The sequence below is a fragment of the Saccopteryx bilineata genome, chromosome 3 (genome assembly GCF_036850765.1).
Source record: "Saccopteryx bilineata isolate mSacBil1 chromosome 3, mSacBil1_pri_phased_curated, whole genome shotgun sequence".
Taxonomy (NCBI): Eukaryota; Metazoa; Chordata; class Mammalia; order Chiroptera; family Emballonuridae; genus Saccopteryx; species Saccopteryx bilineata.
Window position 1 is genome coordinate 311060887 of NC_089492.1, and position 60948 is coordinate 311121834.

At 52.3% G+C, this 60948-nt stretch overlaps 2 protein-coding genes, 1 long non-coding RNA gene and 1 other non-coding gene across 8 annotated transcripts in view; all 4 read right to left on the reverse strand.

The window, feature by feature from the left end:
* LOC136332229 (uncharacterized) overlaps positions 1–4498 on the reverse strand; it is a 5253-nt gene extending 755 nt beyond the window's left edge. Inside the window, exons 1-5 of one of the 3 annotated variants that reach the window (XR_010730609.1) lie at positions 4484–4498; positions 2157–2181; positions 2002–2055; positions 1736–1810; positions 1534–1632 (exon numbers count right to left, since the gene is read on the reverse strand). This is a non-coding gene — a long non-coding RNA (uncharacterized lncRNA). The other 2 variants (XR_010730608.1, XR_010730607.1) reach the window with 2 other exon arrangements.
* A 19857-nt stretch (positions 4499–24355) lies between these two features.
* On the reverse strand, positions 24356–33798 carry NOP53 (NOP53 ribosome biogenesis factor). Of its 2 annotated transcripts, XM_066271676.1 has the most exons (13): positions 33562–33798; positions 33019–33083; positions 30643–30751; positions 29850–30049; positions 29385–29455; positions 28007–28102; positions 26758–26862; positions 26446–26676; positions 25852–26027; positions 25569–25635; positions 24784–24860; positions 24642–24698; positions 24356–24413 (listed from the first exon to the last, which is right to left on the reverse strand). In XM_066271676.1, exons 1-13 carry the CDS (start codon positions 33783–33785, stop codon positions 24407–24409), a joined length of 1485 nt encoding a protein of 494 aa, XP_066127773.1. In that variant the 5' UTR covers positions 33786–33798; the 3' UTR covers positions 24356–24406. The 2 variants fall into 2 exon arrangements, with proteins under 2 accessions (XP_066127773.1, XP_066127774.1); XM_066271677.1 differs by lacking the exon at positions 24356–24413 and having other exon boundaries at positions 24638–24698.
* On the reverse strand, positions 25414–25524 carry LOC136332441 (small nucleolar RNA SNORD23). Its single transcript, XR_010730704.1, has one exon. It is a non-coding gene; the product is annotated as a small nucleolar RNA SNORD23 (small nucleolar RNA).
* A 2336-nt stretch (positions 33799–36134) lies between the features above and the next one.
* Positions 36135–57095, reverse strand: EHD2 (EH domain containing 2). Of its 2 annotated transcripts, none has more exons than XM_066271678.1 (6): positions 56985–57095; positions 54307–54771; positions 53405–53502; positions 48289–48701; positions 41476–41640; positions 36135–37902 (listed from the first exon to the last, which is right to left on the reverse strand). In XM_066271678.1, the coding sequence occupies exons 2-6, from the start codon at positions 54708–54710 to the stop codon at positions 37351–37353; spliced, it is 1632 nt and encodes a 543-aa protein (XP_066127775.1). In that variant the 5' UTR covers positions 54711–54771; positions 56985–57095; the 3' UTR covers positions 36135–37350. The 2 variants fall into 2 exon arrangements, with proteins under 2 accessions (XP_066127775.1, XP_066127776.1); XM_066271679.1 differs by having other exon boundaries at positions 54307–54767; positions 56985–57093.
* Between the last annotated feature and the right edge of the window lie 3853 nt (positions 57096–60948).

The following is a 60948-nucleotide window of genomic DNA, read 5'->3' on the forward strand; positions in this document are numbered from 1 at the left end:
GCCATCTTTGCTCCAATGGAGCCTTGCTGCAGGAGGGGAAGAGAGAGACAGAGAGGAAGGAGGGGGGGTGGAGAAGCAAATGGGCGCTTCTCCTATGTGCCCTGGCCGGGAATCGAACCCGGGTCCCCCGCACGCCAGGCCGACGCTCTACCGCTGAGCCAACCGGCCAGGGCCCTTTGCTGACTTTATTTATTTATTTATTTTTTATTTTATTTATTCATTTTAGAAAGGAGAGAGAGAGGGAGAGAAGAGAGAGACAGAGAGAGAGAAGGGGGAGGAGCAGGAAGCATCAACTCCCATATGTGCCTTGACCAGGCAAGCCCAGGGTTTTGAACCGGCGACCTCAGCATTTCCAGGTTGACGCTTTATCCACTGCGCCACCACAGGTCAGACCCTTTGCTGACTTTAATCTCTAGCACTTCCCTGTATAATGAACGTAACCAGGGGTATAACAGCTTTGCTGAGTTCTGTAAGTTCTAGGAAATTGCTGGACCTGACGCTGGTCTTGGGAACCCGAGACTACACTCACAAAACATGCAAACCAGAGTGACTCCCTCCCTCCTCCTTCCTTCCTTTCTTTTTTTTTTAAGTGAGAGAAGGGGAGATAGACTCTGGAAAGCACCGGACTTGGGACCTGAGACCTGGGATCCACCCAGAAACCCCGTCTGGGGTCCCTCTCTCCTTTCTTTCGGTCAATCCCCTCATGGCTTCTGTTGGCTGAAATCACCCATGGATGGACCTCTGGAACCCAAGTAAACCTCACGCTGCTTTAAGCAGACGCCGCTGAGTGACTGAGTTTAGAAGTGGCAAACAATGTGCGCAAGGAATGAGCTCCATCTGAGTCATTCAGTATTCAGGTCCCACGCGAGGCACCCCCAGCCCACTCCCCTTACAGCAACAGTCCACAATTTATTCAGTTCATGCAGCTTTGAAATCACATAATTTTTGTGATTTTTTCAAACCAGGGGAGGCTCACACTTCATTTCAGACCCACACACAGGTAGGACATTTGCATTTTCATTGTAGTAACTGTATTTGCATGGCCAAATTCACACTGAGCGTGAGCGTGACCTTGCTCTGTTCTATGGAAGCAGTCTAAGAACTTGTGAGCTGAAAGCACTAGAACCAGTTCTCTGGTATAAAGCAAGCTGGGGGCGGGGAGGTGCCTGAATGCAGATTCCTGGGCCAGGACATTTGGTTCTAGATCCTGGGGGGTGAAGCCTGGCACCCAAGTTTGGAGGGTGGTAGAGAGTGCTTCTAGGCTCCTGACCCAGGAGCCAGAACCTGATTCTGGATTGGGCTAGGAACCGGTGACCAGTTCTAGCACAGGACGGGTTTGGGGCTCATCTGGAACACACTGGCTTGAAAATTGGAAATGAAGCTCAGAAGGTGCTGAAAAGCAGTTCTATGATCCAAGAACATATGGAAACTGCTCCTTGTTCCAGAAAGAGTTGGGTTGGAGACCAGTATATGGGTTCAGATTACATTAGGAACTAGAAGTCAATTGTAGGGTTTAGGAGCTGGGCCCCTCACCTCCGCCTTCAGGGCACATTAGCCCTGAGCCAAGGCAGCTTTGATGGCGGCTACCAGCTTCAGAAACTTGCTCTCGGTGTCCACATAGCCATCACCTCTCTGGGGAAGGAGAAAAAGGGAGGGGTGAGAGGCGACCAACATACCAAGCCCAGCCCCAACTCCCCACTAGCCCAAAAACGAGGCAGGATGGACACAGACTTACCTGCTTGGAATGAACCAGCTTTCCCGCTACCATTACTTCAAAGAACCCCGTAACCTGGGGAGTCCCCTCGCCGCACTAGGGGGGTGGAGATGTTGGAGGGGCTGAGAAGCAATCTTGGAGACGCCCCCCCCCTCCCAGAGAATGGAGAACATGGGTGGAGGGCGGGGCAGCCCCAGGGCGGGGCAGCCCCACCCCACCCACTGACATCCAGGGCTGAGGGACAATGTGACCCACATGTGAGTCTCTCCCCTGGCCCCAAGACTCACGATGTCCAAGCGTCCAGGGAACTCATCTTCCAACTTCTTCTTGAGCTCAAGATACTGTAAAGTGGGGGGGTCACAATAGAGGTGAACAGGGGTGCCGCCAGCTAGCCCTCCTGCCCCATCTTCCCCGGACGCCTCTGGCCGGCCACTGTGCTTACCTTGGGCTTGTAGCCTCAAGCACCACTGGTGGGACAGAGTCCAGACGGGTGGGACCCCGGGAGAGAGAGAGACAGTGGGGATCCAGGGAGAGGCAGGCGCGGTGGGAGAGATGGAAGGAAACAGGAGGGTGGCGGGGAAGAAATGCCGTGGGAAACATGATAAAACCAGGGACAGAGAGCGGAAAGACACACAGTGTTGGGGTGGGGCACAGAGATGAGGGGACAGGGGAACAGGAAGCAGGAGGACACCCAACGGAGAAAACCCACACAGAGCAAGGATGCGGAGACAGAAAGGGCACAGAGAAAGGGGCAACAAGGAGACCACAAGTGTGAAGAGGAAGGAGGGAGGGATGGGAGGAGGGAAGCAGAGAGAACTAGGTTAGGATGAGAACTGCAAATCACACGCCCCTCGCGGTCCCCTCCCCCGTGCCCGCCCACAGTGGAAGGCTCTGAGGATCCCCAAGTCCCTCCCAGTCCTGAGGGTGAAACCTAACCCCCCTACCCCCACTGCAGGCTATTTCAGGACTGGAGTCTGGTGCACAGGCCTCTCCCTAGGAGACTGAAAATGTCACTCTACCCTGTGCTTAGCCAAGTGGGCATGTAAAACGCTGAGAGATACCTGATCCTCTCAAAACCCCGGGCTGCCCTAGTGGGCATTTCCCAAACAGGACACAGCCAAGGGACCCGGATTCCAGTAATCCCTGTGTCTTGCAGTCTGGACCTCAAGCTGCTGACGTGCCCCACCGCACTCCCAGCCTCAGTTTCCTCACCTATAAATGGAGCTAAGATTGTCCTCCCTCAAGAGGTTTCTGGTAGAGGAAATTCACAGACATCTACCTAGAGCCACGGGCCTGCACGCCTGCACAGTACCAGGTGCCAGAGGGCAAAGCAGTCACCAAGAGAAGGTGCCCGGCTCCCGTGGGCCTTCCCACTCTGCAGGGAGCTAATCCAAACGTGCTAAACACGGACACACACGACTCCATCCGTGGGGACTATGCAAATCAGTTTCTCTCCCTCTACATTTGAGGGAACTGAGGCCAGAAAAGGAGCAGTAAATCCATCCATTATATTCATTCCTTTTTTAAAAAAAGATTTTATTTCTTGACTTAGAGAGAGGGAGGGCAGGGGAAGGAGCAGGAACCATCAACTCTAGTAGTTGCTTCTCCTAGGTATCTTGACCGGCAAGCCCCGGGTTTTGAACCGATGACCTCAGCGGACGCTTTAGCCACTGCGCCACCACAAGTCAAAAGTATTCATTCCTTGGCCCTGGCCGGTTGGCTCAGCGGTAGAGCGGTAGAGCGTCGGCCTGGCGTGCGGGGGACCCGGGTTCGATTCCCGGCCAGGGCACATAGGAGAAGCGCCCATTTGCTTCTCCACCCCCCCCCCTCCTTCCTCTCTGTCTCTCTCTTCCCCTCCCGCAGCCAAGGCTCCATTGGAGCAAAGATGGCCCGGGCGCTGGGGATGGCTCCTTGGCCTCTGCCCCAGGTGCTAGAGTGGCCCTGGTCGCGGCAGAGCGACGCCCCGGAGGGGCAGAGCATCGCCCCCTGGTGGGCAGAGCGTCGCCCCTGGTAGGCGTGCCGGGTGGATCCCGGTCGGGCGCATGCGGGAGTCTGTCTGACTGTCTCTCCCCGTTTCCAGCTTCAGAAAAATACAAAAAAAAAAAAAAAAAGTATTCATTCCTTTCGAAACCCATGCCGAATATTTTCGAACATTTGTGAATCTCCGCCAAACTTCTCAACTATCGGTCCCCCAACCCACGATTGTTCGTGGTACTGGGGGGCAGGGGACGCCTAAGCACTGACGGAGGCTCCTCCCCGATTGCAAGTTGGACCCCACCCACCACCCCAAACGGAGTCCCAGAGTCGGGAGGTTTCCACACCCGCGTCTCAGGTCTACCTTCTGTAACCTGAGCTGTGTAGGTGACAGGTTGGGGGCGGGGGATCAAGGCCCTCTATTCTGCGATCCTGCTCACATCCATCCCATCCACACTGAGTCCCTGTTCCCGTGGACGATCCCCATGGGTCCTGCCCCTGACGTCCCCAGTCCTAGCGCCGGGCGGGGGCCTCCGGCGCCGTGCTCACCAATACACGACTCGGACCGCGAGGGCCATGGCTCGCGAGCGCAGCACCCGCGGGAACGCGGACCGACAGCACAGAGGACCGAACCAGCAGTAAACCGACCGGCCGCGGATGCGCGAATCCTGCACGCCGGTTGAGCGCGTCAGCCCGCACCCAAAAGCCCACAGCGACCCACGGCGCGAACCAATGCAGAGGGGAAACGGAGGGGACAAGTGCCCACGGCGGGACCCACCGTGGCGCGACACCCACCATCTTAAGCCTCTCGCCCAAGCCTCCCTCCTGTCCCCTTGGGGTGCTAGGGAGCGTCCCGACCGAACGAGACCCTGGAGAAGCCGTTGCGTCCTCTCCCGGATCCCCCTCCGGGTCTGAATGGTACGACCTCGTGGGGCGGGACCAACGCTGTCGCCTTGGAAACGAAATTGCTGGGGGTGGGAATTTAAAGATGTGTTCCGGAAGGGCTGGGCTTTGGGGCGCCTCTCCTCCCCGGAAGAGGGTGAAGGGGAGACAGGGCAGGGTCCGAAAGGATTCGGGACGCTCAAGGGCCGGCCTGTGAAATCGAGGTCTCCAGTGTACGCGCCAGGGCCCTCAGCTGCCTGACACCTGAACCCGGGTGACGCCCGCTCGCCATTGCAGTCCCTCTTTCTGTGCCTTCTCGCTCTCTGCAGGCGAGGGGTTCACGGAAAAGTGCTAGCAACTGAGTTAAGGGGTTAGGGCGCGGACGTCGCTCTCTGAGCCTCAGTTTCCCCATCTGAAGATGGCCGGGATGGCCTTAGGGAACTATGTAGCGGACCTACTTGCAGTCCTACGTCTGGGGATACAGTGATGACAAAACAAAATCCCTGCACTGGGAGAGGTTTGGCCAGCAGGGAAAGGATAGAGAGCAGTCTGAAAATAGTACTTCTCTCCTGGGGTTCCTGTGAGTGTCAGATGAGTTCATGCACGTGGACAGCAGTAGACTAGTGTCTGACACAGGGGGACTGCACAATAAAGATGGATTTTTCCTGCCCCGGTTTCTGTCTCTACCTCTCTGCTCCTCACCTGCTGTAACCCTGACATCTCAGGGCATGTGGCAGCGAAGTTTCAGGTGCCACACCACCTCTGTAGCCATGTGACCTCCGATCCTGGTGGTCTTGGAAAGATGTGATAAACTTGTGACTTAGAGCCGTTAACACCGGGCTGGGCACAGTCTCTTTCAGTGGCTTCCAGGGCCCTCAGAACAAAACTCCAAACCTTAGCATAATCTACCCTCACCTAGGACTGCATTGGTCCTTTCTTGCCTCTTCTCTCAGTGCCCTACCCACTCAGAAACACTGCAGCTTCATCACCGACCTCACCCATCTTTCTGCCTCTGGGCCTTTGCATATGCTGTTTCTACCCTCTCCTCCTAATACTGGCTCATCTTCCAGTAATCATCTCCAACATATTCTAGGGAAAGTTTTGTCTTCAGTGGAAAACTATGCTTTGTCTATAGTACATCTGTATTTGTTTGCTAGGGCCATCATCATAAAGTACTATAAACCGGTCTAAACCACAGAAATTTATATCACAGTTCTAGAGGCCTGAACTCCAAGGTCAAGGTGTCAGCAGGGTTCCTTCTGAGGCTGTGAGAAAGAATCTTTTCCATGCTTCTCTCCGAGCTTCTGGTGCTTGCCGGGAATGTATGGCATTTCTTGGCATATAGAAGCATCACACACTCTCTGCCTTCCTCTTCACATGACATCTCTCTGCGTGCATGTCACTATGTCCAGATTTTGGCATTTTTATACCGGCACTGGTCCTGTCAGACTAGGGCTCACCCTACTCCAAGATTACCTCATCTTCATGAATTACATCTGCAGTGACTCTATTTCCAAATAAGGGCACATTTGGAGGTCCTGGGAGTGAGGACTGAAACACATGGATTTTGGGTGTGTGTAGGGCCAGTACAGTAGTCATGGCCATCATCACAGCCGCCTGGCCCATGCAGGTTCACATCTGATTCCGACAGACGATAGTGAAACAACGGAGCCACAAACTAGTGGACCGTTACCTTTAATCCTAGCTTGCACCCGGTGGGCAAGTAAAAACACACACTGGGCTCCAAAACCCACTCATTCAGTGCTCACAAAGCTACTGACTTATCCGAGTTTCCTAGAATCAAAGGTTTCTGCCTCACTAGCCTTATTCACCTCTGTTCCCCATCTCCTTCTCTCTGCACAAACTCTGCACAAACTGGCTTCTTCTCTAGCATTCTGCCATCTTGGCTGCTTCTCCTGGCCTTCTCCACGTGGCCTCTCTCTGCTCTCCTTTCTCTGCTCTCCTCTCAAATGCTACTCTCAGGAACTGAGAAAGAACAAGCTCCCGGTCTCCCCCACTCTATAGTATAGAACTCAAAACCTTTAATCCAATATACAAACAAGAAAGTCTCTGATACAAAGTCACTTATCTGAGGCATAATGGGATTCTTCATGAGAGTGTACCACCCCACATCAAAAAGGGTAAGAAAGGCCCGTGATGGTGAACCTATGACACACATGTCAGCACTGACACACGTAGCCATTTTCTTTCTTTTATTTTTATTTTTATTTTATTTATTCATTTTAGAGAGGAGAGAGAAAGGGAGAGAGACAGACAGAGAGAGAAGGTGGGGAGGAGCTGGAAGCATCAACTCCCATATGTGCCTTGACCAGGCAAGCCCAGGGTTTTTAACCAGCAACCTCAGCATTTCCAGGTTGACACTTTATCCACTGCGCCACCACAGGTCAGGCTTTTTTTTTTTTCTCTTTTAAAAATTTATTGATTTTTTTAAGATAATTTTTTTTTGTATTTTTCTGAAGCTAGAAACAGGGAGAGACAGTCAGACAGACTCCCGCATGTGCCCGACCGATCCACCCGGCACGCCCACCAGGGGGCGACGCTCTGCCCATCCAGGGGGTCACTCTGTTGCAACCAGAGCCACTCTAGCGCCTGGGGTAGAGGCCAAGGAGCCATCCCCAGCGCCCGGGCCATCTTTGCTCCAATGGAGCCTTGGCTGCAGGAGGGGAAGAGAGAGACAGAGAGGAAGGAGAGGGGGAGGGGTGGAGAAGCAGATGGGCGCTTCTCCTGTGTGCCCTGGCCGGGAATCGTACCCGGGACTTCTGCACGCCAGGCCGACACTCTACCACAAGCCAACCGGCCAGGGCAAGATAATTTTTTTAATTTTTTATTTATTCATTTTTAGAGAGGAGAGAGACAGAGAGGGAGAGAGAGGAGAGAGAGACAGAGAGAGAGAAGAGGGGGAGGAGCTGGAAGCATCAACTCCCATGTGTGCCTTGACCAGGCAAGCCCAGGGTTTCGAACCAGTGACCTCAGCATTTCCAGATCGACGCTTTATCCACTGCGCCACCACAGGTCAGGTCACGTAGCCATTTTCGATGACACGCGGCCGCATACCAGAGAAGTATGGGGCTGCATGCCAAGAAGGACATTTCATCCTCGGCTCCTGCACAGCCAGGTGCAGTAGCCAAGGATAAAACATTTGCAGTAGTGTAGACACTCTGTGCCGGAGATCTGTAGGCCAAAACAACAGAACTCTGGCACAGAGCTTCTAGTTCTGGAACTTCCGGTTAGGCCTTTGGGGGATCTTTGACCTCACTTCTGGCCCTCCGAGCAGGGAGCAGTGGAATGATGGGGGGGATGCAACTCTGGGGGCCCCGTGATCGCCAATACCAGCAACCACACAACCATAGCAACCATCATCCAATCTACTGTTCTGGGTGTGGTGGATTTCTAATTGACCATCATTACTGAGATAAGTGAGGGGGAGGCTGGGAGAGGCAAAGGCCTGTGCTATGGGTGCTGTTTCCCGCTATTAGAAATATAGCGGCAGCCATCTTAATTTACATAAGATGCAACTTGCAGAATTTCAAGACAGCATCTGGGCTTAGGTGTTTGTCGACTTGAGGTCAAAGCTTGAGAATCTGGAAAGGTGCCACTTGGAGAATCAAGAGGAGTGCCACTACAAACAGGAAATTTGGAGTGCCTGGAACCGATTACCAGACACTTTTAGCACCCTGAAAAACATAGCAGTGGCTTTACTCACAATTTTTCCCTCTCCATACTTTTGTGAGACCTTATTCTCTGCATTAAATAATATCAAAACCAACAAAAGAAACAAACTGACAGATGAAGTTAGTAGCGCTTGCTTGGGCTTGAAGTGTACAAAATATCAACCTTCAACTGAAGATTTAGCCAATGAAATTCAGTAACAAAAAAGTCACTAATAGGCAGGTTAGTTAAAGAATTCCCCCTCCCCCTCACTTATCTTAGTTCACGGCACCCCACATAAGTTAAATAACATCAAGACCAACAAAAGAAACCAACTGACAGATGAACAAAGAAGTCACTAAGCAGGTAAGTTAAATAATTCATTTTTGGTTTATCAAATACAGTTATATATTACAATTATACATTTTTGTTATTTAAACTATAAATATCACGAAATTATGGGTTTTTTTTCTTGGAAGTGACACACCACCCGAATTATGCTCGGTTTTTTGGCAAATTTTGACACACCAAGCTCAAAAGAAGGCCCATCACTGCCTTAGGCTATAAGAATCCTGCCTGCTTACAGCCTGTTCCCCATATCCAATGCAAACTATAAGCGAGCAAATATATATATCATTATTTACAAACTTATTTGACCAACAGTGGGACACACCTCAACCCAGAATGTCGTCTGGAGTTGTCTGGTTCCCTGGAATCGATTTCACAACTCTGGAAGTTGGGATAAGTGGTGGCAATGCAGTCATTGATATACACTTAAATGAATTCTGTCCCCTAAGAGAGACAATTCTTTCCCTGTCTTAGTCCATCTGAGCTGCTATAACAAAACTACTGCAGACTGGCTGCTTATGAACTGCAGAAATTTGTTGCTCACAGTTCTGGAGGCTCAAAGTCTAAGGTCAAGGTGCCAGTATGGTTGAGTGGGGGCACTCTTTGCGGTTCATAGTGTTGCATCTACCGGGTGTGAGAACAAACGTTGGAGACTTTCAGGAGTGTAGATGGTACTTTATTGGCCAGTTTAACCCGCGCAGGGGCAAACTCCCAAGATGTCCGGAGACACCGTACTCACAAGGAGCTGCAAATGAGAGTCGCGCCTGACGCTTACAGCTAGGTCCTTATATATCCTAAGTGAGCAAGCATTATACAGAAGCAGATGTGGCAGTTAGCTATTTGCTAGGGAGGTCGCACGCAGCATAGCAACAGGGGCCGGAGCATAGCAACAGGGGCCAGGTTTAGCTTAGTGGCAAATTTCAAACATAAACTTCTTTGTTCTCAGCCTCACAGGGGCCCTATCAGCACTCCCTGTTCCTGCTCCTTCAATAGTTACACTCTGGCAGCCACAGCACACCTCCCTGAATCTAACAATAGCCAGCCTCTTCTCGCTGTGTTTCTTGCATAGTAGAAGTGGGGGTGAGGGATCAGTCTAGGGTCTCTTCTCCAAGAGCACCAATTCCTTCTGCGGGGTCCCCACCCTCATGACCAGTTCCCCTCCCAAGGCCTCCACTTCCTATTACCATCGCCTTTGGGGTTAGGACTTCAACATATATAAATTTGGAGGCACACAAACATTCAAACCACAGCCCCCCAAGTGTTTTTGCCACCATTACCTTTGTTCCAAAACTTCTGATCTATAAACGTGTCTGTCCTTTTATCTCCTTTGAATTGGTTGTAGCACCTCATCTTTAACGTGTGTTTATTTTTTTCAATTTTCTTTATTTATTGATTTTAGAAAGGAAGGGAGAGAGAGACATGCACAGAAACATTGACTTGTTACTCCATTTATGCATTCATGGGGTGAATCTTGTATATGTGGCTGGGGATCGAACCCACAACCTTGGCATGTAGGGACGATGCTCTAACTGAGTTACCCAGCCAGGGCAACACATGCTTACTTTTAAATCTGTATGATATTCTTTTTTTTTCCAAAAATTGTTTTATAACAATACACAAGCTGGGTCAGGGTCCCCCAGGGGCTGTCACATCATTGCCCTAACCACTCTGCTCATCACAGGTCTGCTGCCTCCACTGACATTCCCAGCACATTCAGCAAGTGGCTGGGCACAGGGAAGAGGCTCAAAGGATATTTTGTTAACCAGCTGAGAACTTGCCAGGGGCCTCAAGAGAAGAGAGACAGCCCCCTTTTGCAGCTGTGAACAAAGGGGTCTCTGTTGTCCAGAAGTGCAGGAGGCTGGGGGAACAGCAATGACTTCTGGGCAGGGGCTCTCTCTCTTCTCTCTCTCTTCTCTCTCTCCTCTCTCTCTCTTCTCTCTCTCTCTCTCTCTGTGTCTTTCTCTCTCTCTCACACACACACACAGACACACACACACACATACACACACACCAGTGGTAACCCAGTGCTCACCTGGCTATACAATGGCACACCAGAGAAATCACACCAGCCAGAAACACACACAACAGGCCACAACTTGTTCTACCTCATGGTGACACAAAGCACACCAGGCTCCCAACACACAACAGCCCAGACAGTGTCACAATAACACACCTCCAAATGCACAACATACAATGGCTGCCACCCTCATCTGGCCACATAGTGGGACACACAGTGATACCCCAAACATACAATAGCATCACACACACACACACACACAGCCAGGGCAGGACAGCTCGCCCAGAGACCCAGGCTCACTGGGACACAGTTACAGACAAAGCATACACTGCAGACATAGTCACAGGCTTTGAAGCACATGGCCCAGCTGCACATACAGATGTGGTTGTTAATGCTCATTGGTGGCCCTCACACACAGCAACACACAACTCCACCTACCCCCACTAGACACAGGTGTATAACAATACAGTAAAAATATCACACCACATCATGCCAGGGACAAGACACACAGTGAGACTACACAACCACATTGCTCTGCTGAAAGGCAGACACAGGCCACAACAGCGCAGCTACACACACACACACCCTTGACAGTCTAAGTCTCTTACGTATTATGATTTTTTTATGGTGCTAGCTGTTTCCTCCAGCTAGAATATGCCCTCTGTTTGTTTGTTTGTTTTTAATTGATTTTAGAGAAAGAGGAAAGGGGAGAGAAAGAGAGAAGCCTCTATGTGTTGTTCCACTTATTCGTGCACTCATTGGTTGAATCTTGTGTGTGCCCTGACTGGGGATCAAACCTGCAACCTTGGTGTATGAGGACAATGCTTAAACCAAGTGATCTACCTGGCCAGGGCCATTGTTGGGCAGATAAAATGTCTTATGCTCACTTTGTTAAAGATAACACGAGGAGGCCCTAACCCAGGTGATATTAATGTGTGTTGGGGTGGGCTAAAGGCAGGCAGAATCCTTGGAGCCTGGGGCTTGGTTTTGGGATTAAGCCTTTCCTACCCTTTTTGCTGTGGGGCAGTACAATCCAATCATGCCTCAGAGAAGTGACTTTGTATTAGAGACTTCCCTATTTTGTATATTGGATTAGAGGTTGTGAAGCTACAATATAAAATAGGGGTAGAACGGGAGGTTGCCGGCTCTTGGTTCCTGAGATTATCATTAGAAGAGAGAGCAGAGAGCAGAGAAAGGCCACGTGGAGGAGGCCAGGAGAAGCAGCCAAGATGGTGGAGTGCTGAGTGAAATGCCAGTTTGTGTAGAGTTTGTATTTGGGATAAGGAAGGAGATGGGGAACAGAGGTGAATAAGCCTGGTGAGCTAGAAACCTTTGATTCTAGGAAACTCCGATAAGTCAGTGGCTTTGTGAGCACTGAATGTGATTGGGTTTTGGAGCCCAGTGTGTATTTTTACTTGCCCGCCGGGTGCAAGCTAGAATTAAAGACTATGGCCCATCAGTTTTTGGCTCCGCTGTTTCTTTACCGACTGTCCGAAACCAATGCGAACCTGCATGTGAATGGCCACGATGGCGGCTCCTGGCCTTACAGCCATGTTTTTCTGTTTTGTTCCCCTCCTTGGTATAGGCCCAGCATCAGGTAAGTGGCATACAATAGATACATAATAAATATTTGTCATAAAATATTTACTCATCTAAAATATTTGTCTTTTGTTCGGTCCCCAGTAAGGGCACATACAGGAAAAGCTCTATGTTCTTGTCTCTCTGTCTCTCTCTCTTTGCCTCTCTCAAAAAAAAAAAATCTTAAAAAAAAACATTTAGTAAGTTTATTGTTGAGTCGCTTATATCAACGGTTACTATTGTGAACGCCATAAATTTTACAAAAGCCATCTTTAAAACAACGTCTCATGTATTTGAATGAATGTTCGTAAACATTCAAAACAATTGAATCATGTACAAACCGTCTGTGAAACAGGAAAGTGAACTAAGTCATTTGTTCACGCCAGCAGAATTCTTATCTTCCCCTCCCCACGATAATTCTTATCTCTTTCCAGGCCAGAACCAGGCGCTGGGAATTCAGGCAAGTTGGATGGGGTGGAAGCGGGGTTCGTTTCCTCCCAGACTGGCCCTTGGCTGATAAGAAGCCAATTTGCATCTTTAAAGGAAAAGACCTATTTCTGATGGAAAAGTAGGCTCTTCTTCCGCTGGGGCCACCGCACTCCCGCAAGCCTCTTCTGTTTACATGGGGCACATGGAGCCGCTGACAGACCGCACGAGGCCGCTGTGACCTATTCTGGTGAATTCAGTACCTGAAGAATCCAGGGAGCATTCAGAAGTACTGGTGACATGGGCATTGACTCAAATATCACTGCCTCAGGCCTCTCCTGTCTTTTTTTTCTTTTTTTTTTCATTTACTTTTCCTTACAAACACACACAAAAAGCACACACATCTCAAGTGTACAGATCAGTGAATTTTTCATATATGTAACACCATTTACCCACCTCCCAGGCTAAGATTGTTAGGCCAGCAAAGCAGGGACACACGAGGCCTGATGAGTTTTAGAAGTTTGTTTACACATCTGCTCACAGAGAGGCTGAGACCTTGGTGGCATCACCGCAGAGCTGCAGGCCAGGGGTATCGATAGAGGGGCTACTGTAGGACCTGCTGACTGAGGGTGGGTGCACCTGGAGAGCCTCAGGTTAGCATATCCTGGTCCCTGGCCTTGGTACAGACTCCTTTTCCCAAACCTCAGGCCCCTCCCAGAGGCCTTATCCCAGGGACACTTCCCAGAGCTTAGTGAGGCCAAGGGAACTGCTTAAGGAGAGGGGGAGGTCCGGTGAGGGAGGTGCTTAATAAGGAAGTTGCCCCATTGGGAGGTTGGGTGAGGGGAGTCTGAGTTTAAAGGGGCCCTGGGCCCAAACCTAACCTAACAAAGATACAGGTCATTTCATCCTCCCTGTCAGTTCCCCCACAATGGTCACAATTATTCTGACTTAGATCAGCACACATTAACTTAGCTTGTAGAACTTCACAGCAACGGAATCATACAGCATGCACTCTGGATGGATGGATGGATGGATGGATGGATGGATGGATGGATGGATGTTACCGGACAGAGACTGAGCCTGGAGCAGGTCTGCCTGGGACCAGACTATAGTGGGTGTTTTTGACTTGGTGCAGGAAAGATGTCACAGCCTGAGTCCAGGTGATCTGAAGAGTATGTTTATTAAAACCGGAGACAGTGAAATGAAGGACAGACTTAGGGTAGAAGCAACAGGAAAAAGCCTGGGTGGGCGGCTTTGTCTCCAGAAATGTTATAGGAAAGCAGGGAGCCCCAGGGAGGCTGCTATTAGCTCACTGAAAAGTCAGAGAAAAGGGGTCTTGGAGACACATTCGGGGTTAGCCCAGGACGAGTGGCCACACTGGCTACTGCTCTCTGTGCAAGTCTTGTGGGGACCCTTAGAGCTTAGGAGAAAGAACAGACACACATCTAAGGGAGAAAGGCAGAAGCATGCTCACCAGAGAGCACCCAGCTGGGTCCTTTGTCTTAAGGTTTTTTAATCTCTCTTCTGCAGGCAGGAATCCTAGGGGAGGTCTCATGGGAAGGTCTCAACAGAATAGTCATTAGTTTTCCAGGTGTGTCCTTCAACATGTTGATTCGTCAACTGTGCATATGAAGAAAGATCAGGGTTATTTTCTGGTTACTTTCATTTTTAAAGAATAGCATTGAGGAGGGGTCAAGTCGGGTCTGTAATGTGTAAACCATTTGCGCCTAAGTGGCCTTTGTTAGGGAAGATAAGACTTGTAAATCATTAGCTGGCTATAAACTGCTCAAATGGTTAGCCCTCGTTTAATTATTCTGTCTCAGTTTCCCTTCTTCCACTTGTCCAGAAGTTTCTGTTCCTGGCCGGTTGGCTCAGCGGTAGAGCGTCGGCCTGGCGTGCGGGGGACCCGGGTTCGATTCTCGGCCAGGGCACATAGGAGAAGCGCCCATTTGCTTCTCCACCCCCCCTCCTTCCTCTCTGTCTCTCTCTTCCCCTCCCGCAGCCAAGGCTCCATTGGAGCAAAGATGGCCTGGGCGCTGGGGATGGCTCCTTGGCCTGCCCCAGGCGCTAGAGTGGCTCTGGTCGTGGCAGAGCGATGCCCCGGAGGGGCAGAGCATCGCCCCCTGGTGGGCAGAGCGTTGCCCCTGGTGGGTGTGCCGGGTGGATCCCGGTCGGGCGCATGCGGGAGTCTGTCTGACTGTCTCTCCCCGTTTCCAGCTTCAGAAAAATACAAAAAAAAAAAAAGAAGTTTCCCTAGCTTCTCACTGTCTTGCCTCAGATGGATAAGTGGATGGTGAGGTTCGAGTCCAGGGCCCCTTACCGAAAGCAACCAGCCAGGTTGAACTTGAGGTGACCGGGCGCCAGGCAGTTCCCGGAGCTCTCCACCTGAGCAGTCCTGGTTGATGTCTCACCTCCGCCCTACCCTCGGACATCCTGCCAGTTACTCACCCCTCCCCCTCCATTCATCTAAACATTCCATTGCTTGGTCATTAATCACCACCACCGACATTGTGTTGAACCACCACAGGTAACAGAAGTTTTTCCCCTGTGGCGAAAAATACGGCCAATACAGCCCTCCACAGGCTGAGGCTTCTCATCCCCTCAGGGCCAATACCACTGGGGTCTCAGCCCCTCTGTTCACAGATGTGTAAATAAATTTCTTATAAAACTCATCAGGCCTGTGTGTCCCTCCTTTGGCGACCTAACAGATGAATAATGGATGGATGGATGGATGGATGGATGGATGGACACATGGATTGACGGATAGATGGATCCACTGAGGAATGAGTGGAATGGAATGGTGCCTGCTGGCCCTTAGGGGTTCTGGTAAGGTCTCAGCCTAGCAATGGGAGAAGGGGGGAGGGGAGGAGTCAGGGCTGATGTCCCTCCCCCCTCCCCCACAGCTAAGTGGCAAAGACCTGTAGTGCTACTGTTCACACCTCCTGGCCTTGCTGCCACTGTGAGCTACACATGCCCTCAGGAACAAGGACACCTGCTCAGCCTACCCTCCCATTGGCCCTCACCTGTAACTACCCTCCCACACCTCTCCAGGTCCAGCACTCCTACCCACCCCTCACTCTCCCACTCCGCCAGGCCGAGGTCTTGATCCAGGCCTGAGGTGAGGGGGCTTATAACCCTGTGGACATATTAACCAGATTTCATAAATTGAGGAGGAGTCCCAACCCCACAGCCCCCAGAAGGCTCTCTGGGCAAGCCTAGAGAGCTGTCTCCTCAGATCTGCACCCATCCCAGTCTACCTTCTACCCGCATGCTGCACTATGGCCCTTGGAGGGCTCCTGAGTAAGGGTGACCAGACCAAGGAGTTTGGGGTCACGCAGGAAACTCTCAGGCCGGCTGTTCCCGCGCAGACTCTCGGCGCCCCCTGGCGGCCACTGTCTCTCATCTGTGTCGCTTCCCCTGAACTTGGGAGACCCTGGATTTGACCGCCCACAAAAGGACACGCAGAGAGGAGGACGTTAATGCTCACGCAGGAACACAGGCGGCGCCACCAGACCGCTCCTGATACTGTTGCCAGGTGGTCCCCGCCGAAAATCACCCCCTGCTGTTGGCAGAAATCCATCCCCTGACCCGACCTGCTCCCCGCTCTTCTCTTCTGGGAGTCCTTCCCGCCTTGCGGGTGGGGATGGTGGCCAGAGAGATACACCCACTGCCCTGGTCCCCTCCCTCTCCTCGCTCTCTGGCCGCTTCTGCTCTGTCCCCTTTGCTGACCCCCTCCTTTTTCCCTCTCTCACTTGACCTCCCTCTTCCACCTCCCTTGTCCTCCCTCCTCTCCTCTTTTGTCTACACTCAGTTGCTAGTACCCACTCCCACGGCCTCAGACGCCCCCATACCCACACGCTGGCCGCCCATCTCTCCGACCAGTCCCACGAGCTCCAATTCCTGTATCTAATCACTTCACCATTTATAAACCTAATGGGCAGCTCAAGCTTGATCCTGCCAAAGTTGGACTTCTCTGTCCCAAACCCACTCTAACCTGAGTGTCCCCATCTCAGTCGACCTGTTTCATTCATTCCGTTTCCATTCACTATCTCCCTCTGAATCTTCCACCAGCCAGGCAGGTGTTAGAGATTTACCCTCAGAGACTTGTGTTCCAAATGAACATCCTCGGGCTCGTCGTTGATCTCCCCCTGACCCCTCACACCTACATGCAGCCTCTTAGTCAATTTGGGCATTCCATCTTAAAAACTGTGCAGAATCTTGACCACTTCTCACCTCCACTGATTCCACCCTGGTCCGGCCATCATCTCCCCCACCTCACCTCCCCCTCCCACCCTCTGCCTATTGCAGTTGTTTTCTCACTGGGTCCCTGCTTCATCTCTTGCCTCCTACAGTCTGTCCCCACTCACAGCCAGAGGGACTCTCTCTGGCCCCAGGTTGCATCATGGGCCTCACCTACCACATTCTCTCCTTGGTTCACTCGGCTGCAGGCATCCGGTCTACTTGCCCTTCCTGAGGTTCCCTACCCCAGGGTCTTTGCACAGGGAAGGTTTTCCTTGTAAGATCTATGTAGCTGCCTCTCTTGTTTCATTCCACTCTCTGCTCAAATATCAGCTACTAGGAGAGGACTCAGTACGTTGGCTCAGTAGCTGGGTGGGTGACGGAGTGGTGACACATGGAAGGACTATTTCAAAGGGAGACTGGACATGATTTGGATGGAATCTCAAATCTGGACAAGCGATTCCCTTTGTGCTTCAAATGTCTTCACTGTAAAAAGAGGGTCATAATAGTATCTGTCCCACCGGGACCAGAACAACAACCTGGGACAGATACAGCTTTCTACATTTGGAACAATTATTTAAACGACATATTATCAATAAAGGAAAGGGAGGAATCCATGACATTGCCAGGAACTTATGTGTCATTCCAGAGTTCAGGTCACAGGGTTTTAGATAGCCAGTAACTCCCTCTCACCCCGAACATGTTGGGCAGATAAGGCACAAAGGGGCGGAGGCATCCTCAGCCATCCGCATGTGCTCCCACCTCGTTGTGTAAGTGGAATGTACAAAGTCCTGGCTAGTCCCTGACTCTCAGTAGGTCTGTGTGGCCTTGGGTAAGTCTCGTGTGTCCTCTAAACCACCATCTCTCTCTCTCTTTGGGGGGGGTGACAGAGACAGAGAGAGGGACAGATAGGGACAGACAGACAGGAAGGGAGAGAGATGAGAAGCATCAATTCTTCTTTGCGGCACCTTAGCTGTTGATTGCTTTCTCATATGTGCTTTGACTGGGAGACTATAGCAGAGCAAGTGACCTCTTGCTCAAGCCAGTGACCTTGGGCTCAAGCTGGCGACCTCAGTGTTTCAAACCTGGGTCCTCTGAGTCCCAGTCCGATGCTCTATCCACTGCGCCACCGCCTGGTCAGACATCTCTCTCTCTCTCTCTCTCTCTCTCTCTCTCTATTTTCAAGTGAGAGGAGAGAAGCGTCTACGGCCATACCACCCTGAACGCGCCTGATCTCTGAAAGGAGAGGAGATAGAGAGACAGACTCCCACATGCACCTCCACCTGATTCCACCCAACAACCCCCATCTGGGGTCTATGCTCGAATCAGCTGAGCTATCCTCAGGACCAGGGGCCGATGCTTGAACCAATGGAGCCACTGGATGCGTGAGAGGAAGAGAGAGAAGAGGGAGGGGAAGAGAAGCAGATGGTCGCTTCTCAAGCATGCTCTGACCAGGAATCGAACATGGGACGTCCACACACAGGGCTGACACTCTATCCACTGAGCCCACTGACCAGGACACCACCATCTCTTTTGCTGGTGAATGAACAGAGCAAAATTGTCCATTTTTTTTCTTTTTTTTTTTCTTTTTGTATTTTTCTGAAGCTGGAAACGAGGACAGTCAGACTCCCGCATGCGCCCGACCGGGATCCACCCGGCATGCCCACCAGGGGCGACGCTCTGCCCACCAGGGGGCGATGCTCTGCCCCTCCGGGGCGTCGCTCTGCCACGACCAGAGCCACTCTAGCGCCTGGGGCAGAGGCCAAGGAGCCATCCCCAGAGCCCGGGCCATCTTTGCTCCAATGGAGCCTTGGCTGCGGGAGGGGAAGAGAGAGACAGAGAGGAAGGAGGGGGGGTGGAGAAGCAAATGGGCGCTTCTCCTGTGTGCCCTGGCCGGGAATCGAACCCGGGTCCCCCGCACGCCAGGCTGACACTCTACCGCTGAGCCAACCGGCCAGGGCCAAACTGTCAATTTTTTACACTGGTTTTGTTTCATGCTTACCTCGGAAAGCTTAGAATTTTTTTTTTTTTTGTATTTTTCTGAAGTTGGAAATGGGAGGCAGTCAGACTCCCGCATGCGCCCAACCGAGATCCACCCAGCATGCCCACCAGGGGGCGATGCTCTGCCCATCTGGGGCGTCACTCTGCTGCCACCAGAGCTATTCCAGCGCCTGAGGCAGAGGCCATGGAGCCATCCTCAGTGGCCGGGCCAACTTTGCTCCAATGGAGCCTCGGCTGCGGGAGGGGAAGAGAGAGACAGAGAGGAAGGAGAAGGGGAGGGGTGGAGAAGCGAATGGGTGCTTCTCCTGTGTGCCCTGGCCGGGAATCGAACCCAGGACTCCTGCCCGCCAGGCCGACACTCTACCACTGAGCCAACCGGCCAGGGCAAAGCTTAGAATTTTAAAAATTATTTTCCTTAATGTAAAAGCAGGCATGATTGTTGAGGGCAGAGATCAAAACCTAAACAGAAACCATGCCTGGTGCTTTAAACAGGAAGTTATTTAATACAGGGAACTAGGCGCTTATACAACCCTGGGAGGCTGGAGTAGTGGGCTCGATCTGGCCCTTGGAAACGATGCCCAGGATGACAGCCCAGAACCCACGAACCAGAGGTGCTGCTGCCTGAGGCTGCCGCTGGCACCACCGGGTTCAAGAACCTTCAGTCCTGGCTGTGACCCTAGATCACGTCTGCAGTTCGCTTCTCTGGAGGGACTCTAACTGCTAGGACCCTGTCTGCGTCCAGAATCCAGCTGAAACAGTGGGAAATACGGCAGCTGTTCCCACCTCTGCAGTGGGGCAGGTGGGTGGAGGTCAGCCAAGCCCATTATCCCCTGAAATAAAGAACAGGGAGCAAGCGAAGAGACAGAAAAGCAGATGTGAGAAAGAGTGTCAACCGGTTGGTCGCAGGCACCAATTTAACACCAACAGGGATTTCCAGTTTGGGATGCAGGGAAAAAGGAAGTACTATTCAGTGCAAAACAGCTCTCTTGTGATAGTCCCATTATGGGACAGCTCAACCGCAAGACAGCACAGCTGAGGCAGCCCTGGGGCCGCACCACTCTCTCCCTGGACAGCTCTACTCCCCACTGGTCTGCTCTGCTATGCACAGTCAGCCTAAGACAGCTTCGTGCTGTTGCACTTGTCCCCTCTGCTCCAGCGAGGCACCTTCAGCATTTCAGCTCAGCCAGGAACAGTCTCAATCTTTGCAGAAAAGGAAGGTGTGCTCCAGTACTCAGGGGGGAGTTGGCTTATATAGACAGAAGTTCCAGCCCCTGGTCCCTGACTGGTTTATCCTCATGCAAATAAGGACTCCAAATTCTCACAGCTTGATTGGTCCAAAAAGCACTGTCCTGATTGGTCAGAATAGAGTTGCTCTGGCTGGTCAGAGCTGCCCAGCTCTGATTAAGGGGAAGACTCAGTCCTATTGGTTGCAATAGGATCTTGGAACTCCTTTGTCAAGTCTGGCTCAGATGGCAGAAAGAACGCAGGCGGGCAGTTCAATGCAGATTTTTTTTCCGTAAAGTGAAGAAATGGCAGCTAGGGCTAGGCTGTTTTTTAAAATTTGAGCCCAGTTAGCCACGAGGAGCCCTCCTTAGTAGGTGTCTCTTTTCCCACGGTTCACAATAACAATCCACTATAATTCATTAAGTGTGGTCTCTGTGAACCCGTGTACTCCACCCAGGTGTCTCCTCTGCCTGAGGTTTTATCATGTTAAAATAGTCAGGGTCATAGTGTGCCCTTTCCTCATTTAGCAGTTCTCTGAGACGAATCACAAGCATTTCCCCAGATCATTAAAAATTCTCCCCAAAGCTGATGTTTCCTTAAATGATAGTGAAATATCCCAAGTGTAGACAACCCACTTATAAAAGCCCATTTCTTGTTCTACATTGGGACTACCCGTTTCTGATCTTCCAAATAGCACAGTGGCAGACATCTTTGTGTACAACGGGGAATCTCTGCCCATATTTTGAATTCCTATGTTTAAGTTTTCTCCAAAATAGAAAAGTTGGAGATGCTGGAAAGTCACAGGAAGGAGAAAGTAGCCCTGGAATCCCCCGCCCAGAGACCCTGAGCATGAGGTCAGGCTGCTGAGCCCAGCATGGATGCTGCCAGATCCTGTTTGCCTTTTTTACAAAGCATCAGAACATAAACAAGTCCCGGTTATTACACATACATCCCACCCCTGGGTTAGTGGCCACAGAGCAGAGCAGCAGGCTTGTTCAAGTCCATTAGTACGTTTCCTTCCATTCTACACAGCTCTCTGCAGGACCTCCCAATGCACTATGCTTTTCCTCAGACTTCCGGCCATTTCCTTAGGGCACGTTCCCAAGAGTGCAATCAGTGGGCCAAAAGGTAAAAAGTCTTTGTAAGGGGTCTTTGGCACAGGTTGCAAGTTTCCATACTTTTTTTTAAGTCAATTTTTCCCCCTGACATTGTCTTAATAGCAAACACTCATCTAGGGCTGACTCTGTGCCAAGGCCTGTTCTAAGCGCTTTCATATGCAGACTCACGTAATCCCTGGGATTAAACCAGTGAGGTAGGTATGATCATGATGCCCGTTTTGCAGCTGGGAAGCCAAAGGGTAAGTGACCTTCACAAGGTCACAGAGCTGATACGTAAGAGCTGGGCTTTGAAATCAGGACGCTGGCTCCTAAATCCATGCTCTTAACAATTCTGGGCTGCTACCTACAGATGACACCAGCCTTTATAAATCAAGCTGTGCCCATTCTGTGGTATAGCATTACAGAGGCAGACCCAGATTTTGTGGTGCCTGAAGCTTTACAGTTTAGGGAACATGCTTTAGAAAAAAGTAAGTTACAAATTCAAAAGGAGGCGTAAGGCCTTTGAAGGGATCAGCATAAATTAGTGGCTGAAGCTTAAGCTCAATCACCCTCTCACTAAACCCCAATGTGCTTTTCTCCTGATAACTATTAGGAATTTTTCAAACAGCAGAGCTGAGCTTCCTGTGTCCCCACCACCCACATTCCGCCATTCACTTTTCGCTGTACTTGGTTTCTGGGCACCTGTCCATCCCCCATCTGACCTCTCACCCCTTCCGATTGTTAGACAAACTTGAGAGGAAGGTTTAGGCCAGCATCAGTTCAGCTTGCCAATTATTTAACTCAAGTTCACTTCCAAGTCTTTTTCCTTTTGCAGTAAAATTCAGATGTGAGATGTAATTGCCATGCAATAACACACACACATGTGCCTTTGCCACAGTACCCATTTTGCACACATAGGAACAGATTCATTTCCTGAGGCAACAGAAACTGCATGGATTTCCTGCACTATGTCCAGGAGGCAGAATTTGCTTGAGTAGCTGTGACCACCTCATGCCACCCATGAATTGGACAGATGTGCTGATGGCCACTTCTGGACATTTATTAAGTTTTGTCCCCTCTTCCAGTAGCTTCCCTCCCTCACTCTCCAAGATAAGATTTGTGGGTTCAGATGTCCGGAATGAGGCTCTCTGGCAGACACCAAGTGGCTTTCATTTTCACCTTAACCTGTCACCCTGTCTCTTCCCCTACTTAACTGTTCTGTAAAACATTCCTTTTTATCTTTAGGTCAAGAGGGGAATAATTTCTTAAGGTGATATTTTACAGGATGTAAGGGGGGAGGGCTCTGACGTCAGTCTCTTCATCAATTTCTTTTATAAATTGCTCACTCTGTTTTATAAATATCTTGTCCTGAAAAACCTTTTCCTAATGGCTGTAATAAAAAGGAAAGAAAACAAAACTAAAAACACTGAACACTTCTGACAAAAGATACCCTACACGTATACAAAGTAAAAAGAATAGCCCAGGCCCTGTCCAGTTGGCTCAGTGGTAAGAGCATCAGCTGGGGTGTGGAAGTCTCGGGTTTGATTCCCCTTCAGGGCACAAAGAAGAAGTGACCATCTGTTCCCTACCCCACCCCCCCCCCACCTCCCTCTCTATTTTTCTCTCTTCCCCTCCCCACAGCCATGGCTCGAATAGTTAGAACAAAATTGGCCTCAAGTGCTGAGGATGGCTCCATGGCCTCGTTTCAGGCATGAAAATAGCTCAGTTGCTGAGCAAAAGAGCAGTGGCCCCACATGGGCAGAGCATAACCTGGTAGTAGGGAAATTGCTGGGTGGATCTCTGTCGGGGTGCATGCGGGAGTCTGTCCCTGCCTCCTGCCTCTCACTTAATAAAACAAACATATATATATATATATATATATATATATATATATATATATATATATGTATATCAGCCCTGGAGAAATGTTTGTAACATGCATGACAGACTTCAAATCCCTAACAAATAAAGGGCTACCACAAACAAACAAAATGACAAACAACCTAGAAGGAAAATGGTTTGAACCTGCACAGAAAGGTAAAAGGCCCGAGATCCTTGAAGAGATGCTTAGCTGCACTGGCAACCAGGGACAGTAAAGTAAACACAGCAAGATTATATAGTAGTGAATCCACGAGGAAACAAGTGGGATCCAATGCTTTTGGATAAAAATCAGCACAGCCTTCAGAGAACACTTTGGCTGAGTCCATCAAAGGACCCCTTCGATATACTCTGTCTTTGGCCCAGAGATTCACTCCAGGGTCTTGATGTACAGAACGTGAAATGCATCATGTACAAGCTACTTGTTCCAGCATCGCTAGGAGCACATCGGTCTGTCCAAGTGAAACTATGACACACTCGGATGGCGGAAGTCTATGCAGGTGTGAAAAGGAATGAGCAAGCACCTCACAAGACACTGCAAGTCCTCTAAGATGCAATAAAAAACAAGTTAGGAACTACATTGTGATTGTATCCAAGACACAGAAAAAAAAATTCTATTTTGAAATGGACAATTGTTTTTTAATAGGATCACATGGGACATAATGGCATCCTTAAGCCCAAACTACAGTGACAGCCACCTCTGCAGAGAAGGCGTGGAGGGCATAGGTCAAGGACGACAGCCCTGGTGTTTCGCATCTTTCCACACCGCCCTCAGTGAGTTACAGTGAGAATGAAGTCCTTTACTCCTTGTAGAATTAAGGTTTTAAAAAATATTAAATAGGTGGTATGAAGGGAGAAAATTACCCTCTTTGCTGTGCTTCCATTTCCTCACCTTTAAAATGGGGCAAGCCTAGCCCTCCCTAATGGGGTTGTCGTGAGGGCTCAGGACTGTCCATCTGCTGGAAAATACAAGAGGTACCCAGCAAACATGAGCTGCTGCCAAGGCCAATGTGACAGGGCTGTCACCAACTGGGACAAAGAGCTGTGGGCTATCCCCCCGCCCAGTCAGAAACCCAGGTGTGACCACCCTCTCCCTCCCTCCACTCCACACCCATCCACCCTGCCAGCCCATCCCTCTAAGACCTTCCTCACTCTGGGGACCAGCTGCCCACCCTGCCCGAGGGACATCCTGACTTCTCATCAGGCTTTGGTGGAGATGAAGGTTCTGGAACCTCCATCCTTGTGTGCTACAGGGGTCGGACAGAGAGGAGCTGCCCACAGCAGGGGAAGTCCACACGAGGCCCAGGGTGTAGGTCAGAAGGTGCTTTATTGAAGGGCGAGGTGCGTGTCCAGCACCAGCTACAACCTGGGGACAGAGGAGGGCGCTGAGGTGGGAAGGGAAGGGGGGCCCACATTCTCACCCTCTTGACTGCCAACCTCTGGTTTGGGTCCTTCCATTTCCCTATGGGGACCCTCCTGCCCCAACTCTGGGTTCAGGTGCATCTGGTGGACTGACCCTCCAACAACCAGCCACAATTACTGGGTTTAGAAAGGCCCGGGGACCCAGCGGGCAGAGAAGGGGGGCATCACTCACTGGATCTCTCGGAACGCCCGCTTCTCCACCAGCTTCACTTTGTACTTGCGCTTGAACCTGGAGGACAGAGTGCAGGTAAGGGGCCAGCCCCCCTACAGCAGGCATGCTCCGAGCCCCCCACCCCCAGCAGCCCAGTCCTCACTTGGCTCTCTCCCGGGGCTCGATCATGTTTCTCCTCTGGAAGCTCTTGAAACGGTCACAGAGGATGTTGCCCTCGGGCTGCGGGACAGAGGAGGAGGTCTCAGTGGGTGCGTGGCAGAAACCTGTGGGTCTCTGACCTCTCAGAAGGGTCCAGCCATGGCTCCAGGGGAGGATCAGCCCCTACAAGCTCCTTGTGGGCGAAGACACCCAGCTGTCCTCGGACACCAGGGACTCAGCTGGGCCTGAGCTCATGGGGTGATGGGCACTGACCCACAGCCACCTAAGCCAGGTTTGGAGGAAGCACAGGAAGGAGGTCAGCGATGTGGAAAAGGGCATGCAGGCAGGAGAGCAGGGCCAGGCCCGGCTCAGAGGGGGACACGGCCAGCCAGCTAACGGAACACAAAAGCTGGATCTGGACTTCCTTCTGGGGCTCCAAGGAGCCACGGAAGGTTCTGAGAGGACAAGGTCCATTTTGAGCTTTAGAGTGACCCCTCTGGGATTGGAGAGGACAGAGGCCAGAGACCAGGGGCTGCAATGGGACATGGCTGGGAAGAAAGGCCCGAGGGTCACAGGGTCAAACCATCACACCATCTGGCCCCTCACCCCAGGGGACCACAATCTCAGCACCCTGTGCCCTCAGCCCCCAGGCATCAGTCCCACCAGACCAGCCTGGGGGCAGCCATGATGTCACCCACAGCCCCTGAGGGGCACGGGGAGCAAGGATGGGTATCATCACTGGGCACGGGTGTCCCCTTACAGAACCTCACCACCCCGATGGGCAAGTACCTTCAGGGTCCGCAGCGAGTCAGACAGCTCTGAGCTGAGCTGCACATCGATGTCAGGGGCCTGATACCTGGAGAACAGACAGGGCGTTCAGGGGGCCTGGGCCAGAGCACAGGGTTCAAAGCCCCTCAGGGAAGGGTGGGCTGGGAGGGGGCCTTGCGAACACAGGGATCTGGTGGAAAGACATGGTCTTCCAAGAAGGCACCGGCTAAGCACAGGCAGGAGGCACTGGGCAGGGGATGAGGACCCCTCTGGCCACCCCAGGAGCCCCCAGCCTGGGCCTCACTTGAGCCGCCCCAGCCTGCGGGGCCTGTCGGCCTCAGCCAGCCGCCGTGCCTGCCGTCGTGCCCGCCGCCGTGCCAGCTCGGCCAGCCGCTGCGCCACTTGGGCCTTGATCCCACGCAGCCTGAAGAGCTCCTGGTGCTGCAACCGGGCAGCCCGCACTGCGGCCCGCTGGACCTCCTGCAGAGACAGCTGGAGTCAGGCCTTGGTCCAGCGGCATGGGCCCTGTGGGCCGTCTCCACCCGCTGCCCCTCCAATGCCACCTCCCACAGGTCTCTCCTGGTACCAGAGTGCAGAACACAGCAGTGGGTTCTGGAACAGCCTTCCCTACCCATTTGTCTGTCAGTGGTCCATACATCCCAGCCCCCGATGGGCAGGACCTTGGTCTAGCCTATCCCCTCTGTACCCCAAACCTTAGCAGCGCCTGTTGGGTGCTGGTAAATGGGTCTCGGCTGGCAGAGCAGCTGCGAGGACCCCAAATGATCAAACGCAGGCTGCAGGGATTAGAGAAGGCAGGCTGCAGACATAACAGAGAGCAGGCTGAGGAGAAATCAGGCGGTGGGGGCAGGGCAAGCAGACCTGAGCTGCAGGTGCTCACCAGCATCCGGGCAGCCTTTTCCCGCCGACGCTGCTGCTCTGTCTTCTTTTCCACAGCGGCCAGGCGGGCAGGTGCAGCTGAGGCCCCTCCAGCCTGGTCTTCTCTAGCCTGCTCTCTGGCCGCCTCTGGGCCCACGTCCTGGCCCACGTCCTGGCCCACGCCTGGCTCCCGCTCCCCCTCCCCATCCGACTCCTCCAGCAGCCCCTGGCACAGCTCCTCAAACATCGACTCCTGGGGGAGAGAAAGGGTGTCAGGGGCTGGGCGAGGTGGAGGCCCAGGGAAGGAGGGGTGGGTGGGCAGCTGCGGGCTCACCTGGGTGGCGGTCTGCTCCCCGGAGGGCAGGGCTAGCTGCCGCTCCAGCTTCTCTGCCTCCTTCTGCCGCTGCAGCTCGACCTCGTGGGCTTCCCAGAGCAGGGTCTGCACAGGGGTGGGGGTGGGTAAAGCCAGAGCCACGAGCCCTCCCCTGGGTTTTAAAGACTGCCCGCCCCCCAGTACTCCGGCCTCTCCTCTCCCTGGCTCCCCAGGACGGTGTGCTCTCCACGCACCGTACAGTTTTTCTTCACATGAGATACCCACAAATGGCAGAGCCACAGACGGGAAGGAGCATGGCGGCTGCGTATGACTGGGGGAGACTGGACCTACGGTGACATGGGCCTGAGGTTTCTCTCTGGGGTGATGAATGTTCTAAAATTGTGGTGACGGCTACACAGTTCGGTGACTATACTAAAAACCACTGAAATGTGCCCTGTCAGTGGGCGGATCACATGCTTTTAAAAAAAACGACTGTCTGTTCTTCCCCTGCCCCCCGGCACCACACCGCCCACGTCAGTCCGACAGGGAACAGACTGCAGCTAGCGCCACACTCATCCAGAAGCCATCGGCATTGGTCCCAGAAATTGTTACCAGGTGAGAACCACCACCTCTACTGCTGTTGGCTAAGAGACCCTCTAATCACAAACGAGGAGCAACAGCTCTCACTCGTGTCCTGCATCTACTCAGAACCTTGATTTCTCTCCGGGAACATGTGTCCTCCAAGGGCAGAGGTGTGTCCCCCTCTGTTCATGACACCCGTGCTCAACAAACTGTGACATGAACACAGTGACTCTTTCACAGCCAGATCTCCTGCTGCTAAACCACCTCCGGTCTTGCACAAACCTCACTCGGTCCCAGGGCTTGTCTGTTAACAGGTCAGTAAGGCATTCGGCACCCTTGGTTCCGTGAACGTCCCAGAAGGAGCCAGGGACTCACTCACCTCTGGGCCTCTGCACGTGCTGTTCCCCTGCTTGAAATCCCCATCCCCCTCTTCTCACAGCGAACTGCCCTCGGTCTCAGCCACTGTCCCCTCCTCCTGCCAGCCCTGTCGATCCCCAAGGCTGGGTCTCCTGACCCCTCTAGGTTCCTGCTTCCCGACCCTGCCCACTCGGGGTCATCCCTGTCTGGGGACAGGTCTGTCTCCCCATTGGACTGGACGCCCCAGGAGGGCAGGCCCTGAACTGTCCTGGTCACTGCCAAGTCTCCAGCCCCCAGTAGGCAGGCACTGACTGAAGACAGGGCTGTGTACCTGGTGGTCCGCAAAGGTTGGGTTGTAGGAGGCCCCAGCGGGTGTCACCTCCACGGCGGGCACCTGGGACGGCTTGGTGAGGAGACGTGGCGGCCGCTGGAGGACAAAACACAAAGCAAGATAAGGCCTGGGAGCCCCCGGCCTCATGTCTGCACGAGCTCCAGGGCCGGGACTCCAAGCCCCGGGGCCACTGATGCCTCAGTGCGGCCCACAGCCTCCAAGCTAAGAGGTGCTATGGGGTCCGGTGTCTGCAACAGGGACACCCGGTACTCCCCAGAGTGGCATCCCAGGACCAGCAAGCTCCTGAAGACAAAGGCTATGGCCACCTTTCCTGAGATGAGTCCCTGTGACCCATGTGGCGGGCGACATTTATATAAGAACACATGGACCCTTACCCAAAATGACGTCAAAAAAGTCGTTGCCTTTTCCACCTCCAGCCAACTGGGCTTAATAATAGTAACCATTGGAATTAACCAACCCCACTTAGCATTCCTCCACATCTGCACGCATGCATTCTTCAAGGCTATACTATTCATATGCTCCGGATCAATCATCCATAGCTTAGGCGATGAACAAGATATCCGAAAAATAGGAGGCCTGTTTAAAACCCTACCCTTCACCACTACCGCCTTAATATCAGAAGCTTTGAGGGTCTTGACTTTAGTCACCGCAGCCTGTCCCTCTGAAATCTGCAGCAGTGTCTGTCAGAGTAGGGCAGGGCCGAAAGAGACTCACAGCGCAGCCTCGACCCACCGGGGACCCTGTGAGAAACGCAACCCTGGGTCCAATGGACCCTCTGCGGCTTAACACGGCCCCAGAGATACGAGTGCTGGCTCACATCTGAGCAGCACCCTCAACGGCACCTCCACTCACAGCCTTTGCTCATCCCTGCCCGCCTGGCCTCCACCCCAGCAACAGCCCAGGTCACCCTGGACACCCCTGTCCCTGCCCTCCCCGCACCCCACTGCCCTTGTCCCCCACCACCTCAATCCCACCTGCTCAGAGCAGCTCTCCTAAACAAAAGTCCGACACCCGGACTGTGTCCCCCGGGCCTGCTCCCTTCCCCCACTCCCTCCCACCTGGCAGACCCCTCTCCTCCTCCTCCTGATCCACAGCCCTGCCCTCCCCTGGCCTGGAAGCTCCCTCAGGCTCCTGGCCCAGTAGTACCATCCTCCTTCCAGCAAGGGCTTCCCTGACCTTCCCTAAAGCACTCTGCTCTCTCCCTTTATGGCCCCACCTTGCCACCACGTCACAGGGTGGGCAGGCTGAGACCTGGGCTCACCAGCCAAATGCAGAACCCTCCTAGCCCCCCCCCCCCACTGCTCCCCAGCTCCTCCTGACCCCCACTGCCCAGGACACCACTCAGATGCAGTCTCACCCTCACTCCTTTCTTCTTGGTCTGCTCCAGGAAAAACATGTCCTGGCCAGCCAACGGCTGCTCCAGGGGGTCTGTGGAGGCAGTAAGGGCAGCGGCTGGGGGCTTTCCAGCATGGGGACAGAGCGTGGCCTTGGGGGGCTCTCTCCCTCCTACCCCTCCCCTTTACAGAGATGGCTCTGAAGCACAGGTGAGGGAAGAACTGATTCTCAGACCCCGGGCTTCAAACGCCAGACAAGAGAGCAGCTGGTCGGGCCCCAGAAGGCAGGAGAGACCCGGGGCTGAGGGGTAAGGAGCCCGCCCTCAGGAGCCCACTCCGGGAAGGGAAAGGGGAGCCACTTCAAGATAGCTCACTTTGCTGAAGGTCATCAAACAACCCCTACAGGGCACCCCCTTGCGCACCAGCGCAACATGCACAGCTGTGTGTGGCAGCCCTGTCCCCTCCCACAGGGAAAGCAGGGCACTCACTATCTTTGGCCCAGAGATCGTAGAAGGGCCGCTCCACGGTGTCCTGCGGTCCAGGCTTGGCTTTGGCAACAGGAGGGTGGAGGAGTCGGGCCTGCGCCCTGCGCACCTCGCGGGGCAGCTCGCCCTGCCTCGCTAGCTTCTCCCATAACTTCTCCTTCCGCTTGAGCTTCTTGGCGTTGGGGACCTGGTGGGCGAGGATGCTGGGGTAGGGGAAGTCGCACAGGTGAAGTGACTGTGGCACAGGGCTAGGAAGCCCCGGCTCCTGAGATATCCCTTCCCTTGCATTGGGCTCTCCACCCCTCTCCCCCAGACTCCTGCAGCTCCTCCTCCAGCAGCCCCCCCCCAAGGCAAGGTGGGCTTCCTCCTAACTCTGCCCACCCCTGGCCCAGTAGCCTCTGGGGCCCTTGCTCTGAGTGTCTCCCAGGCACCTCATACACCACACAGCACTGAGCTCAGCCCAGTCCCCAACCACTCCTCCTCACCTATTCCCATCTCAGGGGCCGCCCCACCCACTAGCCCCTCCCTCAGGATCAGTCACTAAGCCCTGCCCAACCTGTCTCCTGACAACGGCTCCCACAATCCCCTCCTCTCCACCCCGAGTCCCTGGGCAGGTCCAGACCCATCCTCACCTACTTCAGCCACTGCGTCCAGCCCCTGCCTCACTGCCCCAATCCATTCTCCAAAGTCCACACCCAACCTACTCCCCACCCCTAGGCAACCCCAGAAAGTGAGTGGGGCTGCTGCAGAGAAGGCGGGAGGCCCACATACACTGGAAAAGAAGGGTCTGACTCACTCTTTGGGAGCAGGGATCTTGGACGTGTTTTCTAAAACAAGGTCGACCCGAAGCGGTTTCTTGAGAAGCAGGGACCTCTTCTGGCTTTTGGTCCTCTTCTTGCTCAGCTCTAGGAGTGGGAGGAAGGAGAGAAGTCAAGGCCTCAGGTCACCTCACGTCCCAGGGCCAACTCCCCTCCCGCCAAGATTCAGTTCCATCAGACCTGTGTCCCACCCAGCACAGACGCGTGGGGGCCCCAGGCTGACTCCAGGCCCCCACCTGAGGAATTAGGCCCCCAAGCACAGGGCCCAAGTTGCCAAAGCTCTGCCCCTCCCCCCTTCCTGGGCCAGCTGGACGCAGCCCTGTGCTGGGGACACAGAGGAGTCAGACCCACAGCCCTGTACATCAGAGCTTTCAGACACAGCAGGGGAATGGCCACAGAACCAGTAACACTAACATGGAAGGAAGCACGTGGCCAGGTGACACCGAGGCCCAGGAAGCCGACTCAGGACCCAATATGGCCGATTCTCAGCACAACAGGACTTTCTGCTTCTACTTCTAAAACTTAATAGTAAAAATCAAGAACTCTTTAGTCTTTTTTTTTTTTTTTTGTATTTTTCTGAAGCTGGAAACGGGGAGAGACAGTCAGACAGACTCCCGCATGCGCCCGACCGGGATCCACCTGGCACGCCCACCAGGGGGCGACGCTCTGCCCACCAGGGGGCGATGCTCTGCCCCTCTGGGGCGTCGCTCTGTTGCGACCAGAGCCACTCTAGCGCCTGGGGCAGAGGCCAAGGAGCCATCCCCAGCGCCTGGGCCATCTTTGCTCCAGTGGAGCCTAGCTGCGGGAGGGGAAGAGAGAGACAGAGAGGAAGGAGAGGGGGAGGGGTGGAGAAGCAGATGGGCGCCTCTCCTGTGTGCCATGGCCGGGAATTGAACCCGGGACTTCTGCACGCCAGGCCGACGCTCTACCACTGAGCCAACCGGCCAGGGCCCTCTTTAGTCTTTTTTGTCCAGATAATATGTACTGGGACAAAATGTGTAACCTTCCATTTACCGTGGGACCTCATGATAATGACTTTGCTCCTCTGTGCTCCCAAATTGAGAACATTAATGCCTACCTCACAGGGCTGTGTGGGCTCAAAGCACACCAATCACCTGTGAAAGTGCACAATTGCTGCTGTCTTTCTACCTTCTTTTAGCCTAAAGCAGATCTATGAACACTCCCCCACCTTGTTCCCCAGCAACTTCCTACTACACAAAGCAGCCTGCAATACCTCACCTGCTCACTAGGCCAGCTCTGACTTAACTGTGTCTGCAGCCCAGATCTACTCACTTCTGTGAAAGTGACCTCTTTAACTCTCTCTTACCTGCTCACTGAACATCCCGTACGCCTGAAAGGCCCCTTCACTCCTTCTCTGCTCACTGAAACGATTCCACTCGCTTTGGTTAGAATAGGTCCCTAGACTGATCTCAAACATGATCCTTACAGGTGCCCTGCTATTAAAGCAGCTTTGCCACTTGCATTATAGCTATCAGCTTTTCCATTGCGGACCCCTTAGCTTGTTCTCTATCCCCTCATTAAAGCAGAGTGCCTGTTTTGTTGTTTTTAGAGAGGGGAAAGGAGAGATATGAGAAGCATCAACACAGAGTTGCAACGCTTAAGTTCACTGATTGCTTCTCAAACGTGTCCTGCCCAGGTGGGGGGTGGCTCCAACCGAGCCAGAGGTCCCTTGCTCAAGCCAGTGACCTTTGGGCTTAAGTCACCGACCACGGGATCATGTCGCTGATCCCATGCTCAGGCTAGCAACCTCAGGGTTTCGAACCTGGGACCTCAGCATCCCAGGTCAATGCTCTATCCACTGAGCTATCTATCACAGGTCAGGCCCAGAGTGGCTGTTCTTTGTGTTTCCAGGTATTCACACACACTCTAATAATCTCTAATTCACTTCTCCATTTGTTTCAGCACATCCCAACCCTACACTTTGGCAAATCATGACTAGCAGATTAAGACAAGTTTCTCACCCACTTAAAGAGGACCCTCTACTTCTTGGTAAAGCACACTCTATTAACTAAAACTGGTCTGATTCCTTACAGCAGGTCCTTGACTTGCTTTCTGGTAAGTTAATAAGCCCTTCTAGTTTATGTCTCATCTACTCATCAAGTGGACCAGTGATGGCTTTTCTGGTCGTTGAGATCTCTGAAACCTCAAAAAGAAAATCTGACTTCTTTACGTTAGTGCCTAGCCTGCTTTCTGTGCATTCCAGGTCCTCTTGTTTATAGTTAAGTCCCTTTATGGAAAGTATTCGCCATTCAAACCATGTCATCAACCAGATAGTCTCAGAAACTAGACATCAAACAGTCACTGTCCTGCAACACCACAAAACCTTTCCTCACCTCTATCCTTGGAACCAGTATCCACGAAGAAGAGTTTTTCATCGGGGGCCTCTGCTACCAAGCCACTGGGAGATGGAAAAACAAAATGTCAGCCACAGATGTGAGGGAGGGACAAGATGCAGCAGAAGTAGGTTTAACCTCTCAGGCAGGGCCGAGCTCCCCTCTGGCTCATTCAACCATCCTCTTGTTGGTATGAGACCCCATTCAACCATCCTCTTGCTGGTATGAGACCCCTTCAAGCTAAAGCTTCTCCCATCAGTTTACAAAATTCTTAACATTCATCATGCTAGGATGGGTGCATGAAACACAGACGCTAGAAAATTACGATCCTTGTTTACCTAAATTCTAATTTAACTGTGAGTCCTCCGTTTGGTAACTCTGGGAAGTTCCCCAGCCATCCACCCCGGCTCCCCAGCCCCTACTCTGGGATTCCCTAGGGGTACCCGGGACAGGTGCACCCAGCACCTCGAAGTCCCCCGCACGCTCCGCCTCGCACCCGACCTACAGAACGTGGCCCAACAATCAGAAGCCCCGCCCACGCACCCGCTCGTGCGCTCCTGCAGCCGCACATCTTCCAGGAACTGATCAACTTCGAGCCCCAGCGGCTCCTGAGCAAGCCGCCGCCAGCCCCGCTTCCTGTTTCTTGGGCCTCGCCGCCGCCGCCTTAACGCTGGGTCCACCGAGGTGGGCCGCAGCCCCAGGAAACCGGAATCGGCCTCGCTTTTCCAGCGGAGATTGCCACCACAGCCGCTGCTTCCTGCCGCCATCTTGTTAAAGGAAGAATCCGGCTGCCCGCAGCGGAAATCCGGTTTAGGGCATGCGCGCGCAGGTCTCCGACTCAATCGCAAGACCCATATCTGTGGATGCCATCTTGGTAAAGTGTCTAGAGCGGCAAAGGGGCCAGGAGGCAGCCATCTTGAGAAAGGGTAAACGACTCCTCCCCCTTCTGCAGATTCCTGTCCTACAGGGGTTTTCGAGTCTTGGTTCCCTCCCTAGCCAACCATGTTTCCACGCCGCCAGGGAATATTTTTAAGCCTGGCTATTGTTTTTAATCTTTTATGTGCTGATTATTACTTTTTAATCTAGTTTTTAAAAATTTATTGATTTTTAGAGAGAGAGAGAGAAACACTGATTTGTTTTCCCACTTATGTGTTCATTGGTTGATTCTTGTATGTTTCCTGACCAGGAATGAACCAGCAACTTTGGCTTATCCTGAGGATGCTCTACGGTTAGATGCTCTAACTGAGCTACCTGGCCAGGGCTAATCCAGCCTTCTTTAAAAAGAAATATCTGGGCCCTGGCCGGGTAGTTTAGTTGGTTAGAAGATTGTCTGCAAATGCGGAGGTTGTGCGTTCGATATCCTGTCAGAGCATAAACGAGAATCAACCAATGAAGGCATGAAAGAGTAGAACAACAAATCGATGTTTCTGTCCGTGTCTCTCTCTCTGCCTTTCTCTCTCTCTCTCTAAAAATTAATAAATAAAAATTGAAAACAAAAATCTGAACCATGAGTGGCAAATTCAGAGCAAGACACGTTCCGATCTCAGGATGTTTAGCTGGTCAATGTACCAATTCTGGAATCCTGGAAATGTGGAGGTTGGGCCTGACCAGGCGGTGGCGCAGTGGATAGATCGTCGGACTGGGATGTGGAGGACCCAGGTTTGAGACCCCCGAGGTCACCAGCTTGAGCACGGGCTCATCTGGCTCTAGCAAAAAAAAAAAACAAAAAAAAAACTCACCAGCTTGGACCCAAGGTTGCTGGCTCAAGCAAGGGGTTACTAGCTCTGCTCAAGGCCCGCAGTCAAGGCACACATGAGAAAGCAATCAATGAACAACTAAGGTGTCACAATAAAAAACTAATGATTGATGCTTCTCATCTCTCTCTATTCCTGTCTGTCTGTCCCTGTCTATCCCTCTCTCTGACTCCCTCTCTGTCCCTGTAAAAAAAAAAAAAAAAAAAGAATGTGGAGGTTGGAAGGACAGAAATTTATATGCAAGTAATGTTGGAAACATACACTGTTAGAACCCTAGAAGCACACACTCTGTCATTAATCTTGGGCAAGCTACTTAGCTTTGCCTCAGTTTCCTCATCTGTAAAATGGAGATAACAGTACATCTCCCTCGTTGATTAATTCCGAAGATTAAATGAGATAATATATATATTTTTATACAAAGCACTAAGATTGTGCCTGGCATCTGAATGGTAGCTCTTGTTACCACCTCACCCCTGAACTTCATTTTAGAATCAACTAAATCTTAACTGTTTACAAATAAGGAAGGAAGCCCAGAGGCCCTCGGGCCCTGGCAAACATCCAAGGGATCCTGGGCCGCATAAAGACTGCTCTAGACTCAAAAAGGAAGAAGGCACAGGGAGGGAAGGAGCTACGCAGGGAAGTCACACAGCGGAACTCAGCTGGGCCGTTGCGCAGAGCATCGGGAAGGTGACAGGCCCTGGAAAACCCGAGGCCCACACCACCTCGGACGGGGGAGTCGGCCACCAGCCTGCCTTGCTCGCGAGTGTCCGCCAGAGGGCGCTGGGAGCCGCGAAAGCGGGCGCGCGTGGGCGGGCAAAGCGCGGGGCCACCGAGTCCCGGGGCGCCGTGGGTGTGGTCTTGGGTGTGTGCCCGCTGCGTAGCGGAGGCCGCGAGTCCCCTGGGCCTCAGCGTGCGCGCACACGCTGTGGGCTTACGGGCAGCCCCACCTCCTCCCCTCCAGGAGCCCGTTTGCCCCTGGGGTGATGTGTCAGGAGTTGTGTACCCCGGTGGATGGGTGTACGTTGTCGGGCAGGGCAGGGGCAGGTTGTGCCCAAGCTCGCGCACACACAACCCCACGCCCCAGGGCTCGGTTCCCAGGCCCCCGCGGCGGGCGGTGGGAGGGAGGGATGTCCCGGAGGGAGGGCCCCCAAGTAACTTTTCTTCGGAAAATATGTCGGGCTGGCCCCCAGCCCAGGCTGAATCATCAGGCTCCGCAGCAGTGAGTCACGGCCTCCGCCCCGCCGAGAGCTTGGAGGGAACCCCCCCTTGCTCAAGGCCTGCCCGGGCTCTCCTCCCCTCCCCGAAGGGTCAGGGGCAGAGCAACCCGCCCACAGCCCATCCCCAAGACAGCCTGACTCCCACTGGGAACGAAGCCTTGGCCTTTATTCGCGGGGGCCCGCTATTCCGTTCACAGGCCCCTCCCAGGCGTGGGGCGGGGGAGACGGTGCGCGTGGGAATCCCAGCCAGAACCCCGGAGGGGGCATAGTCCCCTTGTGTAACTCTCGCAGTCTTTTCCATAGGTTTCCTCACCAGGGTCAAGCACTAACATGGGGTGATGGCGGGATAGGGGGGAGGTGCGAGGTTCCTATAGGGGAGGGGGGGCGGCTGTAGCACCAAGAGCCCGTCCCCCGACAACATCCCTGAAAGGAGGACTAAAATAAAGCCCTGGGGTCCTTTATATTTGGCAGAGGCGCCACTTAAATATGGACTGATGGCGGGCACTGAGGCTGGGCCCCAGCAGTCTCAAATTCTGACCACCAGCTGAAGGGGGCAGAGGGGCGAGGCTGGGCTTTCAATCCAGGGCAGGTGGGCAAAGGACATAAATACCTCAAAGTGGGCTCAGTCTGGGAGGAGCAAAGTCGAAGGGGCTTTTCTGTCTCCTTAAGATCCCTGTTAAAGTAGGATGTGACCAGAGTTGGGGGAAAGGGGCTAAGAGGGGTCCATCTGAGGAAGTAGGAGGTTGTGTCTCCTTTCTGAGCCCCTAGTGGTCCCAAGGCCTGAGGACGTGATGGAGTGGGGGGTCATTTCCTGGGAGGGCAAGAAGTGGGGCGGGGAGGGGGCCTGTTAGTCATTTCAACCAAGTGGCTGCTCATTTAAGGGAAGAAGCAAGGGGTCCAGCCCAGAGCTCAGGGTCGGACTGCCCAGGGCTGGTTTGTTTGACATATAGGTGCTCTTTCCTGAGGATGTAGACCCCATGAGGGCAGATGTGTGTGTGTCTGTCTTCTTCTCTGCTGGAATCCCCAGTGCCTAGAACAAGCCCCAAACACTGAATGTAGTAGGTGCTGAATAAATACTTGAATGAATGGTGAGTGGATGGATGCCTCTGTGTGTGTTGCCATGGGTGTGATGTGCCTAAGTGTATGTGCAGGCAGAGGTGTGACGGGTGAGCAGAGAAGTCTTGCCCCTCCCTTGGTCCCCTCTGTCTGGTGGTGGGGAGCAGAGTGACCCCCATCCTTACAGCTGGGAAGGTGGGCAGGCAGGATTCGTGTGGGCCAGGGTAGGGACGTGCGTGCAGCTGACCAAAGCTGGGGAGCCACAGCAGCGCAAGTGGGGCGGAGGGCCAACGGGCAGTGCCAGCTCACTCTGCCGAGCCCTTGTGGCGCCGCTTAGAGGGTGGCACGAGGCGCCGGGGCAGGTTGGTGGGCAGCCCGTGCCCCTCGAGCTTGGCCTCGATGAGGTGGCTGGCCAAGGCAAACTCCTCGTCATCCAGCATGCCATCCCGGTCAACGTCACTCAGCTTCCAGATGCGCCCCAGCACCGAGTTGGGGAGCTTGGTGCCCACCATCCAGGTCTTGGCCTTGGTGCCGCTCAGCTTGCCGTCGGCTGGCGCCAGGTTGTAGAAGATCTCGTCGTATTTGGACTTGTCCTTAGTCACCACCCACTCAGTCTCGTCGTCGGAGCCCTCCTCGCCATCCTCCAGGGCCTCGTCGGGCCCTCGCTCCACAAACGGGCCCATGTGGGTGCCCTCAAAAGCGCCGCCCTGCACGCCCACCTCGGTGCTCTCCAGCTCCTCCTGCCGCAGCAGGGGCATGAGCTTGGCGATGTCATGCGTCAGCATCTCGTCCAGGGCTTCCAGAAGCTTCGGCTTCAACGAGTGGAATTTGGTGAAGTCGTGAGCCATCAGCAGCTCCTAAGGGGGCAACGAGAAGTCAGGGTGTACCACCCCCAAGGCCCTGGTCCATGGTGGCACCGTGACACTTGAGCAGCTCAGATAGCGGCTCTTTACCAAGAGGTGCAGATGTGCTCGAATATCTGCTTGGGGGCCCACCACTCAGAAGGGACTTGGGCAACAGGGTCTCATGGACCCTCCCCCTGTGCCAGGGGTGCTTCAGAGTCACTGGGCAGAGAGAGCTTGGGGGACCTCCGGTGACTCAGAGCCGCAGCCGTTTGCCAGCTGCTAGACATGTTGACATCAGCCCCAGCTTTACCGGAGTGCTGGCGAGTCGGCCCCAGGCCTGCCCGCCCCGGGGCACCCCGGCTGCCCAGTTGGCTCCCCACCATGATGCAAATTAAGAAGATTCCATTCCTGCCGCTCTGTTACCCCACACACAGAAAGAGCCAGGGGCTCGCTGCCGAATGCAGAGGTTAGCTTTGGGATGGAAAGATCTTTAAGAGACCCTGGGACACCCGCCTTCAAGAGGTCTTCTTTGGCATGAGCAGCTATGGGGCTGGGTTTGTGGTCACACCGCTTCTCACCCAGGCAGCCTGAAGTCACCTCCACTGGGAGAGTCACAACAAAGACTGACCCATATCATGACATCACATTAATTTCCAAAGCCAAGACAGAGAGATCTATGATAGTGACCATAAAGAGATGGGGGGAGGAGGGTAACAGAGAAGTTGGGGGCAGAACTCCAAGGTCAGGCTGCTGGGATTCCCACCCAGCCCTTCTACTTAGGAGCTGTGTGTCCTTGGGTAAGTGACTTTGTCTCTCCGAGCCTCAGTGTCCACATCTGTAAACCAGGTTGATCACTAGCACTCCCCTCATTTGGAGGGTGGGAAAGGCTGAATGAACTTGTCTGCATAAAAATGTCAGTGTCATATTAACAGCTGCTATTTATCTAGCCCAGTGGTGCTCAACCAGGAGTAATGGTGTTCCCCAGGGGATAGGTAGCAAGCTCTAGAAACATATTTTGTGTGTGTGACAGAGACAGAGAGAGAAACAGAGAGAAGGACAGATAGGGACAGACAGGAAGGGAGAGAGATGAGATGCATCAATTCTTCATTGTGGCTCCTTATTCTCCTTAGTTGTTCATTGTTGCTTTCTCATATGTGCCTTGACCAGGGGCTCCAGCAGAGCGAGTGATCCCTTGCTCAAGTCAGCAACCTTGGGCTCAAGACAGCGACCCTGGGCTTCAAGCCAGCGACCACGGTGGTCATGTCTATGATCCCATGCTCAAGCTAGTGAGCCTGTGCTCAAGCCAGCAACCTCAGGGTTTCAAACCTGGGTCCTCTGCATCCCAGTCTGATGCTCTATCCACTGCACCACTGCCTGGTCAGGCGCTAGAAACATTTTTGATTGTCACAGCTGGGGGGCAGTGCTACTGGTGATAAAGGCCAGGGATGCCACTAAATATCCTGCAGCAAAGAATTCTCTGCCTGGCCTGTGGAGGCTCACTGGGTAAAGTATTGGCTTGGAATGCTGAGGTCGCCGGTTCAAAACCTGGGCCTGCCTGGTCAAGGCACATATGGGAGTTGATGCTTCCTGCTCTTTCCCACCTTCTCTCTCTCTCTCTCTCTCTCTCTCTTTTTCTCTCACTAAATAAATAAAAATTTAAATTAAAAAAAAAGAATTCTCTGGCCCCAAATGTCAGTAATGCTAAGGTTGAAAAGCCTTGGTCTAGTCCAAACTCTGTGCCAGACACTGTCCTAGGGGCTTGTTGACACACATTAGCTGGCGGGTATTCACGGCAATAGGCAGACACTGTCAGGATGCCAATTTTCCAGTTGAAGAAACTGAGGCTCAGACAACAAAGCGATTTACCCAAGTTCATAGAGCTAGTAAGGGGTCCAGGCAGAATTCACTCTACCCTAATTCCTCATTCTTGGGTTGGAGACATCTTAGACCCAAAGGTCACACAGGCTTTGAATATCAGTCCTCAAAACAGGTTCAGCCTGGGTAGGAGCTAGTCCTCACCTCCATGCCTGGGCCAGGACTTCTGTCTTTATGGTCATTTGGTCACTCGTGTCCTGCCCACTTCCAGTAGCTCATCATTTATCCTCCACGCTACCACACCCAGACCCAGTGCATCCCCAGCACTGGCTAATCCTAGGCCTGGACATGCGAGGAGCCTCCCACTCATCCTCCACGATCCATTTGTCCCTTCTTCCTCAGTACTAGAACCCTGAATGTTACCTGGGCCACCTTGAAGAAAGACTATACAGTGTGTCCATAAAGTCATGGTGCACTTTTGACCTGTCACAGGAAAGCAATGAAAGACGATAGAAATGTGAAATCTGCCCCAAATAAAAGGAATACTCTCCCAGTTTCATACCTATTCAGTGCAGTTCAATGTGGGCTCACGCACAGATTTTTTAGGGCTCCTTAGGTAGCTATCCCGTATAGCCTCTACAGACTCGTCACTGACTGATGGCCTACCAGAACGGGGCTTCTCCACCAAACTGCTGGTTTCCTTCAACTGCTTATCCCACTGAGTAATGTTATTCCTATGTGGTGGCGCTTCGTTATAAACGCGCCAATATTCACGTTGCACTTTGTCACAGATTCAAATTTAGCTAGCCACAGAACACACTGAACTGTCCTCTGTACCGTCCACATCTCAACTGGCATGGCCGTGGGCTGCTCTGCTGTATATACGGTGTTACATCATCATCTGCGCATGCACACATGCTGCCACATCATCCTACAGAAACTGGGAGGGTTTTCCTTTCATTTGGTGCAGATTTCACTTTTCTATCGTCTTCTGTTGCTTTCCTGTGACCGGTCAAAAGTGCACCATGACTTTACGGACACACTGGACTTCCCAGCTCCCCAGCTTCCCTTGCAGTTGACTGTGGCCATGTGATTAAATTCTGGCCAACTGAAGGTCAGCACAAGTTATAAGTACAATTTTAGTAGAACTGCCCTGTTCAATACAGTAACCACATGTGGTTATTTGAATTTAAATGAGTTAAAATGAAACAAAATCTAAAATTTCAGTTCTAATGTGGCTACTGGTTACCATTTTGAACCACACAGCATAAAGTGCTTTCATCATAGTAGGAAGTACTATTGGACAGCACTGTTCTATAAAGAAAGAGACTATCCCATTAGCTTCCTTTCCCCTTCCCACTTCTTGCTGGCTGGAATGCAGACAAAAGGGCTGGAGTTTCCACAGCCATTTTGTACCATGAGGGGTTCTTGGGACTGAAGACCAGACATGGAGGGGAACTAACTAAGAAAGGGCTTGGGTCCCAGGCTCTGTGAAGCACCAAACCAGCCCTAAATCAACTTCCAGAACTTGTATGAAGGAGAGAAATAAACTTCTAACTGAGCCACAGTTATCTGGAGTTTTTCTGCACTCCCTTATCCTAACTCATAATACGACGCTCCCATGGAACTATTTGCGGAAGGTGCTCCTGAGAACCTGCCATCCATCCCTCCCGTTTGCGAGGCCCCGTCTGGGAGCCCACAGAAGCCAACCCTCTGTCGATTCTCCCTGTCAACCCGCTGGCACCCGCCCGCACCCGTGGGGCCTCCCACCTGCATCTTCTGGCAGTCCGGGAAGTCCCCGGGGGATATATGATGCTCCAGCTGAATCTTAGCGAAGATGACAGGCAGCTTGAGGATCAGCTGCTTCTTCTTGTTTTCCTTCCCAAATACGGAGGGCATCTCCTTCTTCAGGTAACTGATGATGTACGTGTGAACCTGCAGGAAGGGGTGTCGTGCCTGAGCCCGCCTCACAGTCAGCTGGTGGGCTCGCTGAAACAGGTTCCCAGGCCTCCCCCCACCACAGTTGCTGATGCACATAGCTCGGGGCGGGGCCGAGAGTTTGCATTTCGGACAGTTGCAGGTGAGCTGCTGTCCTGTTGCCATCACAGGTAGAAGGCTCCTAGGCACTCTCGGCCCCTCCTGTGGCTTAAACACCCTGCAGTGCAGCCACAGTGCACCCCTAAATCTATAGACCAGACCAGCCCTCTCCCTGAAGCTCAGCGCTCAGAGCTGATTGACTTGTCCACATTCCTGGACAGCTCCGTCTTATATGACACCCTCTGTGGCATTTGGGCCCGGCCCCCAGAGCTGTGTCCCCCTCAGCTGTGCACCCCCACTTCTCCCTCCTCAGTGGAGGCCAGGAATCTGAAAATTACTCCTAATTTCAATCTTCTTACTCCTCACACCTCCAACACCATAGTGGGCTCTTTCCTTATTTCTTCCTAAATCTCTCATTCAGCCCTGGCCTGGTGGTTCAATGAATAGAGCGATATCCTGGCACATCAAGATCAAGGGTTCAAACCCTGGTCAGGGCACATATAAGAAGCAACCAGTGAGTTCACAAATGGAACAGTTAGGTAGAATAATGAGCTGATGCTTCTTTCTTTCTCCCACCCCTCAATCAATGAAAAAAATTAAAATAAATAAATATGTCATTTCCCTCAGCCTCAGTGGCCACCACCCCAGTCATCATCTCTTGCCTGGGCAGACACACCGGTCACCCCACTGGTCTCCTGGCTTCTCCTCTTGTCCGTACAAACCCTTCTCCATGTAGCAGCAGCAGCAGCTGGAGGATTTTTTAAAGGAACAATCACCAGACAAGATTCTTCTCCAAAGTCTCCATCTGCTTTTCACCCAAGTTCAAAACTCCTACCATAGCCAAGAAGATCCTGCAGTAGCAACTCTCAAAGTGTGGTCTGGGGAACCCCAGGAGGTCCTGAGACACTTTAGGGGTTCACCCAATCAAAAGTATTTGAATAATAATAGTAAGGCACTATTTATCTTTTTTACTTCTCATTTCCTCCCAAGTGGACAGGAGAGTTTTCTTTAAGACTACAAGATATGGGAAGCCAGACATTAAAGAGATTTGCAAAAATGTAAAACAGGTTCCCTGTCCTTCCTAATTTTTTTTTGTTTCAAAAATAGTTAATTTATATAAAACATATGTTAGTTAGGTTAACTCACAGTTGTTATTTTAAATGATCTTATAATATTATTACCGATATTTATTAATATAAATTAACATTATCAATAACCTACCGATAACATTTATAACAAATGACTACTTAATAACTACGTAACTATTAGTTATTGGTTCATTAATATTATGAGATAACATTAGATGTTCTCTCAGTTTTAAATTCTAATTTTTTAAAATTATTTTTAGAGGGAGGAGAGAGAGAGAAAGGGGGATGGAGAAGCGGGAAGCATCAACTCATGGTTCTTTTTACATGTGCCTTGACCAGGCAAGCCCCGGGATTTCATACCAGCAACCTCAGCATTCCAGGTTGACTCTTTGTCCACTGTGTCACCACAGGTCAGGCTCAGTTTCAAATTCTAATATAACCAACACAGACAGATTTAGTCCATGTACATACAAATTCTTTGAGGCTCTCATTTTTTTTTTTATGTGAGAGGAGAGGAGATAGAGAGACAGACTCCCGCATGCGCCCTGACCGGGATCCACGTGGCGACCCCCATCTAAGACCGATGCTTGAATCAACCAAGCTATCCACAGTGCCCCGGGCCAATGCTGTAACCAATCGAGCCACTGACTGTGAGAGGGGCAGAGGGAGAGAAGGAGGAGAAGGAGGAAAAGAGCAGCAGATGGTAGTTTCTCATGTGTGCCTGATTGGGGATCAAACCCAGAACTTCCGCATGCCAGGCAGATGTTCTATCCGCCGAGCCAATGGGCCAGGGCCAATAATTTTTAAGAGTGTAATGACATCCCAAGACTGAAAGTTTTGAGAAGCACTGCTCTACATGATTTGACTCCTGCCACTTCATCCAACAGTATCTCTCCCCATTCACTGCTCCAGCTTCCTCACTTGCCTTCCTGGGTTAACCAGATATCCACCCTTTCCCACCTCAGGGCCTTTGCATATGCCACTCTCTGCAGCTGGCTTCCTCAGCTTCCTTTTGAGGCCACTTCCTCACACAAGCCATCCTATAGGAAGTAGGTGCCCCAACTGCTACCACCCAATTATTTTCTATCTTTACCTTTATTGTTCTGTTCAAAACATTTATTATTATTTTACTTATTTGTTGGTTCATTTATTCTGTCTCTTTCCATCAGAATGTGAGCTCTAGGAGGAATGGGACTTCAGCACTGGCACCATGTGCACAGAAAACACTCAAAAAATATTTGTAGAATAAGCCAGTTAACTAGGGCAACTCTGAGCCACAATCTCATATGTTATCAAAAGACAAACAAGGAGGGCAGAGTAATGAGCATACTATGTCCCACTTAAATAGGAAGCTAAATAAGTAAACATATATGCTTAAATAAAAACAATATCTCTAGGGAAAGGCACAAGAAACTATTCGTGGGGCCACTTCTAGGGAAGAGACCCTCAGAGCTGGTGGGATCCAGGGCAGGAGGGGGCATATTTGACAGAGCATGAATGCTTTACTGTGAGATGGTCTTAAATGCTCAATTAAAAACACTGACTAGCCTGACCAGGTGGTGGCGCAGTGGATAGAGCGTCGGACTGGGATGCGGAAGGACCCAGGTTCAAGACCCCGAGGTCGCCAGCTTGAGCGCTGGCTCATCTGGCTTGAGCAAAGAGTTCACCAGCTTGGACCCAAGGTCGCTGGCCCCAGCAGGGGGTTACTCGGTCTGCTGAAGGCCCATGGTCAAGGCACATGTGAGAAAGCAATCAATGAACAACTAAGAAGTCGCAACGCGCAACGAGAAACTGATGATTGATGCTTCTCATCTCTCTCCGTTCCTGTCTGTCTGTCCCTGTCTATCCCTCTCTCTGACTCACTCTCTGTCTCTGTAAAATAAATAAATAAATAAAACTTATTAAAAAAAAAAAAAAACACTGACTAAATGATTCATAAGTTAAAAATGCTAAAAATTTTGGTGACTCTGGATCTGAATCCTCACCCCCTCCTACCTCCACCACTCTGTCTCCTCCAGCCTCCTTGGGCTACTTGTTCAAGCATGTTCCTTCCTCGGGGCCTTTGCATTTTAGTGTTTCCTCTGACTGGTATGGTCTCCCCCAGATCTCCACCCAGCTCTCCCTTTCCTTCCTTCAGGCCCCTGCTCAAATATCACCTCCTCTGGGAGACCCTCACTACTGTCCCTGAAAGAGTCCCTCACCAATCTCTTTCCTCCACCTCATTTTTCTTCATAATCCTTATGACATACAATATAATGTGATAGATTAATTTAATACCCACTTTCGCATTAAAAAGTAATTCTACAAGAAAAGAAATTCCATCTGGTTTGCTCCCTGCTGTATCTGTAGGGCCTGGAACAGTGAAGAGGCACGTTGAGACACTCAGTAACTGTTTGTTGAATGAATGTTACTGGGCCGCTCAGAGAAGCTCAGTAGGCAAGTTCAGGGCACGTGGCCGCTTTAGACTCAGACCTGCCCAAGTCCTTGGCCTCGTGTATCACAGCGCGGTGAAATCACCCCTTTTAGCAGCTCTCACCTCAACTGAAGGGCGGGGCCAGAGGACTCACCCACACTCTACCTCGTGAAGAGGAGTAGCTACCCAGAGTCCAGAAAGGCTTTGTACTTCTGGGGAAGAGGCTGTTTGATGGTGGGAGAATCCTACATGAGGGCTGAGCAGGTGACATGGAGCAGGGGAGGGGCAGTGAGGCTTGGTCACAGCGGACGCTGTGCCTTGAACAGCACTGGGGATCCAAGGTTGGATCTACAGGAGGAAGGGGAAGGAGTGGTCTGTAGGTGTGAGGGACCATCAGGGCAGGGGTCTGCCCAGTGTGCTGGGCGTGGCATGTGGAAACGAGCCAATGGGATGAGGGGGCGGGGTCTAAGGGCGGCTCCTCGGTGGCTCAGAAGAGGGGAGGCTGGGAGGGCGCTGATGGCTTTTCCAGAGAGGAAGTGGGGGAAGGTGCCAGGAAGAGATAAGGTGGGAGGGTAGGGTGGGCCAGGGCACGGGTCCCGGACTCCGGGGTTTGTCCAGGTTTCCGGAGCCGCCTCCTGTCTGGCGGGGGTACCAGGTGTCCGGCCCAATCCTGCCCCTCAGTCCTGGGGCCCTGGGCTCCAGCTCCGGCCCGCTGTGTGCCTCCTAAAGGGGTTTGGGACTGAGGAAGACAGATGGAAGGAGATGATAGATGATGATAGATAGATAGATAGATAGATAGATAGATAGATAGATAGATAGATAGATAGGATATAGGATGAGGGAGGGAGGGGAGAGAGGAGTCAGAGGAGAATGAATGAGGGATAAAAGAAGAGAGAAACAGAGAGGAGAGAGGAAGAGAAAAAAGTTAAAGAATAAAAGAGAGAAACTGAGAAAGAGGTAGAAATATATATATATGAGAGAGTCAGAGAGAAAGAGACAGGCAGAGGCAGTGCGGAGCCTGGGCAGAGAAGGAAAGAAAGGTGGGTTCTCAAGGCTCCAATCCACACCTCCACACCGGGCCCTCCTTCCTACGGAGGATTCCTGGGGTGGGGGTGGGGGCTCTGACTCACCCCCTCTTGCTGCTTCTTAAACCAACACCTCTGGCTCCTTAACCTTCTGGGACTCCCTGCTTGCCTGGCTTCCTGCCCCACCCCCACCCTGGCAGGCTCCCCTATGAATGTTCCATTTGGCCTCCAAAATCGCTCTGAAACCAGTGCTCTCCTCCCCCTCCCAAGACCTTGTCCTGATCCAGGCTCCTCCTCATTCCTCAGTGCCCAGCCTCCTCCTGGTCTGCGCCCATCTCACCCCCTTGAATCCACCCTCCAGAAGGCAGCAAGTCTGACGCTGTCCCTCCCTTAGGCTGAACCCTTCCTGGCCTCCCCAGTGCCTTTGCCTCCCTTGCTCTGAACACTTCCATGGCTCCCTAGGACCCTTGGGACAAAGTGCATGTTCCTGGCCACTGCCCCGGGTGTTCCGACTCCCACCCACCTGCCCAGCCTCAGGTTCAGTTACTTGTACTTCCTGCACTAGGTTCAGCCGCCATTTTCCCTTTTCCTTGAACTAGCCTTGTTCTCATCTCCAGTCCATGCTGCTCCCACTCAGAATCCCTTCCCCTCCTCGTCCTCCTCATCATCCAGTTTGCAGCTCAAGTGCCCTCTCCCCCAAAAAGCCTTCTCTGATTCCCCCCTGGACTCCCCAGTCCTGGCCCTGACACGCTGGGAGTCTGAGATCACTGTCTGGAAATGGGACTGCCCTGCATTACACGGCACAGGGCCAGGCACAGAAGAGATTTTGTTGAATGTGAGTGTTTGTTCAATGCCATTCATTCAATAAATATTTACTGAACACAAACCCTGTTCCAGGAGCTGGGGATACAGTGGGAGACAAATTCAAAGGAAGATCCCTGCTTCTGTAGAGCTTAAGTGCAAGTGGAGGAGACGGCAACAAACACCGAAGCCCGATGAATGGCTAACATAGGACCAGGTAGTAATGAACACTGTGAAGAAAGCTGCAACATGGATAAAGCAGGACTTGCAGGAGGGAGGGGAGGAGTTATTTTCATTAAAAGGGAGGGCAGGCAGGGAAGCCTTTCTGAGAGGTGACACTTGAATAAAGACAAAAGGAGGTGACAAGTGAGCCAGGTGGATAGCCAGGTGGGAGGGGGTGAGTAGGGAGAGGTCTCCAAGAAGAGGAAACGGCAAGTACAAAGGTCCTGATGTAGGACTGGGGAGGCCAGCATGAAGTACAGTGAATGGTGGGAAAGGAGTAGAACAGGGGTCCCCAAACTGCGGCCCCCTGAGACCATTTATCCGGCCCCCGCCGCACTTCGGAAGGGGCACCTCTTTCATTGGTGGTCAGCGAGAGGAGCATAGTTCCCATTGAAATACTGGTCAGTTTGTTGATTTAAATTTACTCGTTCTTTATTTTAAATATTGTATTTGTTCCCGTTTTGTTTTTTTACTTTAAAATAAGATATGTGCAGTATGCATAGGGATTTGTTCATAGTTTTTTTTATAGTCTTGGCCCTCCAACGGTCTTAGGGACAGTAAAATGGCCCCCTGTGAAAATAGTTTGGGAACCCCTGGAGTAGAAGATGAGGATAGAGAGGAAAAGCAGGGTGGAGGTGGAAGGGGTCGACTGTGGACCACAGGGAGGGCTTGGCTTTTGCTGAGTGAGACAGGAGTCCTGGGCAGCACATGATACAGTCTGACTAGTTGTAGGTAATAAATGAAGAAATAATAGAACAGAAAAGAGACAAGAACGCAAGAGTAGAGGAACAATTTTCCACGTAATTAATTCTGCTTCCTCCAGTCCTCTTTGCACCAGACTGACCCAGCCTGGAGAACTCTGATTAGACAACTAGTTAATCCGAGAGCAGTAAGTCCACGACAAGTAGCCAAAGAGAGGAGGTCAGAGGAAATGCTAGAGCTGCCCCTGCCACCCTGGCCCTTCAGTACTGCCCACTGTCGCCCCAGGACTGCTCACCCGCACCAGCCGGGCCCTCTTCACCAGGTCATTGAGCTTGCGCAGGGCAGCGTGGCGCGGCAGGCCCTGGATGTCGCGGAAAAGGTCCTGCTCCTCCAGCTCAAAGAGGCGCCGGTTGTCCGGCACAAGGAGGGGCTGGGACCAGAAGGAGCCGATGTAGACGCGCAGCACCTCGGGCGTGCCCACAACCTTGCCCAGCGCCCACATGAGCGCCCCGTAGACGCGCATCAGCTGCTGAGTCTCCACCATGTCGGCCTTGTTGAGAACCACTCGGATCTTGTCCTCGTGGCCGCGCAGTGCGCCGATGGCCTCAGAGAACTCGTCGGAGATCTCCAGCTTGTGCGCATCGAACAGCAGGATGATGAGGTCCACGCGCTCAGCGAACCAGCGCAGCACCGCTGGGAAGTCATAGCCTGGGGGTGAGGGTGAGGGTGGGGTCGGAGTAGGGGGGGCAAAGATCAGTCCCCAACCTCCAGCCATCTGGAGGCATCCATTCCTTTGGGTTGATATCTGTCCAGATGTCCAGGGTTCTCACTATCAAAATCCTTTTCTATGTGAAATAGAGAAGGTCCCCAGAGTACCCCACTGCTCTGGCTTCGCAGCCCCCCAAATTTCCCCCATCACTCTGGTCCCAGTCCCTCAAGCCATCTAGCTACGGGGGCAATCACCACCTTTCCCTCATTCATTCATTCATTCATGCATGCATTCATTCAGCAGATACTAGTGTTGTGCATTGGTCTAGATGTACAGGTTGTTAAAATACTGAAGTGTTGGCCCTGGCCGGTTGGCTCAGCGGTAGAGCGTCGGCCTGGCGTGCGGGGGACCCGGGTTCGATTCCCGGCCAGGGCACATAGGAGAGGCGCCCATTTGCTTCTCCACCCCCCCTTCCTCTCTGTCTCTCTCTTCCCCTCCCACAGCCAAGGCTCCATTGGAGCAAAGATGGCCCGGGCGCTGGGGATGGCTCCTTGGCCTCTGCCCCAGGTGCTAGAGTGGCTCTGGTCGCAGCAGAGAGACCCCCTGGAGGGGCAGAGCATTGCCCCCTGGTGGGCAGAGCATTGCCCCTGGTGGGCGTGCCAGGTGGATCCCGGTCGGGCGCATGCGGGAGTCTGTCTGACTGTCTTTCCCCGTTTCCAGCTTCAGAAAAAAAAAAAGAAAAAGAAAAAGAAAAAAAAATACTGAAGTGTTTCCTAATAGCTGTGCGTCTATGGACACCCCAGTCCCCTAAGTACCTCCATCACCCCAGCCCCACCCAGACCTGTTGGATCTCCACACAATCCAGCAACTAGAGAGTTGATATTGGCTCTGGCTATGCTCTTGTCATAGCAGATATTAAATATCATAAATGTATTCAACAATATTCACTGAGAGCCTCAGTGTGTGCCAGATCCTAATACCACAAAGGACACACAAACAAGGTCCTTGCCTTTGTGGAGCACCCATCCCAACAACTGATTACTGCTTTCATTCATTCATTCCTTTTCACCATTCATTTCACCATTTACTCATTCATTCAGACCGTTTACTCCCAAGCAATGCTTGGGAGAACAGAGAGGTCTTCCAAGTCAGGAAGACATGGGTTTAAATCTGGCTTTGCCACTATCAGCTCTGTTACTTTAAGCAAGTAGGAAACCTCTCTGAGCCTCTGTTTCCTCTTCTGTAAAACGGAAATCATAATGAAACCGACCTTGTAGGACTGTTGTGAAGATTAAAAGAATATATACTGCTCACAGAAATTAGGAGGTATTTCAAAATGAATATAAAGCGATAAAAAAAGAAGCATTTGATTTTTTTAGTAAACAAAAACATCAGAAAAGCAAAGTCAAAGAAAGTTCAATTATGCAAATGAGATGCAAAACCAGCTTTTATTTCATCGGTGAAAATGCACTATACAAAAGGCTGAAAGTACTGGAGTATCTGCAAGTTCCCTGATCCCCTAATATTTGTGAGCAGTGTAAATGAGCTAATGCATATGGAGAGCTTAAAACAGTACCTGGCATTGAACTATACACTTAAAATAGGTGAGTTTAAGGCATGTAAATTATACCACAATAAAACTGTTGAAAAAACAAACAGTGCTGGCCCTGGCCGGTTGGCTCAGCGGTAGAGCGTCGGCCTAGCGTGCGGAGGACCCGGGTTCGATTCCCGGCCAGGGCACGCAGGAGAAGCGCCCATTTGCTTCTCCACCCCTCCGCCGCGCCTTCCTCTCTGTCTCTCTCTTCCCCTCCCGCAGCCAAGGCTCCATTGGAGCAAGGATGGCCCGGGCGCTGGGGATGGCTCTGTGGCCTCTGCCTCAGGCGCTGGAGTGGCTCTGGTCGCAACATGGTGACGCCCAGGATGGGCAGAGCATCGCCCCTGGTGGGCGTGCCGGGTGGATCCCGGTCGGGCGCATGCGGGAGTCTGTCTGACTGTCTCTCCCTGTTTCCAGCTTCAGAAAAAAAAAAAATGCAAAAAAAAAAAAACAACAACAACAAACAGTGCTGAGTGCCTGGTAAGTGCTCAGCAGGTATTAGTCATGATGCAGGCCAGACAGGGGCCAGGGGCGGAGGTTGTTCAGGGACCCTCTCCAGAGGTACTTGCTCTGTGCTGGGGACACAGCTTGCTCAGGCAGCCCCATCCTGTCCTTACAGGGATCACAGTCTCTTGGGGACCCAGACCTGTCCCCAGAGTCATCAGGCTGGATAGGAGAGCGCAGGGAGCTGCAGGAGCCCAGAGGGGGCACGTGACCCAGCCTGGGGGGTCAGGGAGGGCTTCTCAGAGGAGGAGAGACCATGGAGTGGCCACCCAGGGGAAGAGGAGTTAACTGGCAGAACAGGGAACCAGAGCTGATTCACTTGACATCACTTCAAGCTGTCCCAGATTCCTCACTGAACCTTCAAAACAACCCCAGGAAGACACACACTTTTATGACCCCCATTTTCCAGATGAGGAAATTAAGGCACAGAAAGATTAAGGGACTCTCTCAAGACACACAGGTAGGAGGATCCTCCAAGGGCCTCTATGCTTAGCTGGGGAGCTGGGTGCTGGGCCATCAGGAAGCAGGCTCCTTGCGGTTGCTGGGCACTAGATGGGTGGGGTGGAGGAGAGTGTTTGGGGGGAGAAAGGGCCGGCTGGTCACCAGAGGGACAGCAGCTGGGGCTCCCCCCTCTCCAATGTTTACACAAACACACTCACCAGCCCGGATTCGGAAAGTGTGTTTCATGCAGAAGGGAAGGAGGGAGGAAGATTGAGTCAGCGTGGGAATGGGAGACGTGGCAGAGAGGAACCTGGCACATGCGCACTTACACAGGGAAGTCACATTAGCACTTCCATAGCACCTACTGTGTGCTGCACACTGTTTTCAGGCTCTGCACATTTTGACATTTAATTTTAACCCCCAGTGCAACCAGAGGCTGATACCAGAGGCTGATACCATTATTTTACAGATGAAGCAACTGAGGCACAGAGGTTAAGTACCGGTAGCTTGCCCAAGGCCCCACAGTTTAAAAATAGCAGAGCCCAGATTTGAACTCTGCCAGAGGGCCCCATTGAGTGTACACACATGCACATCCACAGATACTGCATGCAGAGGCAGCCACACAGCCCAGCAGTGTGCGCACACATGCGGGCTCACACACAGGTGCACACCCCACAGATATCTGGTCACAGACTCCAAGCTGCAGACTCCCGGACACACTCTTGCTCACAATCTAGGACCTACACAGATATTCTTGGTCACACACTCACAAAGACACTGTGAGACCCGCATAAAGTAGCAGCCACCAGCACGCACACACAGCACAGAAGCACACCTTCACACCCACAACCACCCCTTCCAGATCCAAAGGCACCCGGGCACAACCACACACAGTTCCACAAAAGACACACCCCAGCACACGTGCACACACTCTCACCTGTACACACAACTGTACGCAGAGATACCATCACAGCCCTCCAAGTCACCCACAGCCCCACATCTCTTCAGAGACACACGAAGTCACAGCCAGAAGTCACAGGCACAGGCCCCAGGACACACAACACACTCAGACAGAGGGACGGACAGACTCCCCTTCTCTTACTCTATCCCCACTGTCAGGGAAGGAGACCCTGTTCTCTACTCTCACCCCACCCCGCCCCCGCCACTGCCTTTGGGCACGGCACGCGGCACCCCTGCTCTGGTTGGAGACACCGCTCCCTTTGGTTCTCCCAGGATCCCCCCACCCCCCGCCCACCCGCCTCCCCCGGCGGCTGGCAGTGCGCCCTCCCAATCAGTTCCGCAGCTGCCCCCTGCCTTTCTCCCCGGGGACGCGCGTCGCTGGGCCGCAGCTAGGGACACCGTTACCCTCCGCGCCCTCGCCCTGCCCCGTGGCCCAGACTCCCGGCCCCCTTTGGCCTACACTGCGGCCTCTTTTGCCCCAGTTCCCGGCCTCCGAGGCGCGGGGCGGGGCCCTGAACGCTGGGGCGGCGGTGCGGGGCGCAGATGCAGAGGGCGGTGGGGGCCGGGCTCTGGAGGCCCCGCTGGAATTCGCCTCCTGCCGCTCCCCCTGCACAGCTGTTTATAAATTCCAGGCCCGGCCTTGGCCCCCGCCCAGGTCCCCCTCCCAGCCCCTTCACAGCCCCATCTGCGGCCCAGACCCAGCGAGGAGCTCAGCGCCCAGGGCCTCCCTTCCCTCCGGGCCTCTTGTCTCTCTGTCTCCCTGCCTCGCTCGCAGAATCTCTGTCTCTTACTTTATGTGTCTCTCCCAGTCTCTTTCTCGAACTTTCCCTCTCCTCCCTTCAGCCCGCCCAGACGTGCAGCTGCGGCCTGTTCACACGTGTTCACCCACCCGCCTCCACCACCGGTGCCAACACGGAGAATCACGGCCTCCTTTCCACCAGTTCCCTTCCAGTACCAGCCAGCACAGGGCCAGCTGACACAAGTGCAAGTCCTAGCAGAGACCAGGGCCTCCTCCCTCTGGCCTAGGAGTCCCTGCAGTCTGAGTCTGGGCCCCGGCTCGTCCCTCCTCAGACCTGGGAGTCCAGACCCCCAGCCCTGCCCTCCTCAGACTCGGGAATCCAAACCCCCCAGCCCCGCCCCTCAGACCCGGGAGTCCAGAGCCCCAGCCCCGCCAGTCAGACCCAGGAATCCAGCCTCACTCACCACGGCTCACTCTCTGTTTGGCACCAGACAGGATGCCCGGGGTGTCAATGATACTAATGCTCTCCAGGACCTGATTAGGGAGCTGGGCACACATGAACCTAGGGTAGAAGGAAGGGCAGGGGTCAATGCAAGGAGAGACAGGAGGAGAAGACAGAAGAGAAACCAGCACTGCACAGAGGTTAGTTAAATCGGGTTCAGGAAAGGGAAGACTTAAAAAGAAAAAGGAGATCAGTACAGAAAATAATAACTGTAAAAAAAATCAGAGCCAGCCCTTGCTGCTTGACTCAGTGGATGGAGGGTCAGCCCAGCATATGGACATCCCAGGTTCGATTCCTGGTCAGGGCACACAAGAGAAGCAACCATCTGCTTCCCTCCTCCTCCCTCTCCCCCTTCTTTCTCTCTTCCCCTCCTGCAGCCAGCAGCTCAGTTGGTCCAAATGTCGGCCTCAGGCACTGAGGATTGCTTGGTTGATTCAAGCATTGGCCCAGATGGGGGGGTGCCAGGTAGATCCTGGTTGGGGTGCGTGTGGAAGTCTGTCCTTTTATCTCCCCTTTTCTCACTTAAAAAAGAAAGAGGAAGTTCTGTTCTCATCATTTTTATGTATTACAATTTATTTAGTCCTTGAAACAATCCTGTGGAATGGAGACTATGGTTATCCCCATTTTCCAGATGAGGATAAGAGAGGCACAGAGAGGTCAAGTCATTTACCCAAGGCAACCCAGCTGGGCAGAAGCAGAACCCAGGTAGGCTGGCTCCCCTGGCTTACCTGCTCCCCTGAGGAAGGCAGAAGAGCAGAGGCAGGAAGGGGAAGGATCGGAGAGAGAGGAGAGAATTGGGGTTGAAAAGGAGAAAAACACAGACAGGGAAGGGACAGGAAGATGCCCTCTGACTAGGCTGCACACCTGTTGAGGAAAGTGTTTCCAAAGGGGTTGAGTTTTCGGAAAGGCTTCTCTGGGTCAACAACAAGGGCGTTACCCGGCACGATGCCCTCAGTGTCACCGTGCATGACAGCCACAAAGCAGTCGGTGGTGGGCTCAGGCCCCACGCGAGAGCCTGGCACCTCCTGCTCCAGCAGGTACTGGATGAAGCTGGTCTTGCCTGTGCTGTACTGGCCAGCCACCAGCACCATGGGCTTGCCATCGAAGTCGGCATCCTCCAGGGCAGGTGAGTGGAAGTCTCCAAAGCGGTAGTGTTCCTCCAGGGGCAGCAGCTTGGTGCGGTACAGCTCCTTGAGGGACGAGGTCACCGTGCGGATGGCCTCGGGCTGCTGGCCCCGAGCCCCACTCCGCTTCATCCAGCTGAACATGGTGGCTGCACACTACCCACTGGGCTCACCGGCCAAGGGAGATGCACAGGAGGAGAGCTGTCTGAGGGGAAACGAGGAGGTGTTGATGGGGGACTGCCTAGTGGAGGAGAAGGAGAGGGGAAGGAGCTGGAAGGTGGATTGAGATGAGAAGGATGGAGGAGCGAGCAGAGTGGGAGGAGCAGCGAGTACTGATGATGGATGGCAGGAGGTGATGCTGGAGGAGGAAGAAGGTGACTTCTCCTCCAGTGGGAGGCAGAGAGAAATTAATGGTGGAATGGCTGAAGAAGGGGGATTGGTGGTGGCAGACCAAGGGATGGACAAAGAGAAGGATGCAGAAGCTGCCCAGAAAAAAAATATATTCCCTCATTCCTTCATTCTTCTCTTCCTCCCCCTTCCCCTTCCATCATTTCACACATTGTTGCTGAAATCACTCCATGTGTCAGGAGCTATGGACCCTGAAATGGGCCAAAGGCCAGCTCACACCCATTCAAAGTACCCAGTGAGGAGAGGACCTGGGCACCAAGCAGTCACTGATGCCTGGGAAATGCCAGGCAGAGGCCTTGTGGGCACCAGAGGGGGACATGATAAACTGGCTACAGGAGTAGCAAGCTCTGGCTGGGCTGACTTTTGAGCTGCTCCCTGTAGAGTGGGCACAACAAGAGCATTTAGGCAGAGAGGATGGTATGTGAACAGGCCTGGAGCTGTGAAGTGTGTGGAAGGGGTGGCTGGACTCATGGGCAGGAGGAGGAGGGGTGAGAAATAAAGCTGAGAAATTGCCCAGGTGCATCCAGGTCAGGAGGCCTGAGGTATTCACAAGAATAAGAACTCAACATTTATGACCACTGCCTGCCAGATACTGCTCTACTTTATTTAATCATCATAACAGCTTTGTAAGGTAGAGCTATTGTTATTCTCACTTTTTTGACCAGAAAACAGAGGCTTAGGAAGATAGCAATAACTTGTTCAATGGGCTGGAAAGTGCTCAAGCTGGGACTCCAGGCAACCTGACCTCAGAGCCTGCAATATATAGGTCTAAAGAATTAGGTAGAGAAAGAATTAGCAACCCAGCAGCAGTGAGCACCCCCAGCACCCAGACTGTTGTTCTCTAAAGTCCCTTCCTAGCCTTTCACTCTCTGTAGGATCTGTAGTGATGTCTCCACCTTCATTCCTGGTGTCCTTGCTTTTTTAATTTCCTTGACCAATCTAGGTAGATGCTTATAATTTTACTGATCTTTTCCCAGAACCAGCTTTTGGTCAGATTGGAGTCTCTAAATATCATTTTCCTCTAAAAGAAACTATGGCAGCCTGACCTGTGGTGGCCCAGTGGATAGAGCCTCAACCTGGAATGCTGAGGTCCCCAGTTGGACACTCTAGGCTTGCCTGGTTAAGGCATGTAGGAAGCAGTGACTGCGAGTTGGTGCTTCCTGACTGCTCCCCCACACACACCTTTCTCTCTCTCCTCTCACTAAGGTCAAAAAAGAAAATTTTTTTAAAAAGAAAGAAAATGGGGCTTCTAAGAGACATGGCTGATTCTTGGGCTGGAGCAGAGAAAGAAGTGAGCCTAGGTCAGACAATGAGGAAGCACTTAAAGACAAATGGGGTATATCACAGGGACACAGGACCCAGCCTGAAGGGGCTGCCACTGGCCAAAGATCAGACAGTTTGAGCATCAAAAACAATTGCAAATCAAATATGTTAAAAATCCATACGATCATAATGATTTTTTAAAAAAGGAAAAGAAAAAGGAGTTGGTGAAAGAGAGGTAAAGAAGAGGCAGGAGCTGGGCCCTGGGACATTGGCAGAGGGCTGTGGGTAGTATTCTAAGAGGGAGGGCTCTGGGGGACATGCTGGAAGGACGCCTGAAGTGGCCAGACGGCAACGGAGTTGGTGAGGTAGGAAGGGAGCTCTTGGGTAGGCGGAGGACCAAGTAGGACCGAGATGGATGAGGGCGGCTCAAGGAGGGGGTCTCCCCTAGCTGAGAGCATGGGGAAGGGAATTGAGAGCAACTGGTGGAGACAGAGGGGAGTGGAGGAGACTGGGCAAAACTGGGAGGGACGCAGAGAGCGGCGGACACTGTTACAGACTGGAAGGGGCTGAGAAGAGCGGAGGAGACAGACAGGTTTCAGGAGGGACTGGGGACCGGGAGACCGTTACACACTGTGGGATGAGGGTTGAGGGTTTTGGGCGAGCAGGAGACGAAACCAAGAGCCAGGGCAAGCTCGGGGCTCCACGGCCTGGGGCTGGGGATGACAGCTGAGGTCGGGGGCCACTCACCGATGGGGTGCGCAGGCGGCTGGGCGGGGGTCCCACGGGGATCCGAGGCGCCCACAGAGCAGCCTGTGCTTTTGGTCCCGTCCGGAGCCGTCTGAGCCGGGTGGGGCCCGGAGCCAGAAGGAGGGAAGGGAGGGGCGGGGGGCGGGCGGGACGAGGCACCCCCCTCCTCCCCAAACCTGGCGCCCGGCCTCTGGCGCCCCCTGGTGGGGAATGGGAGAGCGCCCTCACAAGGTGGGTAAGAGATGGGTTTTTCATTCCAGGTTCAAATTCTACCTCCACCTTGGGCACTGGGCCACTACCTGATCTCCATCAGCCTCCTTAACATGGGAATAACAAGAACAATAACAACAACAACAATAATAATAATAATAATAATAAAGACTTAAGCCTGACCAGGCGGTGGCGCAGTAAATAGAGCATCAGACTGAGACGTGGAGGACGCGGGTTCGAGACCTCGAGGTCGCCAGCTTGAGCGCGGGCTCATCTGGTTTGAGCAAAAAGCTCACCAGCTTGAGCCCAAGGTCGCTGGCTCAAGCAAGGGGTCACTCGGTCTGCTGTAGCCCCCCGGTCAAGGCACATATGAGAAATCAATCAATGAACAACTAAGGAACTGCAACGAAAAATTGATATTTCTCATCTCTCTCCCTTCCTGTCTGTCTGTCCCTCTCTCTGACTCTCTCTGTCTCTGCCACAAAAAAAAAAAAAAAAGACTTAAGTGAGTTCAAGAAACTCATCTACTCACAGCTCTCCCTGACTCTTGTTTCCCTCAAAGTAAAAGCCCCACGTAAAAGCCCCAATAGCTGGCACACAAGGCCCTGCAGGATGGACAGGCTCCACTGCCCTCACCTCTTTCCTGGTGCCCCTTGCTCACTCAGCTCCAGTCACTCTGGCTTCCTGGCTGTTCCTCCAACCTCAGGGCCTTTGCACTTGCTGTTCCCTCCACCTGGAAGGAATGACTTGTTTCCTCCTCTCCTTCAGGTCTCTACTTAAAGCCACCTCCTGAGAGAAGCCCTCCCTGATCTCCCTATTCAATGCAGCACCCACCATTTAGCCATGACAGCTGCTTTATTTATCTCCACAGTTCTTATCACTCATATTCCACATTTCTCTACTTAAGTGACTTACCCTCATGACAACAGGAGCCCCATGAGGGCAGGGATTTCCAACTGGGAGGTTCGCTGCTGTGTCCCCAGCCTAGCATAGTGCCTGACACCCCAAAGGAGCTCAGTGAATACTTGTTGAATGAAACCTACCATTTACTGAGTGCTTCCTTTGTGCAGCCTCACTCTAGGCTCTCTGAATGCTCAGGATATCCCTGAGAAGTCAGTATTATTATCCCCATTTTACAGGTGAGGCAACCGAGTCCCAGAGAAGTGGATTCAGAAAACCTAGAGATTGCTCAGGGCTCAGGACTAAGCGCCAGGCTTGGTCCATGGCAGATGCTTAAAACACATCCACTCTGAGGAGCCAGGCCCAGAGCTGGGTTTTTCTCCCCGCACGGGACTCAGAGCACGCAAGGCCCCAGTTAAACCCCAGCCCTGCTACTTGCTCGCTGGAGAACAGCAGGGAAGAGACTTTGCCTCTCTGCGCCCAGTTTCCCCCTCTGTCTTATTCGAGGGACCACTTTCCTCCGGGCTTCGTACTCCTTCTTAGTGCTTATTGCCATTGGCCAGAATATGTCTGCTATTTACTCTACTTTTTTTTTTTTTTAAGAATTCTTTATTTAGATTTTTATTTATTCACTTTTATTAGAAAGAGAGAGGAGAGTGAGAGGGAGAGAGAGGAAAGAGATAGAGAGAACAGGGGGAGGAGCAGGAAGCATCAACTCCCATATGTGCCCTGACCAGGCAAGCCCGGGTTTCAAACCGGCGGCCTCAGTGTTCCAGTGTTCCTTGATGCTTCATCCACTGTGCCACCACAGGGCAGGCCTTTACTTCTTTTTCAAAATTGAGGGTTTTTTCTTTCTTTCTTTCTTTCTTTCTTTCTTTCTTTCTTTCTTTCTTTCTTTCTTCCTTCCTTCCTTCCTTCCTTCCTTCCTTCCTTCCTTCCTTCCATCCTTCCTTCCTTCCTTCCTTTTCTTCTCCTTTTCCTCCTCCTCCTCCTCCTCCTTCTTCTTTTTCTTCTTCTTCCTCTTCCTCTTCCTCTTCTTCTTTTCTCTTTTTTTGTGAAACTTTGCATATATACTTACAAGAATTATTACAGTCTGTATATTTCTTTGTTCATGATATCTTTATCTGATTTTGGTAGCAGGATAACAGTACTGGCCTCATAAAGTGAATTGAGAAGTGTTTCTCCTTTGTTTTTGGAAGAATTTGTGAAGAATTGGTGTTAATCCTTTTTAAAAAGTTTGGTGGGATTAATTAGCGAAGCTATATGGTTCTGCATTTTTCTTTGTAGAAAGTTTGTTTATTTTTATTGCTCATTTGATCTCTTTAGGTATTATACAGCTATCTGGATTTTCTTTTTTTTTTCTTTTTTTAAATGTTGGCATCTGATATTTATTTATTTATTTTGTGGCAGAGACAGAGAGTCAGAGAGAGGGGCAGATAGGGACAGACAGACAGGAAAGGAGAGAGATAAGAAACATCAAACGTCTTTGCAAACGAAGACGTTGCGGCTCCTTAGTTGTTCATTGATTGATTTCTCATATGTGCCTTGACCATGGGGCTACAGCAGACTGAGTGACCCCTTGCTCCAGCCAGCGACCTTGAACTCAAGCTGGTGAGCTGTGCTCAAACCAGATGAGCTTGCATTCAAGCCGGCGACCTCGGGGTTTCGAACCTGGGTCCTCTGTGTCCCAGTCCAATGCTCTATCCACTGTGCCACTGCCTGGTCAGGTGCAACCTTAGAGTTTTTCTTTTATTAATTTTAATGGGGTGACATTGGTAAATCAGGGTACATATGTTCAGAGAGAACATCTCCAGATTATTTTGACATTTGATTGTGCTGCATTCCCATCACCCAAAGTCAAATTGTCTTCCGTCACCTTCTAACTGGTTTTCTTTGTGCCCCTCCCCTCCCTCAACCCCCTCCTTCTCCTCCCCCCCACCCTGTAACCACCACACTCTTGTTCATGTCTCTGAGTTTTATTTTTATGTCCCACCTATGTATGGAATCATATAGTTCTTAGTTTTTTCTAATTTACTTATTTCGCTCAGTATAATGTTATCAAGGTCCATCCATGTTGTTGTAAATGATCCGATGTCATCATTTCTTATGTCTGAGTAGTATTCCATTGTATATATGTACCAAAGCTTTTTAATCCACTCGTCCACTGACGGACACTTGGGCTGTTTCCAGATCTTTGCTATTGTGAGCAATGCTGCCATAAACATGGGGGTACATTTCTCCTTTTGAAACAGTGCTATGGTGTTCTTGGGGTATATTCCTAAAAGTGGGATGGCTGGGTCAAAAGGCAGTTTGATTTTAATTTTTTTTAAAGAGTCTGCCGGGGGGGCGGGACAGTCAGAAGATTGGCTTATCCTCAAAGGTGGACTCCTCGCTCCCCCTATACCACCACTACCACCACACACACACACATATTTTTTTATATAGACAGAGATAGAGTCAGAGAGAGCGATAGATAGAGACAGACAGGAATGGAGAAAGATGAGAAGCATCAATCATTAGTTTTTCATTGTGACACCTTAGTTATTCATTGATTGTTTTCTCATATGTGCCTTGACTGTGGGGCCACAGCAGATTGAGAAACCCCTTGCTCAAGCCAGTGACTTTGGATTCAAGCTGGTGAGCTTTGCTCAAACCAGATGAGCCCGCACTCAAGCTGGCGACCTTGGGGTCTCAACCTGGGTCCTCTGCATCCCAGTCCGACGCTCTATCCACTGCGCCACCACCTGGTCAGGCTGATTTTTAATTTTTTGAGGAATTTCCATACTGTTTTCCACAGTGGCTGCACCAGTCTGCATTCCCACCAGCAGTGCAGGAGGGTTCCCTTTTCTCCACA

Bases quoted from the DNA above. Each gene is read 5' to 3' on its own strand.
- EHD2 (XM_066271678.1), bottom strand. From the start codon at position 54,710: ATGTTCAGCTGGATGAAGCGGAGTGGGGCTCGGGGCCAGCAGCCCGAG. The intron at 48,702-53,404 runs GTGAGTGAGGCT...CCTCACCCCCAG, and splicing joins CAAACAGAGAGTGAGCCGTG to GCTATGACTTCCCAGCGGTG. The intron at 37,903-41,475 runs GTGGGAGGCCCC...TTGCCCCCTTAG, and splicing joins CGGACTGCCAGAAGATGCAG to GAGCTGCTGATGGCTCACGA.
- NOP53 (XM_066271676.1), bottom strand. From the start codon at position 33,785: ATGGCGGCAGGAAGCAGCGGCTGTGGTGGCAATCTCCGCTGGAAAAGC. The intron at 33,084-33,561 runs GTGCGTGGGCGG...TCCATCTCCCAG, and splicing joins CTGCAGGAGCGCACGAGCGG to TGGCTTGGTAGCAGAGGCCC. The intron at 26,028-26,445 runs GTGAGCACCTGC...CTGTCTCTGCAG, and splicing joins AAAAGGCTGCCCGGATGCTG to GAGGTCCAGCGGGCCGCAGT.